Source organism: Mytilus californianus, unplaced genomic scaffold (assembly GCF_021869535.1).
Source record: "Mytilus californianus isolate M0D057914Y unplaced genomic scaffold, xbMytCali1.0.p SCAF_14, whole genome shotgun sequence".
NCBI lineage: Eukaryota > Metazoa > Mollusca > Bivalvia > Mytilida > Mytilidae > Mytilus > Mytilus californianus.
Window position 1 is genome coordinate 18,569,294 of NW_026262626.1, and position 72,089 is coordinate 18,641,382.

General features: G+C 32.3%; 2 protein-coding genes across 2 annotated transcripts; both read left to right on the forward strand.

Moving 5' to 3' along the window:
* The first annotated feature begins 3,980 nt into the window (after positions 1-3,980).
* On the forward strand, positions 3,981-33,828 carry LOC127724326 (tyrosine 3-monooxygenase-like). Its single transcript, XM_052231258.1, has 11 exons — positions 3,981-4,126; positions 21,327-21,578; positions 22,988-23,171; positions 23,819-23,907; positions 24,781-24,848; positions 26,205-26,255; positions 29,040-29,185; positions 30,316-30,451; positions 31,265-31,391; positions 32,816-33,045; positions 33,562-33,828. Exons 1-11 carry the CDS (start codon positions 4,043-4,045, stop codon positions 33,722-33,724), a joined length of 1,530 nt encoding a protein of 509 aa, XP_052087218.1. The 5' UTR covers positions 3,981-4,042; the 3' UTR covers positions 33,725-33,828.
* Positions 33,829-46,095: 12,267 nt separating this feature from the next.
* Positions 46,096-48,203, forward strand: LOC127724327 (toll-like receptor 4). The gene has a single exon (XM_052231261.1). The coding sequence runs from the start codon at positions 46,532-46,534 to the stop codon at positions 48,005-48,007; it is 1,476 nt and encodes a 491-aa protein (XP_052087221.1). The 5' UTR covers positions 46,096-46,531; the 3' UTR covers positions 48,008-48,203.
* Positions 48,204-72,089: the final 23,886 nt, after the last annotated feature.

The following is a 72,089-nucleotide window of genomic DNA, read 5'->3' on the forward strand; positions in this document are numbered from 1 at the left end:
CCTTTATTTTTGCAAAGTTGCTCATCCTGCCTTTTTTTTACTCAAAACTCCTGTCCTGCCTTTTTTTCAAATTTCATACTTGCCCCCAGATTTATAAAATGTGGGAATAGGAGGAATGAACCGCTCCATTCTTACTTTGATTGATTAACTGATTGTTGGTGTTTAACGCAACTTTCAGCACTATTGGCTATTTCGTAGCGCCTGCCAGTTTTTATCGACGGAGGAAGCCGGGGTGCCTCATGAGAACCATAGAACTTCGGCAGTAAAAATGGAAACCCTTGTCAAATACGATATGATTAGAAAGCACCTGCCACGTGTGGAATTCGAACTCACAATCCACTTTGAAATGCCCATATGACAGAAAGGCACCGAGCATTTATCTTTCAATTCGGGGGAACATCCTTTTTAGTTATATTTCTTTATATCAGCAGTTTAAATATTTTTGACGCTTTCCGTAACAGCGTTCATGTTATCGTTAACACGGGCCCGAAGAGTCGGCTAGGTGAATACATTTGGTCATTTTGTTTGGGCTGCACGAAATATATAAAGTCGCAGCCATGATCAGTCGAAATAGGGACGTTAATCCGATGCGTTTTGTACAGAAAGTGCAAGTTAAAGACACTTTTCAAAAACTCTTTGAGGTGTTCGTAGGTGACCTGTAGCAAGGCAAATTTCTCCTCTTGATAAGAAATTCTCGACTTTTATCCCGGACGTCCCACTCTGCAAAACCTACTTTTCCCATGATTTGACTTTAGACAAATTTGGCTATCTTATGAACCTTTTGGTCATATACATGTAGCGCTTCATGTGTTTTGATCTTATACGTTCTTGGCTTTCAGGTGTTTCTATTTGAGCGTTCCTGATGAAGGTAAATCAAGAAAAGCACTTCGGACGCAGGGTATTAACCTAGTGCTATTTTCATTGTTCTCGTCCTGAAAATGTGTGGAATATCTGCCACTGATCGTTCAGCAAACAACAAGCAGTAAATCAAAATATTTATGGCATAATTTAAGTTTCAATCTGCTAAGAATCAGGCAGTGGTGAAAACATGACAAACAAAAACCCACTCAAGTTGATATTAATTTATGTTGAAATTGTATAATAGTGCACGAATATAACATTCGTTGCCTTTTCCTATTCTGGTAATTCAAGATATAATATGGTTGACATGCACTAGAAATTAACAATTAAGGGGAGCTAACTCTGTAATTTGCTATCATTCTAACCAAAAGTTATCTATCATGTCTATAGATTTCTTGAGTTACCAAACCAGCAGAAACGAAACACATACCAATTCTTACTCAGGGTGAGGGTAACTTCAAAATAGGATGGTTATGTCGGTGGGTTTTTTCGGCCATTTTTTGATTTTTTCAAAATTGCCTGATTCTTTTAAAGACTGGCACTTAATATTTGATTATCTGAACCTGTATTTCCGTTGTCATTATACACAAAAATAACAAAGGAACAGAAAGAAAATAACTTAACATGATTTTTTTTCAGGGTAATTAGTTTTATACCATTTTAATCGCTTAAATGAATAAGGATACTCTATAGTAACACGAAAAGTCATTGACAAATTGTGGAATGTCGAGTAATAAGTATTATAGTACAATGTATTTGTTTTGTAATAAAGAGCTAATCGATTAATGATGATGATTGTCTAAGCGATCTTTTTAAATTTGAAAGTTCAGCGGGGTTATTGAGAACACCTAAGTGACAAAACGTGATGCGAATTCTCAACCAAATACTGATACAATGTCATCAACCCACACACTTAAAAACAAATTTTACAGCAATCGAAATGTTTGTATTCCAATGAGCGACATTGGGGGAGTATAATCATCTTTTTGTTATACTGTTATAGGTTTAATTAATAAAAATCATGACAAAAATCAGTTCAATAGTAAAATAACTTTCCGATAAAACCGAAAAATAGGTAGGGCCAATGTCTTTCTAAATAATTTCGCACCAGGACGTTTAAAACAAATGAACTATTGAAAATTACAGTATCAATGATTTATAATTGGTGAAATTGAGGTTTAAACTTATTTTGTGGTGTACTTTTGTATATGAAAACATTGATAAAAGATGGCTCATTACTGCGATTTTGAAATATTTTCAAATAGTGGGAGGGTAAACAACGATTTTCTCCCTTACAAAAACACATCCGAGGCTGAGAATCAGTGGCAGATCCAATGTGGGAGGGGGTAGATGGAATACGCCCCACACTTTTTTGATCGCCAAAAAAATAATAATTATATTATTTTTTTCACGTTTTATATGAATATTTACCATAAAATCGTTCAATAACTGAATTATTGTAGTCTCAATTTGAGGTAATAATATTTATTGCTTTTTAAAATGCAACACATACTTCTCCCTTTCGGTTCCGATTTTTCTAGGGTGTTAATATTTAAAGTCTGTAATATTGTTTAATGTATATAATGATAGCATGTAAACGTGTTGAACAATTTTTCAACAGGGACATGAAAACTCTTTAAAATTCAAAATGAAATATACTTGAATTCTCTTACATCATTTTTGATAATGAGGGTGAAACAAAAGCGTATGACATAGTTTCATCAATAGGAGCAACTTTATGGGTCGAATTAATGAAGCTAGATCAAACTTATAACTACTATTATTTACTGATGGTTTATAAATTTGGTAATGTCTTAGGGATAAACAAGTGAAATTTACCAATCGTCTTTTATGTGGTGTCTTATCATCAAATTTCTTTTTATAAATACAACCAAGATTATTGGTAGAACTAGCGAAGCTAGAGTAAAAATGTATCAACAAAAAGGTAGATTTAAAAGGGGTAAATTAATTAAACCTGACAAAACCAAACATTCGACTATATCAACCAGCGGAACGACTAGAAAACAACTGTCACATTCCTCACTGGGTACAGGTATTTTCCGAAGAAAATGGCAGGTTAAACCTGTTTTTTTAGCTAGCTAAACCCCTAAACGTTTAAATTCTATAAACTGATGGTTTAAAAATGTGGCAACGTCGTAGGGATAACCAAACATTAACAAATTATCAATTCGCCGTTTCAGAATTTAATGCATTCTGGGTAATATTTTCAAAAGCGTACATCAATGCTAAAGCTATCAACGTCCCTAACAATTGAAATTCAACCAATGACGTGATGGTGTTATCATGTTGGTGTACGAACAATGAAATTACCCATAGTCCTTTAGATTCATGATGCATGACGGGTAGCATTGGTGAAGCTTGATTAATATTGCTCAATTTTAGTTTTTTGTTCTATATATAGTGTTTTTCGGATGTTTTTTTTTTACAATGGTGTGCTCCGTCTTTCCGCGACTTCTTGTTTTTAATGTTCCCATTTTCATTAAATATCTCTTAACATAATATACATTTCACGTGATTCATGTGTGAATAATGTCGTTTGGACAAAATAAGCGTTATACTGTTAGGTGTACATAAATACGTTAGAAATTAGTGTAGAAAAAGAAAGATTTATTTTATTAATAATAATTCTATTCATAATTTTCCAGAAACATGATGGACATGTTGCTTTTTCTGATACGTCATCTCTTTAATTAATTGTAAACCTTGAAACGTCTATTGATGGTTTTCGCACTTTATCCACCAATTTGCCTTTCTATCAATGCTTTGATTTAACTTTTTAAATGTTGATTGAAAGAGATTTAAATACCATCACTATTTATCTGTAACCGATATTATTTGTATTATTTGATGCAGTCGGCTACCCATTAATAGCATACGTGGGTGGAATCATATTTAGCATTTTAGCCAGCATCCATATTTGGAATAAAATATTTGTATACTTAATGAAATAAAATTATACAATTTTCGATTTACTCCCAAAGAAAATCTTCGGGAACTAATTCGCTATTTAGGCGATCGATGAATCTCTGAGATGCGAATGCCATATTTAAAAACCATGTTTCAGAAATCATAAAATCATTTACTTACAAAAGTGTTGATACATCCTCATTTGTAATATAATTTGGATTTTACTTCAATTTAAAGGACACACGTTTTCCGAATGTATTCACCGACACTACGTGCTCCGTCCGATCCACAAACTGCCAAAAGGAGGCTTGCCTTCCAGAAAAGCTATAGCCAAGAGGTTCGTAATTTTAAATTTCATTTCAAAATGTATAATAAACAGTTTAGCTGTATAAAAAACTAATTTATTTGATGGCTATACATGCAGACAATATAAATAAAAATCGGAAACTTGATTTTCTTTTAAAGTGCATGCTTGAAAACGGGTTATGTTATAAAATATAAAATTATAAATAAAAGTACGAAATATTTAGGTAAGTGACTCTAATTTATAATTGCAATTTTTATTTTTTACTTTCATGATTAATTTGAAAAAAAAACTGCAATTTTAATTAATCTTTTATTAGACTAATTTAAATTACATATCATACGCTTATTATTGCGAAAAACGTCTTGCAAAAAACTTATGCATGATTAATAATAAAGAAATATAGAAAATAAGACCTTTGTATCAAAGTTTTTTTTCAGTTGATCTGAATACAAAATAATAACGACATCTTTTAAGGGCGGATGCAGGAGTTTTGAAAAGGGGGCGTAGTTCCATAAAACGGATTATTTACGGATAAAAAAAAATTGGACGATTGTATGCTAAAAATCATATAAATCGTAAAAAACCTGATATAATTATTTTTGGGGCGATCAAAGAGGGGGGCACCGTCTATTCCTCCTCCTGGATCCGCCACTGTCTTTGATCCAGAAAAATCGCCCAAAACAGATAAATAGCTAGACGAGCATCGCTTTTCTTATGTTTCTAAACTCGTACAAATATACTTTATATTTTACGACAGTTAACGGAAAATAAAATATGTTTAACTTGTTTAGCCCCACCACATTCTGTATGTACTGCCAAGTCAAGATCCTGTAATTCAGAGGTTGTTGTTTGTTGCTGTATATCATATTTGTTTTTCGTTTATTGTTTTGTACATAAATCAGGCCGTTAGTTTTCTCGTTTGATTTTTTTTTTACATTTTATAATTTCTGGGCCTTTTATAGCTTGCTGTGCGGTTTTACTCATCGTTGAAGGCCACACGGTGACCTACAGCTATATAGTTGCCTACATTTACGTATTTGAAACCATCCTACATCTTCTTATATATATATATATATATAAGTCTATAAAAAGGACCAACCAGCAAATTTGATATGCACCAGATCATCTAGAATAAGCGATACTGTGCATATAAGGAAAATATAAAAGTTTACAGATTTGCACAGCGATACTGATGAAGGCTAATTGTTCAGCCGAAATATTTGTTAACACGATTTTCTAACATCATCTTCGTATATTCTCATCTTATATTAGTACCGTTGTGCAAATCTTTAGACTTTTATACATACACATATATATCAATTCACTTCCCTTTCCTATGTTGTATTAGTAATTTGATTTTAAAATTATTCTTATATGCCGTTTAACGATTGAAAGAATTTGCAAATTGGTCGCTTCAAGGATTGTGCTATTAAAGTCTGTCGCTACTCCGTTAAATAGCAAATGAAATTACATGTTTTCAAAGGATTGTATTGGACCTAATACTTGCAATCAGAAGATCATTGTCTGTTTCTTCAATAACAACAGACAGTCTTTCACCAACAATTATAACATGTTATACTTTATTTTGATTGCACATATTGAAGGTGTATTGTCAATTTATGAATTATGTAATTGTATTCAATTCAATGTTTTTTTTTTAATACAGAAATTTTCACAAGTAACAATACGTTATCGTTATACTCTTTACTCGATTTCAAACAGTTTTATATCTTAAGGATGTTTGCTCCTCTGTTTCAAAATAACAAACTTTTTAAAAGACTGTTATAAATTGACAGTATATAAACAAGAGGCTCTCAAGAGCCTGAATCGCTCACCTGTATTTCAGAGGAGAAGATTTTTAAATGTAAGCAAACTTGATGAACAAATTGTGTAAAATTGTCTTTAAAGGGCAATAACTCCTTAAGGGGTCAATTGACAATTTTGGTCATTTAACTTTTTTGTAGATCTTACTTTGCTGAACATTATTGCTGCTTCCAATTTATATATATCTATAAAAATATTAAAAAAAATAACAAAAAACTGCAAAATTTTGTTAAAACTACCATTCGGTGGCAGCAACCCAACAATGGGTTGTTGGATTCGTCTGAAAATTTCAGAGTTGATAGATCTTGACCAATTGAACAATTTTACCTCATGTCAGATTTGCGCTAAAAGCTTTAGTTTTTGAGATATAAGCCAAAAACTGCATTTGACCCCTATGTTCCATTTTTAGCTATGGCGGCCATGTTTCGATGGATCAAAACTTCGGATACAATTTATAAACTAGATACCCTAAAGAACATTTAGTTAAAGTTTGAAGGTATTTGGCCGAGTAGTTTCAGAGGAGAAGATTTTTGAAATAGTTTACGACGACAGACGTCGACAGACGACGACGACAGACGACGGACGACGACGGACGCCAAGTGATGTCATAAGCACACCTGGGGCCCTTCGGGCCCCGGTGAGCTAAAAATGGAATTAAAAAAGCAGAAAAAAATTAAGAGTCCGTGTGCTTGTTTTCGAGATATAAGCCATTGAAAATTTGGCGAGAAATGATTCTCTCTAGATTTTCGTCCATTTATCATTGGCACCTTTTTTTCTTTCAAAAACTTTGAAAAAATAACAAGAATTTTATAAGATTTTCAAATATGGCTTTTTAAACTATATGTAATAAAATTATGAAAAGAAAAGTAGGGATTAGCAGGCAAAATTTTTATTGACAATACATGGATAAAACCAGAGAATTCCGAATATCTGACAGAAATTCAAAAACAAGAGGAGCGAACATCCTTAATAACAAATTTACTGTACTTTAAATTACAATCGGCTGTTATAATTTTGGCTGAAAAGTAGGGAGAGGGTATATCAATACAACTTGCAAACTTCAAAACCAAGTTCGTATCCCATGTTTCAAAATCAAGTTCGTATCCCATGTTTAAAAATCAAATTCGTATTCGATGTTACAAAAACAAGTTAGTATCCCATGTTTCAAAAGCAAGTTCGTATTCCATATTTCAAAATCGAGTTCGTAGTTGACCTTCGATTGATTTGACTATTATTTATAGGTCCATTTTTGTCATATAGCTCTTACATTGTTTCGGTTCTTAAATACATGTGCATCCTTGGCTTTCAAATATATGTCTCCGAGCGTTCCCGATGACGGCAAATCCAGAAGAGCGCTTCGGACACATGAAATTTATAACGTGTTGTTTTCATTTTTCCCCCTTAAATTCAGTAGGTTTGACCCGGGAAATGTTGGGTGTCTAACACAGGGAAAACAAACTGTGCTTCGAGCCTCACTTCCGCCAGTCTTTTCGTTACACATGTATACAAGACATTTACAGACTCAGACTCGGATACTAATATTCTGCTGTAGCATCGATATCCTTGTTGAACTATGAGGGTGTTGGTAGGGGACAATGAGGTGCTTAAACATACAGAATAGAGAATAGTAGATAAAAAGTATAAAGAAATAAAGAGAAAAATGGTCTAAAAAAATAAAGAATACAGAAATGAAGAAACACCCTAACCGAGTGGTTAGGCTTTTCCACCTAATTGTTTCTTAAAATAGATAATTGGCGCTATTAGTTTGTCCTGCTGTCAAAACATTATCATGATTATGTTTGTTTTGTACAAGATTTTTTTCTGTATTTTATTTGTACTTTTTCTCGAAAGCAACAATTTCAGGATATACGTTATAGCAGTGAAGGCTGTCGAAATATGAAAATGGTACACGTCTGTATGGAATAATGAACCGGTAACCGATTATAACCCCCCCCCCCCCCCTCACCCCCCCCCCCCCCCCCCCACCCCCACCCCCAACTACACAGTCATATACTTTTTTTCAAAGTTCAAAACTGCTGCACATGTCCACCAAAGTAATTCTGAACATAAAACCTAGATAACTATTGTTTTATAAAATCAAGTCCAGTTCAAAAACATTACTTACACATGATGCATTTCAAAATTGCAGTGATATAGGAATTGTGGTACCATATTTTGTATGTCTGTGTTTTTTATTCTTTTCTAGCTATCTATGAAGGATAAATTCCCTTGTCAAAGTTGGAATTGCATTTGTTGGTTGTACATGTGTAGTTTGTCACATACCAGTTAAGATGCTTAGTATGTGGTTATGTTTTAAGTGCGCATTCTGTTTTGTCAGTTTTACCATGTTTAAGAGAATTTTAACGAAGTTATTGCAAGGTGATATGTGTGTCTTCCGCCATCTTGAATTGTAAAATACATTGTTTGTAGCAGAACACAACAGCAAAGTTCGATGCAGGAATGCATCTTACTAATTCGAATTTTCATTTAAATGAAAAAAAAATAATGTGATCTTGGGTTATTATCATTCATATTTTTACAAAAGCAGAATATTTTAGCTTGATATCAATTCTCTTTCAAACGGTGCCACCGTTTTTTCTTTTGATATTCTGAAAGCATTTTATAAGAGAGCTAACTTCTTTTCTTTTATTTCAAAATCCTATCATTTGGTTTACCTTCTATTCACATTATGATGCCTTTTTTCTGTATACTTCATACACAATGTGACTTTTTGTCACAACCTGTAGCTTCAAAAAAAGCTCGGTTACAGATCATTTTTATTATATTTTTTTTACATATCACAATATATATTACATTTTGGCAAATAATGAACAAATTCTATTCTTTTGTGTGTGTACTCCCATGCCACCGTCATAGGATTAATATGTTTAAATGTATTCATTGTTCTGGGAAATATTTTTATTATTTAAAATCGTCCATATCTGAGGCATACATGCATGGTTGACATTGCTTTTCATCTTTAATGTGATGAACAGCTTCGGTGTCTTATAAGACTTTCCACTACCTGCATGCATATGTACGTATACTACACGCCATAGGACATGCATGATATATAGTTTCTTCGGTAAATTTATACGAAAACGAAATGTCAGGTCATTTTGTAGTTCCATGACAAACTGCCCATTTTTGACGTAGACGCAGGATTCGTGTCAACTGTTGATTTATGTCAAGGTCAAAGTTTTGACATTCACGATTTAAGTTTTGTCTATATAGTAATGTCCATTTTGTTAAATAGCGCTAATGTAAATACAGCAATAAGGAAGACACTTATAACATCACGAGGAAGAGCAGACGAGACTAAAGCGATGTAAGGTTCATCATTTACATGAAACAGATATCATACCCGTGTTCACAATTAGTCTTTTAAGGAGGAAACCTTGTTTAAACGTTGCCAACAAATAACGTTAATAGGAATGATCCATTGACATTTTGCTTAAGGAAATGGACTTGATGTCGTTTTCGGCCATTTTGCCTTTCATTACAACATTTTAAGGACGTAATTGTTATTTGTGATTTGCTCTGATGGATGGACATTTATTTGTAGCTGAATATTTATTTTGTTTTCAATAAGATAAGATACTTGAAAGGGGAAATGATCTCTACTAAATCAGTCTTTGAGTAGTTAAAGTAATTTAGGAATTCAAAGATTAACTGTCGATCTTTATTAATACGGCAAACGGACGGAAACTGCTAGTAGAACATTTTTCGTGTATCTACTTTGCTAATACATCTGCTTGATTTCTTGATAATCGTTTGTTTTTGGAATTTATTCAACCTCGTTTAACATTTTGATTTGTAGATTAAGTATCATGAATATAATCGTTGGAATATTTTAATCTAATACAAATTTGTACTGTGTAGATCAAACATAATTTAATTGAGATTTAAGTTGAGGTCTAGATGCTTTTTCCAGTCACGCACAGACTGTCCTTATATCATGCAATCCATTAAATTTTAACATAAACTCGTTATAGTATAGTCTTTTTTGTTCGTTTTCAATTCTGACATCAATATTATATTAATTTTAAGTTAACAAAGTTTTATAAGCGATTATGGTACATTGTAGATATAAATGTTCAATACAACCATTAAAAAAAACCAAATTGCAATATAAATTGAATGCGCATTTTGTCCAACACATGTTCAAATAAAAAAAAATGATTGATAATTGATAGTGTTTAACGCCACTTTCGTACTATTGACTATATAGAGGTGGCCATTTCTATTGGTGGAGAAAGCCGGAGTGCATAGAGAAAAATCTCCCATTCGGCAGAACAACTGACAAGTCAATTAGGATTTGAATCGAACGCACCTGCCACGTGCCGGATTCGAACTAACAACTTTAGTATTGACAGGCTAGTGATACAGTAAATGAACTTATTAGACCATTCGACCACTGACGCCTCCATATCACAAAAAACAGCAATGTAGAGCTTTCAAGCTGTATTTACATGTACACATATCTATCATTGGAAACTATGTACCGTTTATTTTTACTCACTAGTATTATATCGTTGAGTTGATTTTTTCACTGACGTGAACTATCAACTTTTTCAATGTATTCTTTATCAGAATAAAATAATCGTTGTAAATGTATCTAACATATGGCGGACAGACATGTTTACTTTATTGGAAGAAGCTGAAATTTGTTGCTGTGTCAGGCAGTATCAGTGTGTAGTTGCAGCTTTTACATTTAGTACCATTTGGAGCTTTCCCCATTTTGTTGTAAGTCCATATAAAAAAAACTATGAAAAACGATAATTCCACCAAATTGGATTTCTTTACTTAAAAATCGACGAGACGGAACACTAAGGATAATTGTAATATTTTTTTTTATTTAATATAAGAAATTTTGCACCAACATAAGTGAATGCAACGCGGTTGTTCGATAATCACTCGGTTCACGAAACTAGATAAGCAAACTGCATCTTTCTAAGAAATTTGTTAGTATTAATTTTACGCGTACATCCCCCATTTAAGGGGGTACATAACACTACAGGGAGATAACTCTGTAAAAATCAGCTGAACGTTTTAATCACGTTTTAATCATGTTAAGGAAATATTAAGCTTCTCAATGATCAAAATTAGTGTTTGTCAAACTGCTATATAACCAATGAAATTTTTCCGATAAAGTGTGTGGTTCAAGATTTTTGAAATTTTTATATTTATGTCAAAGGGTCAAAGTAAATATTTTGTCAAAATTTAATGAAAATTAAACGAGCCAACTTGATTTTAGATAAGGTGCTTGGTACCACCTTAATAGTACCATTCTTAAGTAATTAAGCACCTTGGAATTTACAAATCTCAGTTGGTACATGTAAGATAAAGTCTACAGGGTTTACTAAAAAAAGCTAAGCCTTTAACTTAAATGAAAATATTTCTACTAGCTTGAGAGCTATGAGAAAACATCCCTTCAAAATATATACGGTCACAATTTCGAATTGGTTGTCAACTCGACCATATTTTCCGTTTTATAATTTTCTGACCTATCCCCCTGAATCGACCAATTAGTTTAGACATCGACTCTTGCCATTTTTATTTACATTGGCATCTTATGAGTTCCTTCAAAATAACATGTATTGCTATAACATATCTCGTTTTTATTATGAATTTGTAGCAAATGTAGCACTAATTTCGACCAAACAAAACGCTTATTATTGTTGCTTATGATTTTAGTGTATTTGTAAAATAAATATATAAACTCTTAGTATATTAGTACAGTCGAACCTCGTTGTGTCGAAGTCGAAGGGACCGGACCAAAGTATTCGACACATCCGAGGTTCGACTCATCCGAGGTCGAGTGTGTCGTGATAAATTTGGAATGCATGATATTATAAAACGTTATTACTAGTAGTTCATTTATATGTTTATATGTTTTGGAGTTTAGGGTGACGTCCATTTTCACTGAACTAGTACACAATTTTATTTAGGGGCCAGCTGAGGACCACCTCCGGGTGCGGGATTCTCTCGCTGCGTTGAAGATCCATTGGTGGCCTTCGGCTGTTGTGTGCTCTTTGGTCGGGTTGTTGTCTCTTTGACATATTCCCCATTTCCATTCTCAATTTTATTTGGGAATTATCTACCCCTGGTTCGCTCAAAACTTAGTTTTTTTAAAGCCAAATACATGTCAAGAATTCGAAGAGCATCTGGTATAAACAGAAAAGAAAATCCTCTTCGGTCAATATGCTCTAAAGATAGTTCCAATTGTTTAAGATGTCCTTAAACGTATAATCTTTCGATTTTCAATAGTAAATTAAGGTCTAAACAAAAAGGAAAGATTTGCATATATCTGAAAAAATGAAATCACTCTACAGTAACTGAATATACACAAGAAAATAAAATAGAGATTGTTAACCAAACAAAATAGAGTTAATGGCTTTTTTTTTCACCGAGACTAAAGTTTACATCTATCAAGTTTTATTTTAAATAGAAACATCTACTTGACGTTGATTATCAATAAAGCAACATAAAGACGTGGACCGACATAAATAGCCTGTTGACAAAAGATCCAGGCTGTTAGCCTCTTATAACAACAAAATCGAGAATCAATGCTATATTGAAACATTAGAATTTTCTATTGGGTTATAGTTTTCTGTTTAATAGCATTAAAGCTGACAGTTCTGACTTGATGAAACATTTTGAATATGTATAGATGAAAAAGACGGAATTTTAAGAGCATCTACAGGAAATTCTAAATAAACTGATTGAGAAAAATTGTTGACTGTACTAAATGGTCGAAGTAACGGTCAACTATAAACAATGACTACAGCGGATACATTGTGCTTTTATTTTTATACATTTTCTAATGGAAACATTTGACGTGTTTCAAGCCACTTTGTTCATTCGTAAAGTGTTTTTGGCTGCTCATTTTCTTCTTATAAAAAATGGCACACTAGAATAGTACTAAATCAGAACAACCAAATAAAGACAAAAACCAAATACAGAACAATCAAAGGAAAACAAAAAGCATATACAGAAAATAAAGGAAAGACAATTATAAGAATACCATGCAATATATGACTTTTTGTTCTTACATTGTATAACATCATATCAACAAATATATATATATAGGGGCCTCGGTGGCCGAGTGGTCTAAGTAGTTACTACTGTAATCACTAGCCAGTCAACACTGAGGTTGTGAGTTCGAACCCCGCTCGTGCGGGTGCACTCGACTCCGATCTTAATTGACTAGGATTGTCAGTTTTCCTATCGAAGGTCGGTGGTTTTCTCCGGGCACTCCGGCTTCCTCCACCAATAAAAGCTGGCCGCCACGAAATAGCCCAAAAGCGGTGCTTAAAAGTGGCCTTAAAACACCAAAAAATCAAATCAAATTATATATATATATATAGAGTAGTATTAAAGAAAACAATAAGAAAAATATATATTGCGAAATGCAAACACATATTAATTTAACATACTTCTGTTGTTTGAAATAATTCAAACAATAGCATAAGTCTATATAACTCCTTGCGCTTCCTGACTGAGATTTAAAAAAAATGATATAAGAAGAAATATTTTTAATCTCCCCCTCCCCCTCTCCCTCCCAAAAAAAAACCCAATCAACAAACAAAATGAGGAAAGGAATTAAGAAAAATATCACAAATATCGCACGTGTAACGGAGGACGTAACCATTTTACCACAGTTCAAGAAAAAGACAATTATAAACAAGTGAACATCATAGTGCTTTGTGAAATACCATGATGTATTTAAAGCAAATAGGAAAATCCTACCCCCATACCCACTGCGTCATAGTCTCATAATCTGAAATAACGGATATCGATACATTATATTATTATTTTGTTGGAATAAGTTGACTATTTAAGTCGACATTGTCGTTTACTTTGACATATTAACGGCATATTCTTCCGGAAAACGCCCTGAATTTTAGTAGGATTCGTGTTTCTTAATCTTATGTTTTCCTTATAGTTTTTTGTGGACATTGTTTTTCTTTTTGTGGTTTGGCATTTGGCCAGGGTACTGTTTGTTTTAACTCAAACTGATGGCTTTTGATCGCCACTTTCGGATACTCTCGCCCTTTCTATCGATCATTATACTGCAAAGGGTATTGATCAACTTATTATATATAAGTATCTTTAAACGGGTATAATGTAGACCTGCAAACTCCGAACTATAAACGATCTTCGAGAGATAAATAACAGAAGATGTGTATGCAGTAAAAATGCAAGATTTTCTGATTCAGACAAACAGATAGCCAGTAGAGGCACTCCTGTGTTTTATATTTTAAAAAATTACAGTATCAATACTAAAAAAACAACCTGACAAAATTACATTCCATTGTACTTTATAGCAAACAACCATTTGATATTTAGAAAACACTATTACTTCTTTAAGGGCATTTATACTTTAAAATGACGCAAACTGAAGCAGGACATATCATGCTATTCAAAACAAATGCGTTATTAAATGAGCTTACTTCTATTGCTACTTGGTGTCAATTTCAGATATTTCTATTATAAAATTAATAATCGGACTACTTATGGCGATCCAGTCATTAACTCGACAATAAGCTTTTAGCGTAAATCATGCTAAGTCAACATAGTTGCAGACAATGTGCTTTTACAAAGCATTTTAAGTGTTGTACATTACTCATACCAAAACAAAACATCAAATGTCGATTACTGGTAGATAATTAACGCTAAGTTTACATAGTTGATAAGTGTTACCATCTATCAGCAATAAAAACAATTTTTCTTTGAAAAACCCAATCAAACACGAGATTTAGTCGATGTCATTATACAATTTTTTTTCCAATATTTTGATTGTTGACGCTGCCATCAAACCATTAGGATCTCATTGATGACGGCTTTACGCGCATTTTATGGAATTTAAAATGTTGCTTTTCATTGTTATATAATAAAATGCGGTTTTACTATCGTTTCGTAATTTCCCATTAAAATCAATCAGATTTTACATAAATGACAACTGTTTGTCTAGCAATTAATAGATTTTATGAAATTAATATGATAACCCTTATTTAGTTTACGACGCTTACTAAACCAATCATGCATTGTGTCGGTAACAAGACAACACGTTTAATGATACAACTGTTGAAGTTAACTACATCTTAAATTACTGTTTCTCCTAAATAACTTTCGTACTTTTTATTATTTTTTTTAATCTCTTTATATTTCATATAACGGAAAGCATGCCGGATGTAATATTAACAGAACAAAATATGTGCCATAATATCGTATGTAGTTCGACATGAATCACCGTGAATTCTTCAAATTCATATACAGTATCCATGTCCCCATCTAAGGGAGCTACCATTTGATTTTCATGGGGGGGGGGGGGGGGGGGGGGGCAGGATGAAATTTGAAAAAAATAGGCAGGACAGGAGGTTTGAGTAAAAAAAAAGGCAGGATGAGCTACTTGGTAAAACAAAATTCAGGATGACAATTTGTACATGTATAAAAAAATTCAGGATAAACTAGTAAAAAAAAAAGCAGGACCGAATAGAGTAAAAAATAAAAAGGCAGGACAGAGATTACACCAAAAAAAAAAAAGCAGGACAAAATTTGTCATCCTAGCCCCCCCCCATAAAAATCAAATGGTAGCTCCCTAAGTTTTGATTTGTTTGCACCTCACTCAAAACTATGCCCCACCTGCTATGTGTTTATTCTTGTCGACAACTTCTAATAAAGATAATTTCATATCTTTAGATTCAGAAAAAAATTACAATTTCTTTTTTCCCCCGACTTTTGTTGATGAAGTTTAAGGAAACACGTTATGTTTTGTACATTATTATTATATATTAGTCCGTTATCGCGCTAGCTGACGACAATCGTCATATTCGAGTAGTGCGTAATTTTTTTCTTCTAAAATTCAAATGTATCCCAAGCATTGACTAGTGCATAGAAATATGGTCATTCCTTGGACTTTTCTATTTCAGGCAGTGCAATACTTGCTAAATCGGGACGTCCGATCGGCTGTGCGGAATGTATAAATACGCAGTCACGTCCAGTCGGAATGCGGACGTTAAATCGTATGCCCCGTTTAGAGAAAGTGCTAGACTCTTTTCACGTTAAATAACGATGAAACAACTCTCTAAGAAGTCCGTAGATGGCCTGTGACTGTTGCAAGTCTGTCCCTATCCAACGTACCTTCATTTTTCAGTGTTTTTAAAATTAATTTAGTCTAAATTTCCCGCTTTTTATCCCGGTTTAACACCTGCTTGCACGACAATACCTGTTGTATTTATTTATGATTTGTTATCGTCATAAATATGCCTGAAATATTTGCCACAGGACGCTAAGCAATCAACAATTAAGCGAGTATGCTCAACTTGTAGCATAACTTTAACAAGAATTATTGTTGGAATCTATTTTTTTTTTATACAATACGTTTGATCTATTTGCCGATGTGCAAATTAATTTTATGGTGATAAACAAAAAAACTTATTTATGATAAACACATCCATGTCATTTACCTTTGAAGTTTACATGTACTATCAATTGGTCAAGTTGACAAAATTGCTTGAGGTTTTTTTGTAAACGATGAAAATTCTCTCTTTTTTTTTTAAATTAATTTTCCTTTTTTTGGCAATTCTGACCATCAAATATGGTGTGTCCAGTCCTGGACAAAGTAGTATACTTTAAAACGACTTACCCTGGTTTAGCCACTATCAATGGTTTCTATGTGTCTTAATTATAACAAGACATTGGTAGCGAAATTTTATATTAAAAAGACATTTATTATTTTTTTTTCAATTATGAGAGGCGGTAGGAGGGGTGTCATCCCGAATTCCCGTGAAAATAAACCATTTTTTCCTGATCCTGCAAAATTAATCATCACTTCTCGAGTCCCGATGAGTGTTAATCCCAAATTCCCGCAAAAATAAAGGCCCAATCCCGACGTCCCGATAAAGGTCCCTCAATTATAGTACTTCCCCTGATGAAATGATGCCAATTCGTACCGACGCAAGACTAATTCAAAATGTATCTTTTTCATACATATAACTTAATATTATGTCTAGGTTAGTCTATAAAAAGGTATATACTATGAAATTTAGAGCGAGGGGCTTGCCCCGAGCTCTTAATTTCATAGTATATACCTTTTCATAGACTATCCAATTTAGCACATATTTACAACTCGAGTAATCTTTTAATTGGTCTATTGATAGTTTATTTTGGCTGACTACTTGTATCACAGGTGTTTGTAAAACGGAGCTCATTAACAAAGTTTTGTAAATCTACTCACTAGTATCATTGTAAAATATGTGATTTCAAAAGGCCCTTGACTCCAGAATGAAAAGATGGTAGCTGCTGGTGTAAGTATGTATATTGATATAAAGTGGTGTTTCACTATACATGTTCTTCTTACATGGTAAGATGACCAAATAAATTGACCAAAAGCAGGCAATAATTAAATTGCAGTGGAAGCTTTACATGTTTTGAAAACATTTTTTAATTTCACTAAAAACTAAAGCTATAATAAATTTGAAACATATAGATAGTTTGTCCCCATAGATATAGTCTAGCAGATAGGCATTAAAAAGCAACTATCAATAGATCAGAGATTATAGGTTTTGTGTGTTTTTTTTTTTTTTTTATTATTTCAAAGTAAAAACTAAAAGATTTATCAGAATATGTTTATATATATAATTGGCACATTATCTTCAGACATAATCACAATTTTTCAATTCATGACATCGTCCTGAACATGCATGAAATATTTGCCACTGGAAATTAAGCAACCGATAATCAATAAATTAATCAATTCATGACGAAATAGATCACCTACCTTAAGAAAGTTTAAAAAATTATCACCAAGTTGCTTTAATTTCCCTTCACAAGGTTTCATAGTACACACTTTTTTGTGTACAAAGTAATTGCATGGATGATACATTATTACATTATCATAATTTTAAGATATCGTTGTACTCTAATCAAGGTATAAAGAACCATATGTATTACCCTTTATTTAAATGAAAGAAATAGCAATTATCAAAAACATTTTTTAGATCCAAAGATTTTAATAGCAGGATATTTAAAAATCAACGTGAAAACTAATTACAAACTATTTAATTTAATTTGGAACACAGCATTTTATTTCAAAACAGCCAGCGGCAATTTTTGATTTAAATATCTTCATTATGATACAATGAAATCTTACCCTTGTGGTCATTCATGTGTAGTTACTTAGTACACGGGAAAAGTATGTACTATGAAAATTAGAAGGCAAATATAAGCAATTTGATTGGACGAGAAGTTGTAAGTATGTGCTAAATATTCATTTAAACAATTGTGGTGACGTCAGCCTATTCATTTACCGTGGATTCTTTTTCTAGAATCAACGCTTCCTAAATCTGCCGCTGTAATTGACTCACCAAATTATATTCAATGGTTTCCTTTGTGTGCCTAATTTCATTAAGTTTGAATTGGCTAATTTACTGATTTCTGTTCACTAATGGAATTAATTTAAAAACTTACCTTTAATTTTTGTAATTTTTATATGCCTTCACTGGGGGATCGAACCCTTCCTTGAAATCTGTTATGTGTGACTAACATCAACAGATCGACGAAACCTCTCGGCTACCAATGGGTTACACTATAGATGTCTATTTTATATATTTAAATGAACATCTGATATACATCGGTTCATCGGACACACAGGGCTTGTATCTTTATATGGACACAATAGGCAGTCGTATAGTATGAGTTGGTAGCCGCGAGGTTAGCATGGTTAAAATCAATGAGTTAAAGATAGGGATTTGTCGGTTTAGGTTCGAATCTCTGTATTCTCTCTGTTGTTCCAATTCTTAAGTTATCCTGGTTTTTTTCTAATTTTGCATGTTATAGTGGATATTTTTGTAATAATAGCGAGTTTTACCGGGTTTTTTTTTATTATTATTGGCTATTTCACATGTTTGAAACAAAAATGATTATATTCTATTTGTCAATTTTTGTTTTATAAATATAGTATGATTTCATCTGTTTTACTACATAATTTTACAAAGGTTTGTTCGCAAATTCCTATGCGAGAAAATCGTGATGTGCCTAGAGTGCTAGAAAAATTTCGATAACATACTTATTATATATACTTTATATAATCTTTTTGGTCGGGTTGTTGTCTCTTTGACACGTTCCCCATTTCCATTTTCATGAAATAATTTCGAATATGTCTTATTTTGTATAAACAGATAACATTCATATGCCTGGTAATATAACGATCTTTAAAGGTATAGGTGTTATATTTGTATTTTGTTAACCAATTAATTGTGATCTGAGATTTATCAATGCATCGTTGGACACGATAACATGGTTATTTAAACTCACTTACAATACCTTATAATTAAGAAAAGGCTTTAATTTTGAAAAGAAATTAACACCATAGTTTAAGTTATAGATACAATGGATAAGCGTTAATTCATGAAAAACAAACCATTCGCCCTCCGGGCTCATGGTTTCTTTTTCAAGAATCCACGCTTATCCATTGTATCTATATAACTTATTTGCGAAATAAAAAACAAAATAATACGAAAATGATCCTTGTTTTGTACCAATACAACACGCCGAGTCATGCAGATTTTTAAGATGCAATTATGTCACTCAGTCGACAAGACCTTACTCTTACTACTCTATTTTTTTCGAGCAAATATAAGTAAGCTTGGTGTTGAATAAAGTTTTTCAATGTTTTTCTTTTTTTTACTATCAAAATGCCATTATTGTTAATTGATGTATGTTTACCTGTTTCCTATATTGACATAAAAGTTTTCAATAGCTCACACGAATATCGTATAATTTTCTCATTTTCCCATCAACAAATAACTGTTGAATTTCTAAACAGTAAATCATAAATAAATGTGGTCGATCCTGATGTGATATGTAATAATATTCGAACATTAATATACATGAACTTATTATCAGGAGTTTTCATTTCTGAATAAAATTACCTTGATAGAAAAACAGTAACCAGTCTAGGTTTTCATATAGTGAGTGTGTATATTTACATAGTTCATCCTTTTATGTTAGGCTCATTGCTTATACTGAATAGCAACATTATATTAAACAGCAACAGTTCTCAAAGTGGTAATGGCTGATTCAGATATATACTTCTTTTCTTTTTAATAGATTTAATCAATAATAAGCGCTCCCTATTTTAAAAAGGTTATATGCTCGCACTTCCGTTTACTATTCAGTTCTAATAGCAATCTCATGTTGCGTCTAAGGACAGAAAACATTAGCAATAAAGGACCCATCTTACTTTGATATTTGCGAACTTTTTATCAAAGTTTATCAAGATGCATATAGCTACTGAGAGTGGCTTTAGTTGTTACGAAGTTCTCCATCCGCAAACTGGGGACAAAAGAAAATTCTACTAATGGGGATATTATTACCTGACCGAGGATAATGATTAAAATATTGCCTTTTACAGTAAAATTAAACATATATTGCTCTTTTACCTGTAACTCATAACAGTATGTAAGTGGAATTCATTTCTATTTTATCGCTATTTTAAATTAATTCTACATTCACCGACAAATGAATGGAAACCAATGAAGCTTTGAATGAAAGCCTGGCTTCGTGCAATATTAAACTGCTATTTGATCATTTCGCGGATCAGCAATAACACGCAAGTTTAAAATTAAACATAAAAATGCTTAGAAGTACCACTGTGTTTTCAAAGCTTCTATTAAATCTTAAAAACTCTCACAGTTTCAATTCTGAATATTTTGACTTGTTTTGAAAGAAGAAAAATAAAGTGCAGCTTGCTACTGCACTAATGATTCTATGTTAAAATGTTTTCTATTTCACAAACCATTAAACGTTCAAGGAATAATTACTTTAATCGTCGGTATACTAGTATTCTTTGATGTCTGGTTTAAAATTACATAGAATATATGTTGAATCACATCAATCAATTGGTTTTATTTGGCTTTTAACTTTGATAAAATTAAGTTTATTTGAATTGAAAATGTGAATAAATAAATAAATAAAAAAAATGCAATTTAATCTTTTAAAACTTAAAACATCATTATTTGATGTTAATGTTGTAATGAGGTCTGGATAGGCCATTTTTCTCTATTCTGTAAACCCCTGTCCTCATCCTCTTAAAAATATTAATCTCATTCTAAAAAGTAAGATGTATTCAATGAGTAAGTCAATTGACAATCTATACACTAAAAAGGTACAAGACTACCGTCAGACATTTACCCTTTAGACAATAAATAAAAGGAAACCAAATTCTCTCTAGACTATTTACATAGTTCATAAAACTCTAATACTTGTATTTAATTCAATATTTGGAAACATAATGATCAAATTACAATTTGGTTCTATTCCAGCACGAGATATATATTGGCGACGGATGTCAAGGTAGAAATCGAAACTATGGAGAATTTATAATTTGTTTCTTTTCTAGCACGGGGGATCATGGCGACGGAAGAGTCTTATTGAAGATGCAAAATTCGAAACTGTGACAAATTTAGAATTTGAAAAACGAGAAAGGACATTAAGTAATAGAAATTCTATCAGTGAAGAAGAAGAGGAAGTCTTTGTACAGAATGGTGAATGTATATCTCCAATTGAGACAGAACCTCCTCATGCCGTGCTATTGATTATTAGCATAAAAGATGGTATTTCAAGTCTGTCGAGAATCTTAAGAATATTTGAGGTAAATTATTCATTTGCTGTACATTATGTATAAATGAACAATGGTGTTTTATTTTCGCCTTTTAAACTCTTTGACCGAACGAACGTCAAGGTTAAATGTCCAGTATCGGACCCCGGCGGACATTGGCGATATGTGGCATCAATAGACAAATGCTATGGAAACTGTTTAAACACTCCGAGAAGTTGAATGGTTTTATTGTCCATGAATATCATTTAAAACAATTTTAGGACATAGTCTGATTCTGTGCTAAGAAATAACTATATAACATTAACAATTACTGATTTAGCGCTAGATGAATTATTCTGAATATATTGATAATATGATATGATTGTTTATGAGCTCCTGATCTAAAATTTTGTATCGAGGAAGATGTCATTATATTAGGTATGATCCTTCTCATAGATGACTTCTTGATTTTAGTTATTGAATTATCTGAAAATCCTGCAAAAGAGGAAAAATGAACGATTCACCTGAAGCACAATAGTAGTGCGAGTTTTCAACTCAGTTATTCTATTGCTTTCAGTTTGGCTGCCGAAGATCATTGTGTTAGTTTCTATGTTATTTTATTATGTATGTCATAGAATAAATTTATTGTTTAACTGTGCCAAAAAAAAAATAGAATGCGGGTACAGTGTAAAAGTTACTGATACGGCAACGCTTAAACAAAAAAAAAATCAACTTTGAAATACATTAAGAGGGTAAATACAATGATCCCAAAGTATGTTCCAATTGTCGTAACACCACTGTCCTGTCCTCTTTTCCTCGAATGTAATCTATCAAATTAGACTTATCACCGGATTTGTACTTACATGAGCAACACGACGGGTGCCGCATGTGGAGTAGAATCTGCTTACCCTTCCGGAGCACATGAGATCACCCCTGGTTTTTGGTGGGGTTCTTGTTGCTCAGTCTTAAGTTTTTTATGTTATGTTTCAAGTACTGTAGTTTGTCTTTTGGTCGTTTTTCGTTTTTTTGCCATGGTGTTGACAGTTTGTTTTCGACCTATGAGTTTGAGTGTCCCTTTGGTATCTTTCGCTTGTCCTTTACAGTATACATTGTACCATATGTTATGATTTAAATCGCTTCCATTACTGTTACACAACAAGACATGCATAGTTATTTTTTTTTTATGGTCAGTCAATATAAATAAACCTTAGGAACCAATGCTACCTTGGCCTATATGTATGGCCTTGACCAGCAAATATGTTTCTACGTGCTCAATTTTCCTTTCCATGCGATTAAACCTATTAATTTAATAACCTGCTTAATTTAATATTTCAAATTGTCTACTCTGACGTAAAATAATAGATTACCGTTTATTATCCAAAATTTGCCATTTAAGAAGACAATGTTCATCATTTTAAAAGACTAGAAAGATTGACCTTTAATCTATCAATTTAATTTTTCAGGCATCAAAGGTGATTATAGATCACATCGAATCACGGAAGTCCAAGAAATCCGGAGCACAATTTGAAATTCTGATAAAATGTGTTGGGTCACGCGATAGAATCACATCACATGTTAATTCGTTACGCATGGTCACATCTATAGCTGACGTTGCAATTGTATCGGATCAAGAAGTTGAAACTAAAGGTGCGTGTTACCATGAGTATGATTAAATCTTCACTTTATCATAGATTTTTCAATTTATCGGTTTCAGTCAAAGATGATTTAAATGGATTATAAAAATTAGTCAGAATTCGTTGCGGTGTCTGTGAGGTAAATTGAAGTTTCCTGTCAAATAAAGAAACACAAAAATCTGTTTTTGATGAGCTACATACGTTTTCACTCTGGCATTAAAAGAAATGCAGAAAAGTGTGTTTTTGTTTTTGCGGTTTTTTTTTTTAGGATTTTTAGTTAAATTTCAGAAAACACCTATATAGTTAATAATCTGACAATGCCTCAATTTTTTTTTTTAATATAGCATTTGATTTGTCAATTACAACTAATTTTATTGACCTAAAAGTTAAATTATCAGTCCGACTCAAGTTTTTATAAATTAGAAATTACTAATCCCTTATTAGAATTAAATCAAACAGAAATACTAATACGATATTTATTAACTGTGGAAATAATAATCGCTGCTTTTCTGGACATATTTGAAGCACAGATTTGAGTGTTTAAGAAAATACACAAATTCCTTATCGGCTTGTTTGCAGAATTTGTCAAACTCACGAAATCACACGAAAATACAAATTTTCCCCTCAAATTAAACGCATCATGTTTTATTTTTGTTTTAGTAATTTGGTTTCCAAGACACATATCAGAATTAGATAACTGCACACATCTTGTCACAAAGTTTGAACCGGAACTCGACAGTGATCACCCGGTAAGTAAAAGTACAGTGATTCTTGGGGTGTGAACTAATCCAAATCATCACAATAGAAAAAAAAACACGATTTACAAAGACTACATGTAACTTATATAAATATTCAAGTTTGATACTAAATCTTGATTCCACTTTTATTTTCATTCATTCTTACAGTCTTTAAGATTCGAACACAAGGAATCAGTTTAACAAATTTTGGACATTGCAACAGCATGGTAGTTAACATAAATGTATTCACACCTTTAATAAAAGAACACATCCGGGTGACTCAGCATTTCCGGACATTTGTCTTTGTTGGTGTTATTTTGTCCATGCTTAGTGTAACATATATGTTTGTGTGCGTGTAATTTTTATTCAGACTTATTATATGCACTAAATTTGTGCTTTTTCTCATTTTCCCTATTAACAGTTCATTTTGTGTTCTTCACTTCAAACAAAACTAAAATCCAATGTCATACCTGGTAATGCAAACCCGTCTGTGATACAAGGTTACACGTAATTCCTCTTGCTTATCTTATTTGTTCTTAGTTGACCGAGTACCAGAATGTCCTACATCAAGTTGGGTAACCTGTCGAAATTTTTGTTTCTCCGGAGTCAAAAGTCAGTAATACGAAAATAGACTATTGAAAGCCGCTTTCAATCTAACATTAAATTGGTATAAGTAAGAACACTTAACAGAACATTTGAGCTGAAATAATAAAATGTATTAAAAGTATCTGCGACACAAAAATAACAGATTAGTCCTCTCATTTCATCTGAATCAAGCAAGTTTAAGTATTTTCAAAAATATCCTGAAAATATCAATATCATCAGCAACATGTTTGAGTATTGTTAAGTTTTCTGTATATCTTCTTGTTTTATATGTTTGTTCAGGGATATACAGATAAAAAGTACAGAGAACGACGTAAAATGATAGCAGACATAGCATTTGACTACAGACAGTAAGTGGTGTAATAGACACGGGTTTGAGACACAAAACATTGCTACTGCAAATAGAAGCATAGAATCAAACGTTATAAATAAGTTTACTCGTATGACCAAATAGACCTAAAACGTAATAATATTACTCAATTGTTGGATAACAAATGCGCCAATGAATTTATACATTAAAACACTAAATAGACAACTTCATGCTGTCTATAATAATTACTGCATGTTGTAATATGCAGTTTTATACTGCAACTAGTTGTGTTTATTTCCTAAATATAGTAACAAAGCTATATTTTGTCCAATGTCAATTTCATCGTGGATCACTTTTCCCACAATCAGGGGTCCATTTAGGAATGAAAATAAATTTTAGATTTACACTACAATTTAAATAGCTATTAATTTATTAATTTAAGTTGCAATATAAAAACAATATTAGGTCAATATCAGAAAAATATAAACTTTTTTGTATTCGGCACTAAAATGGGGAGGGGCTCGGTACAACCTCGCACTTCCTTAGTTTCTCAGCCTCATACAAAAAAGTCTATATTTTTCTGACATTGACTTTATATTGTATATTTATTGTGTATGTGAATATAAAATAGAGCAAGGCGTGTTCAATGCATCATGTATAACATGTAACTTTGGAACTAATACAGATTTCTGCGTTGTGATAGGATTAACACATTTTCCAGACTAATAGAAAAATAAGGAGATGTAGTATATTTGCCAAAGGAGACAACAATCCACCCAAGTCCAAAGGACAAGGATTTTAATATCTATAAGTCACCGTACGACCTTCAACAATGATCAAAACCCATACCTTATGGAAGCTATAAAAAACCTGCATTTCTGAATTTGAAAAAAAACTCTAAAGAGAAAAACAAACTACCAATAATTAATGCTAAAAAAAATAAATGAAAAGACCCATGGCGGACAGCAACCAACAACAACTACTAAACTTAAAGGCTCCTGACTTGGGACAGGCACATGCAAATTGCATGTATGTTTTAACTCGGCCAGTTTAATTCTTATGATAACTGCGACATAGAATGAAATATAATTATTATAATTCTCATTGGTCCAGTTTAATTATTTCAATTATGATCTTAAACCACATGTATTTAGTTTTTTGCCAACAACCGTTGATTGAAAATGATGTTAACATGTTTTGAGTGTGTAACGAGAACTTATGTTCGTTATGAAAGTAGTCCTGTGATACGGCCTATTAAGAAAGTAATCTCCAAAAATAATACTACGGAAAACGCTTGTTACCATTATCATAGTAAAATTTAAGTCTTTAAGCAAATCACATATTCAGAATGATTTTACTTTAATAACAAGGCACTTTTATTTCTTTCCCTTTTCAGTGGACAAGTTATCCCGAGAGTTGAATATACACAAGAAGAAAATGACACATGGTAAGAATTTGTCTATCCTTGTATTTTATCTAACTTGGTGGCTGATTGGAAAGCAGAGGTTTTTTTTATAATACAGTTTGTTTACTGGATGGTACTTTGGTCTTTGAATATGTTCGCGCTTCAGCTGAAAACTACTTTGAATACTAAATCATTTTAATTGTATATTTCTCAATAGTGTTTAATATAAAATTGCGAATTTGTCTTTTTGTGTTTTAATATCGAATCAATGGACGTATGGAATAAATTTCATGGAATTATGATTAAAAAAAAGCAAACAAACAATACACGAGGACCATGATGAACATCTGGTTTTCATATATCCAGTAACCTTTATTTGGCTGCATGGATGTCGAGATCTCGAGCTTTCAGAAATAAAAGTACATATCTGTACTGTTTTAGTTTGAAGCATAAGAGTACCATCCGAAATTGTTTACACAATCTGAAAAGAGATCTTTATGAGATGATCTCCGGTTTTTGGGTGGAGTTGGTGTTTCTCAGTCTTTAGTTTTCTCTGTTGAGTTCTATGTACTGTTGTTTGTCGTTTTTCGTTTTTTTTTACATGGCATTGTCAGTTTGATTTCCACTTATGAATTCCCCTATGGGATCTTTCGCCTCTCTCTTATGGAATAACGCCCAGTGATTACAGAAAAAAGTACTAAAATCCAACAGCGATTTTATCAATTGAAATATTAATACCATTAATAGTTCGATCATTTGAACCAGATGTGTTAAAGATTCTGTCATTCTGAAAATATCATCCGATTTATCATTCTAAGACACAAAATGTTGTTATTACAAAGTATTTGATGTGAAAATATCAAATTATATTGTAGTAATCAATTTATGAAAAAGATATCGGGTCTATATCACATTGTATTATTCGTCCTTCATGTAAACTGGCACTGAGTTAAACGTTTTATTGACTACCGATAGTTGAAAAACACATTTGCATCAGTTGTCATAGGATTGTTGATCGTGTTTAATATCTCTGTGTAATTAACGATTGTGATCAATGCATAAAAATATGATGAAATGTATGGTGCTTGTTCTGATATTTGAAACTGATTTGTAATAAATGCTTGAATGTTTTACGCATTGCATGTTAAAACAAATTTTGATTGATCGTACCATGTTATCAGACTTTTAAACAAGTATCATGCAATCAAGTAGCCATTATGAACGATTGATTGATACATGTAGTTACTGGCTTAACGTCATGTGGAAATATTTCATGCATATTCGGGATGGGAACATAGCGAACAATAAATGAATTATGCGGGTCTGGATAGGGGTGTTAGACCATTTTCTCTATTCTTACTTTTTCCCTTTATTCTGCACTTTTTGCCCATTATTTTCTATTCTGTAAACCCCATCCAGACTGTCAATTACTAGTATGTTGTTTCTGCAATGCAGGCCAACAGGGATGATGAGCAAATCCTTTCGACTGTCACTGAGATAGCTGGATAGGGTAGAAAAGAGTGGTGCAGATATTCACCTGCATGCCCCTCATGAAGTTATTGTAGGGTTTGATTACTTGCAGAGAGCGTGACACTCACCAAACATCGGCTTTTAGAAACATATTCCGATCGATCGGACGTGGCTACATATTCTAATTATTTCGCGCAGCCAGATGGACAACCTATCAACGCAGCAATTATTGCAAGTTAACAAATTCAAGTGCTCAGCGTAACTTGAAGTTAAAATTAATACTCATCTGATTCACAACTAAATGATAAGACGCATATGTCCCATATCCTGAAGCAAAAACACAGTCAAAGTTCAGTTTGTTTTGTCTGGTTTGTCTTAAGAATTAAGTTTCCACATTTTGATTTTCAAATTATTAGAATTGATTTGATACTCTTTTCTACGAGGAACTTCTGGACAATAAGTCTTGGAGAAGTAAAATAAGAAGTGCAGTTATTTGCAGATTATCAAGTAAACATCCATATGAAATATAAGGAGTATTTCCAGGTGCACCGACAAAAAGGTTTTAAGTGTAAACAGTCAACAAAGACCCTGAAATCATGCTGAATATGCATGAAATATTGGACTTTGGTGGCGTTAAGCAAACAACAACCAATCAATCAATATATTATTAAAAAAAAGATTTTTTTGTGTCAAAACCAGTGAAATTGCATGATATTGAATATGCATGAAATATTTGCCACTGGCCATAAAGATAACAACAGGCAATCAATATATTACTAATAAGAAACAGTGTTAAATGGTCGGAAAAGTCTAAAATTTCCTTTTTCCATTTAGTTGATTTGGATGGAGATATAGTCATTGTATTTAGATGAATTAATACAATAAATTCATTAATTATCAATTTACAGTACTGTTAAGTATGTCCTTTGTTTTTTTTTGTGAGGGGGGGGGGGGGGGGGGGGGGGGGTGGCTTTTTAGCCGATGAAAAAAATGTTCAGTTTGCATGATTTAAAAAAATATATGATATCTATAACAACTACAATTATTTCTATTATTTATTGATTGAGGGTCCTAAGTGGCCGAGTGGTCTAAGTATTGCAACTGCTGTATCACTAACTTGTCAACAATGAGGTTGTGAGTTCGAATCTGGCACGTGGCACGACTCTAATCTTAATAATTCAATTTTCCTACCGAAAGTCGGTGGTTCTCTCCGGGCACTCCAACTTCCTCCACGAATAAAAACTGACCGCCACGAAATATCCAATAATGCTAAAAGTAGCGCTAAACATCAATCGATTAATTAATTAATTCCGCATTGATACTTTTAAAACAATATTCAATAAACATGTTTTACAGGGGACACGTGTACAAACATCTTCAAGATCTGTTTCCAACTCATGCTTGTAAAGAACACATTGAGAACTTCAAAATACTAGAACAGGATTGTGGATATAGCGCAAATAAAATTCCACAGTTAGAAGATGTATCTAATTTCTTAAAGCGTAAGTATTACTTTATAATTACCATAATTATAAATTAACTGTTAACAAAACTGTGAATTTTTCGAAATACTAGGGATTTGTTACCCCAGGAATATATCATCTTAACCTATATTATGGAAAACCATTCGGAATTTTATCGGTCTTCAACTTTTTACCTTATTTGGTCTTTTTAACTTTTTTATCCGAGCGTCACTGACGAGTCTTTTGTAGATGAAACACGCGTCTGGCGACAACTGGCGACAACAATTTGAATCCTGCTATCTATGATTAGTTTATTTCTGACGTTTGAGATGACACCATAGTCGATGTCATATGTTACTGTTCTTGCTTTTCTCAACGGTTTCCTTTACACATTTTAAAGTCTTGTCACATGTATAATAAGGTCCTATCAAATGGTACCGAGTATATAAAAAAAATTCAACAATTAGAAATCTTATCAAATTTTTTGTGTACGAAAATAAATGAATCCACATTGATTTATTTTGATCAGACTATTTTTTAGTTGTTATATAAATTGTCTTCACTCATTTAAGCTAACAAAACATTGGAAAAATAGAGATAATACTTATGAAATAATAGAACAAAAAATAGATAGGAAGATCCAGTATGTAAAGAATTTAATAAAGACAATGCTTTACAAATTTATTAGCATATTAATAAAAGTTTATGAGGTTCATAAGTCGACAACAACAAAACGATAAAAAATAACATAATACAATCATATTATCAATTTTTTTAAGGGGACGACCATTTATTTTTTTAAGGGGGGGGGGGGGGGTATTTTGAAAATAGATAACTTGACTTTGTAAGAACTGAACATAAACAAGTTTGCACAAAACAGGATTAAAATGAATATTTTGCAACACAAAGTGCAAAAAGCAAATGTGCACAAAAGTGAAAATAAGTTTTTAAGCGGAAAAAATCAGCATGCGTAGCAACAGATGCAAATAAATGATCAATCCAGAAAAAAATCCTCAATATCAAATGGTCGTCCCCTAACGTGTATACAAACAATGATAGATGAAAGGCAGATAAGTAAGAACTGCATAAGCTGAAATATTTGCCACTGGACCGTCTGGACGTTAAGCAACCAACACTTATATTGTTTACATAAATCCTTTTCTTTATAGGAAGAACAGGGTTCCAGTTACGTCCAGTTTCCGGTTTATTATCAGCACGTGACTTTTTAGCTAGTCTTGCATATAGAGTTTTCCAGTGTACGCAGTATGTTCGTCATGGGTCAAAACCAGACCACTCTCCTGAACCGTGAGTTGCGTTCTGATTTACTTTTTTCTATTGCGGAAACCGTGAACTGTGAGTGCTATCTCAGGGGCGGATTCAGGCGGGGGCGTGGCGGGTGTGCGCCCCACCCTCTAAAATTTGCAAAGCATGTCTTGTCCTCAGCCTAATAAAGAATATTTCGATAATTTTACCTCAAAAACTTTGCGCCCCAAACCCCCCCCCCCCCCCCCCCTAACCTAAAATCCTGGATCCGCCCCTGTATCTGATGAGCATCCTAAGGTTGAATATTGGAATGTTATATTTATTTTCTTAATAGATGCCCTCATATCATTTTTGATTTTTTTGAAATACTTACGCTTTCTACCCCAGGAATAGATTACCTTAACTGTATTTGGCGAATTTTTAAGGAATTTTGGGTCATCAATGCTATTCAAATTCGTACTTTGGTCTTTTTAACTTTTTTTATTTGAGCGTCACTAATGAGTCGTTTGTAGACGAAATGCGCGTCTGGCGTACAAAATTTCAATCCTGGTATCTATGATGAGTTTAGTATATTTGTATACTCATACTTTTTGGTAACCAGAAATACAAATTTGCGAGAAATTGTATGCTCCTTTCTAGTGAAATAAGGACCCCCTAGTTAGTTCTTAAAAATTTCTGTTTCTTACGTATACAATGTAATATCAATTTATTAGATGGTACATAATTTCATCTTTTACATTGACTCTTTATAAGAAGAAAAAGTGAAACAAAATGATGTGTAATATGCCAATAATCACGTGTTTAATAAATATAATATACATTAAATACAATATGTATTCATTTTATTTTTCACAGAGACTGTATTCACGAGTTGCTTGGACATGTGCCAATGTTGGCAAATCCAAAATTTGCACAGTTCTCACAAGAAATAGGACTAACATCTCTTGGAGCCTCAGATGCCGATATTGAAAAATTTGCTACAGTATGTATTTTAAGTGAAACATAAAATATCAAGTGATGTGAAATTGCATATTATTTCCTTGACAAGGAAGACTTTTTTAAAAACACAATGGTACGTTAATATGGAAATTGCTTATCGTTTATTCTCACCGTGGACACGAGTTTGCTAAAAGTACATTTTTTTATTTCTAATCGGATGAGGATGTTCAATGGTTGTTTTTTAGTGCTTGTACATGTAACTTAAACACTAAACTGTTTTAATTTTACGTAATCATCGTTGTTTGATGAAAATATTTAAATAAACGCCATTAAAATCCTGAACATTAAATACGACGCAAAATTTAGACACCTTTGATCTGTTCATGGTTGTAAAGTTTTAAGTGTTTTTAATATTTTAATGATGCTAGATAGTACTTTAATATATAGAACAAGTTAAGAACAATAGGACGAATATTGCAAGTTTTGGATAAACGAAAATTAAAATCAACATTATATTACCAACGTGAAACTAAATGAAACAATTCAGAAACGATCTCTATTATAAAAAGTTGCACTTTTAGATAAAGTGCATATAAATCAAAACATAGAAAGAATTGATATTGATGGAAGCTTTGTATGAATATTTTATTTTCGAATATATCATAATATTTGCTTTAACTTTGATAGTCCATTAGTATTTGTTTTACTCAACATCCATACGAATTGAAAATATTATAGTGTCGGCTTTCATATTAAGAAAACAATTAGTACCATAACACAAAACAGTCTATTGATATTTGAGCCTGAAGGTGTGTTTTATTTCCGTTCCAATATTGAATATGGTTTTACGATTTAAAATATGGAGATGTTGTATGATTGTCAATTAGACAACTATCCACCAAATGGCGTACATATATGCCTTTTTTACAACGCGTGGCACGTTTCAAACAAGAACTGTATGGTCAGTGGATGCACATGAATCGACACAATAATTTAAACCAGTTGTTTGGTCGGTTTGTGCCCCTTTTTGTGTGTTGTCGTCTAGTTATGTTATAATTTCAATAATCCGTTGTTAATGTCAGTTTTAATGTTATAATTTTAATAGACCGTATATATTGTCAAACTATTCTTCAGAAACAAATAAAAGAATGAAAGTAGCAGAACAAGAACACTGTTTGAATTAAAAAAAAACAAGAACAAGAGATAAGAACAAATTCAACATCAACAAGAATAGTTTTGATTTGATATCTTTGTATATGACAAATAAACCATCTGCTTTCCGGTGCATGCCTGGTTGCACAGTATTTAATCTAAAATTAAAATTTATTTTAAGATTTATTTCTAATCAGATCTTTATTTTCATTTTTATGTTTTCATATTATGTACAATTTATCATTTTTTCTTTTGTTTTTAAAATATGATTTACAAGTTCAAGTTAAAAATCAAACATTTTTTGATTAATTATAGCTGTACTGGTTTACGGTAGAGTTTGGCCTATGTAAGGAACATGGGAATCTAAGAGCATACGGTGCTGGGACGTTGTCATCGTACGGGGAGTTACGCCATGCCTTGTCTGATGCCCCGAAAAAATATCCATTTGATCCAGAGAAAACTTCAGTACAAGTGTACACAGACGAAGATATCCAGCCAATTTATTTTGTTGTTGAATCTTTTGATGATATGATGCAGAAAATGAAGTAAGTTTGAATAGTTTACTCTTCCGGAGCACCACATCGTGTTGTTCAATTTTTATTCATGTGTAATGTTTTGTTATCGTTGTTTTGCTGTTTGGCTATGGCGTTGTCTGTTTTTATAGGACTTATGGTTTCAATTGTCCCCTAGGTATCTTTTCTCTCTCTTGTAAGTGTATAATACTTAATAGTAAGATCTTCTAACACCAGATCAAAATTATATTTCATATTTACAAAACACTTTTGATCAACGTATGAGCAGAGTTAGCCAGTTATATCGCAGAATGTAAAATCAGTCGTTTTCCCAAAAAATAGAATGCACCTCCCTAAATGTGCATGAAAGTCCGTTAAACTCAATTAAACAAATTCATATTATTTATGGTGAAAATGTTTTCATCTTTAAAATAGATAAAGGAGATGATGATCTCTATGATTTTTTGTATCTATAATGTCAATGAGCATTTCACAATTACGTTATCGGGAGATTTTTCGAAATGATCCTACGTTTATTTTTTCTTTCAGGCGCTATGCAGCCACTATTAAAAGACAGTGTGAAGTACGCTATGATCCTTATACACAAACAATACAAGAACTCGGCAACGAGGTATCAATGCAGTATTTGCATTTATCTCTTCAAAACGAAGTAGAAAGCTTGCAAAGGGCGGTAAAGGAACTGAAAGTGTAATGTGAAGATTTGTCGTCATTATGCTTAATCATTACATGTATAAACATGAATATATGTTTTAAATGAACTCGTTATGAATAAAATATGTCTTGTAGAATGCTTAATCGCCCTCTGTTTTTCAGCCTTATGCCGTGTTTACCCCCCCCCCCCCCCCTTTTTCCAGGTCTTATCACTTGGCATCCGTCGTCGTCGTCGTCCGTCGTCGTTGTCGTCCATTAACATTTACAAAAATCTTCTCCTCTGAAACCACTGGGCCAAATTTACCCAAACTTGGCAACAATCATTATTAAGGTATCTAGTTGGCCAACCAAGATGGCCAACATGGCTGAAAATAGAACATATGGATAAAATGCAAGTTTTTCCTATTATTTTTAAAACCGCTATAAATGGAGAGATTTTGACAAGAACAAAAATGTTCATAATGTTGAGCTCTAGCTATTGTTCATTAACGTCAAACCTGTCAGCCGACCATTACCATTTTAAATGTTTTCCCCTATTATCCCAAAAATTAGACATAGACAGAAACTTTATATATCAAAAATGATCAGCAAAACAGGATCTTCTAATAAGTCAACATGAAAAAAAATCATTAGATGACTCCTTATTAGAGTTATTGCCCTTTAATGACGATTTTAACCAACTTTTTGCGTTTTTGCCTAATATCTTAAAACTATTATAGATAGAAAAAATAATCAACAAGAAAAGATCGACAAATGAGACAACATTGCCAGATTTGTAAGTCAACTCCTTATTGAAGTTATTGCCCTTTAATGATAATGCTTACATTTTTATATAAAAAAAATCAATAAATAGAAACTTTAGAAAGGAAAAAATTATCAGCAGGATAAGATCAACAAATATGTCAACATGACTGAAACTGTCAGTTAACTCTTAAAAGAGTTGTTCCCCTTTAATGATGCGTTTTTTTACTAAAAAGTGACCATTGTTGAAGATGCAGGTGAGCGACACACTCAAGCTCTTTAGAGCCGCTAGTTTATATGTACTAGACTTTTCACCACATGGTAAGACGACTGTCAATCTTTTTTGTTTATGTTTATATCTTGAATTAGTACAAAGCTTGTTGATATTTGGGGAGTGTAGAGTGGGTGATAAGACACATGTCTGTATACTGCATCTGGATGCCTTGCATTGTTTTGTTGTTTGTGTGTTAATTGCAGCATTTTTGTTGCAATTTTAAATGGAAAAAAAAGATTGAACGGATACGGGCGATGCATACATGTATAATGCAGTGTCTTCTATCAGCACCATATAAAAATTAATAATTATGATTACAAAAGAGAACAAAGTGAAATGTAGCGTATACTTCATTCAGACAGCAACCGAACGGCACATAAATAACAAAGATACCTTGTGGTCTTTATTTGAAGAAAAGTCGTTCTGAACGTAAAGCAAATGTAAAAACCATCTTTACCAAATAACCCAAGTCTAAAAACGTTGTGAATGAATAAAGCAGATAAATATGATGACAGACCTGCCGGCAAATAACATAAGGTTCAAGATCACCTTGTACATGAAGGCATGGATGGGGTATACAGAATAGAGAATAAAGGGCCAAAAGTGCAGAATAACGGAAACAAATTATAGAATAGAAAATAATGGCTTGAAAAAATATAAAGATTGGAATTTTTAACAAAACTGCAAGGTGCATTACATTTGGTTTGCGATTGCTTGTCTTAACTATTCACCAAACGAACAATAGGTAATAAAATAATGGCTAACCGGGGCTACCGGTCGAAAAAATGTCACTTTTGATTGGATGACAGCTGCCGTCAATTGCCAAGTTGACATTAGGAAAATTATATAGCTGCTAATTTTAACACACCATTATGTACGTCAACAAAAAATCAGTACACGAATGCAGTAGCGACATACAATACATTATCCCCGGCTTAGTATATTTCTAGAATTCTGATTGGTTAACGCACGTCATTACAAAACCCATAGCCCCTGGGTGTTGCTAACCCATATCCCCGGACGTTTCTACCCATTACATCGGGGAATTTCACGCGCGTTTTCCTTAGTTCCATGGTTGTTCCTTATGAAATATCGAATTCTGTAGATTTTCCATGATGTCTGTATAATTAAATACTTAATCCACTAACGATTTTATCTTATTATATCGATTATTTGCACTCATTTTAGTAAATGCATCACTATGCAGCCACATTGACAATGAATGGTACTACTGACCTAGCTATGCAAATGACCCACGTTGACGTCACACCGTTTATGATGTAACTCTCACAACATTGCGCGCCAAATTCGACCCATTTCAGTTTCTCTGTCTCTAGTTTAAAAAAGCCTTATATTTATCTACATGTAGGGTTCTACCAAAGTACACCCCGTTAAAAATATGTCAAATTCCCAAATTTCAATAAAAGATATTTAAAAATGAAAAAAACGTTGCTTTCACGTTAAACTTTGTGGTCGAATTTCTCTAAAAATCGCCAGATTTAGACTAAGACCGGGGATAAATTCGTTATGTACATTCATATCCGTAGATATGGATATTTTAACACCCTTCAGTACCCTATACATCCTTCGGCTGCGCCTCAGGGTGTACTTGGATACTTCAGGGTGTTAAAATATCCATATCTACGGATATGAACGTAGATAACTTATAATAACACAGTGTTCCAGTCATGTAGTTGAAAAATGAAAAATCCAATGGATGCCATTCAAATATTTGACATATCGGTATTCTTAAAGTGTATTTTGTAATTCAAATTCTGCATTGTGATTGACATTTTATATTTGTATATAATGGATATTAGTATCGTGTTATATTCATTCAAAACAACTTTTTCCCAGTAATTGATTTATATTCACAAAAAATAAGTGCTCCCGAACAGTACATCAAAAGCAGCGATAGAAAGCCATCCTAAATATTCTATTTTTATCGCTTTTATTCAAATATTTGCAGACAGAATGTAACAAAATTCAATGTTTATATTGAAGTATTCAGTTTCAGATTGTTCAATTATTTCACCAAATATATCAATATTGTCTTTTGTCAACACATATTGACAAAATCACAGAACTCTATTGAAAGAAGAAATTACAGTAGCGGTAAGGGTGATTTATATTTCCTTCTTCAGCGATAATAGAACACAGAATTACATAAATACCCCATTCTAATGACTAAATGGCACAAAATAGAACAATTCAGTGTTTATTTCAGTGTTCATACAGCCAATTGCATCTGCTGGAATCCCATTAGTCGAGAATCGTTAAAAAATAATTGATTTTGCATGCGTACATGTTTTGCATCATATTTCTTATTATTTGCAATTTAGACTAAATACTAAAAGACCATGTCAGACTGTATCAGGATATTAATAAATCATGTTTTTTTCTTCAAAATTTAATTATAAGTCCAAAGTCTTTTTTTTTTACATTCATCAAACATTTACGTCTATGTCATGTAAAGTGTTGAATTCGATCATGCAACTTACATTTGGTTTGATATAAAAACGTGGCATTAATGTACACAGTGTATGTAATGTGCGAATCCTAAAAGTCATTTTTACTGTATCCGTGATGAATTTCTGATGTAGAATAATAAATAAACAGACGACAATTTCAAGATTTTTGAATAAAATAAGAACTAATATATAATGTGTACTGTTTTTATAAATTCATGATATAGGTATGAGATGCGGACGGGTTTTCATCGCGCCTACAGCCATCCAGGTGCAAAATTGATACACAAATAGATAAATATTAAGAATAGTTCACGAACAGAGCGTGCAAGAGATTTAAAAGTAGCAGTTAAGTTTCATTTGCAGAAAAATGTACCTTTTAACATAATTATTAATGTTGTTTAACTTAAAACAGGTTTTGTTATTCAGCTTGTTGATATTGAATCAAATTCCATTATGCTGTTTTCGTTATGCGATTCATGTTTACTGTCGAATAATGATACGAGACTTTCATTTTCACTGTAGAGCAATTCATTTCTATTGTATATGCGATGCGTTTTCACAGAAGGAAATAAATTAATTTTCATTATATAAAATTTATGAAGTCAGAAGGATTGATTATATATAAAATAAAATTGAGAATGGAAATGGGGAATATGTCAAAGAGACAACAACCCGACCAAAGAGCTGACTTAGTGAGTGAAAGTCTGAGATAATATATGATCAATAAATTTCTTAAACATGGTATTTATTGCTAATATAGTCAATTCTATTTTCTCAAATAATTTGTCCTGATCTATATGTAGGATATTATTCTTTCCTATGACACGTCATCATTAAATACATATATCTTGGACAGTCAAGACAATCTTTGTATAAAAGTGACACCTAACATCCACGTATTCCAACATCAATCTGAATTCCGACAGCAAAAAATCTTATTCGGAAGACTCCGTATACATACTATTAGTATTTTACTGTAATTATATTACAAAATATTGATCACATGATGCTAGTATTACTAGACTTGCAATTACGTTTTCATCTTGCACAAACAATTGACGCTTGTATGACTGGATAATTGATATGTATCATGCCATTGTGTATAAATCTTATACAGTAAAGAAAGTTCGAGCAACAGTCCAGTCACCATAAATATGCTTGAATTTCTTATAAGTAGGTGTTACAAATAAGCCAATACGCAATTGTGAGAATACAAAGAAATATTGAAAACAGTTTATTGTTACATGTTTAAATGGTTCTATACCACGGGGTATAACCGACGTACAGTTGATTCCGGACGTTAACCGCTACATCGCAAAGCAATGTTGGTAGATACACCGTTCTTATATTTACACCAAAGACTAATTGACTAACTGTTCAGTTAAGTATTAAATGTTTATGAAAACAAAGTTTACTGCTCCTGGCAGCATTGTATATCATTTATATTACATGAACACCATGTGACTATTTTAAATAGACAGGTCTGGGAATTACTTGTAAACATCGCGAAACAAACACTATGCGTAAATTAAACTTGATTAAACTACAAATAGAGCATAATTGGTTGGCTTTTTCACTAAATGCGACCGTGAATTTTGTGCTTTGTTGTTGTTAAAATACATAATACGAATGACGAACCCGTTGTTTTAATTTTATTTGAAGACATTTACTTGAAAAACTGACCTCAGAATTTTGACACTGTACGATTCATTCTCTTTGTAGTTTGTTTTCTTTCTTTAGTACCGTTCGTTGTACATTCTTGTACTGTTCGTTGTGCAAAAGCCTATCAATACGGTAGAAATATGTATGACACGGCGTGACAAATGTTCAAAGCTTTTTTAAGCGAGTTATAAAACTTTTCTAAGAAAATTCGTCGTAGAAAAACGTTATATTCATGGATGTTCTGCTCCAGTTAATTTTCGGATCCATGACAAGCTAATAGTAAACTCACCAACAATATTTGAATAATCATGATATGAACGTGGTTATACCCGTGTATATTCAAGTAAGCATCTACGACTAGCTTGCATTTCAAATTGTAAATATCATCAATATTTAAGTCATTTAAAAACTATTTTCAGTTGTTGTATGGCGAATAATCATATAAAACGACAATGAAAATTCATCGCACTTCCAAAAATTCCACATCATAAATTATTGCACTTACAGTGATAATTCATCGCATCTATAGTTAAAATGAATCGCATTCAGTAATCAATATTATGGATTCTGCTGCTTAAATAACACTTTTTTGGACTTAAATCCTGTCATTATACATTAAAAAGTTATATTCTAATGAAATTCTGTTAAAACATACATTCAAATCTATTATTTTGTATTTTCAAAAAGTAAACAAACGCAGTTTTTTCCATCATCTTTTATTCTACAATAGACATACTCGCATACAACTTAAAATGAAGTAACTGGATTCGCACTTTATATACACTGGTACAACGCTATGATGTATTTTTCTTCCTCCAAAGGATCCTCGGTTTTTATTTTATTGTATATATTTGAATAAAATTTAATCAAAAGAAAAAGAAGTTGATCTACATCGATCGCTTTCCTGTTAATCACTGAAATGGTGAGTTAGAACCAAGCTCTTGGCAGGTGCGTTCGCCTCCGATCTTAATTGACTAGTATGGCCAGTTTTAATTCACCGCGGGTTCTCCGGGCTTCCTCCGCAAATAAAGGTGGCACCCACGATATACAAGTAGCCAAGAGTGCTGAAAATGGCGTTAAACATCATCAATCACACGATTTTCAACAGCAACAAAATATTTTGAAATGCTTATATCTAAAAAAAAAAACATACAGAACAATCTAATTTTGTTTTTCCATAGTTTGGATGTTTTATTCAAGTTCTATTCAAACACATCGGATTGATGCAAATGTAATTTTTCTGAATTCCAGCAACTACATTATGTAAATATATGCAGTTAACGCGGGTGCTCCGGTCAAGAAACGCATTTCATATAACGAGTGGTAGATTTGTATCCGTCATTTGTTCTTTTGGAAGTTAAAAGTTGTGTGATAAGCTGGCAAACATGTTTAGCCCCGCTATAATACTATTAGTTACATATATAGTGTGCTAGTGACCTAATACGATATAAATGGGGTCAGTATGTGGAATTTACTGACCCCATTTATATCGTATTAGGTCACTAGCACACTGAATATACTGACCCCATTTATATCGTATTAGGTCACTAGCACACTAGTACTGTGTAACGAATTTTTTTTACCAACTATCTTAACATGTGGTATTTAGACGAGTGGCCTATTAAAATGAAAAATAAAGTCATCAATACTCAGTAAGAACCTACTTCCATTTGTCTATACAAAAACAAATGCCAACAATAACAAGTTGTTAGCTTTAAATGTGTTTTATGAATTTATTTCAATCGTTCATCATCAATTTCTTCGTCTGTAAAACCTTTCTGATGTTTCCTCAACACCGTGTTGTTTTTATAAAAGGACGCAACACCACTACTAACCGTGTATTGAAATAAGCCCCGTCTACTAACCTAATATGAAATAAACACGGTCTTCACGCGGTTGTTTTTAACCAATCATATTCCTAGAAATGTATAGGAGTTAAGATAATTACATGTATGTGCCTGTCCTACGCCAGGAGTCAGTAGTTCAATAGTTATCGTCCAACTCAGTTCTCGTTTGTAAAGATTATTTTTCATTTAATGATTTCAGGGTGGGTGAGTTTTATAGTTATCTATACGGCATTGGTTTTGCTTATTGTTGACTGCCGTATGGTGTTAGTAGTTGTTGGAAAGTTCACAATTGCGTAGCTGAACTCATCTCTTTTGTCGTAAAGTGTTATTAAACCGAACCTCATTGTGAGTATTTTTTTATGTTGAATCCTTGTCATTAGATCGCTTGGGGGAGAAAGATACCAAATGGAACTTTCAAACTCATAAGTCGAAATTAAACTGAAAACGCCATATGGCAAAAAAAAAACATGAGACAAAGAGTATACAAACAACAGCATAGAAAAATAAAGACTGAGCAACACGAACCCCACCAAAAAACGGCGTGATCACAGGCACTCCGGTAGGTTAAGCAGATCCTGCTCCACATGTTGCATCCGTCATTTTCTCATGTATGTACAAACCCGGTGGTAAGTCTAATTGGTAGGTCATATTCAAGGAAAAGGAGGACAGGATTGTGGTTACGACGATTGGAACACATCCTTCGTCATATGTGAACAGTATATTTCATAACGGTCAACCAACCCTTGATGGCGTCCATAACATTTTCGACGGGATGCTTTATACTTCACCACTTGGAACTCTTGGTTCAATAGCTTCCTTGTCAAGGAAATCATGATAGGAAACGCAAGCCCTGGAATACCGTATCAACTGGAAGATAAAATTGAGAATGGAAATGGGGAATATGTGAAAAAGACAACAACCCGACCAAAGAGCAGACAACAGACGAAGGCCACCAATGGGTCTTTATATACTTAATATGCAGGCGCAGCAGGAATGTTGCTACATAGAAATGGAAAATTCACAATTGAGAAGCTTACTCATCTCTTTTTTCATAAAGTTTTTTTTCAACCGACCTTCATTGTCAATTTCTAGATGTAAGTCAAGATATTAGCAGACTTACTGTATCTGTTGTATCCTTTATTTCAAGTTCGATTGGATAGATGTGTTCCACATAGTCACCAAACTTTGAATTATTTAATGGGAAGACATCATCTATATAGTGAAGTTCAAGTATAATGCTAGCTTCTTTTCATTCTTCCTAAGAAGCTCATGCATGAAGTCAGCGTCATATGAATAAAGGCCGGCAAGAAAAGAAACACAGTTGGTCCCTGGAGGATATTTGTTTTATTGACAATCATACATGTACTTCATATGGATATGTTTATATCAACAAATTACTGTATCTTATAAAAATAAGGAGATGTGGTATTATTGCCAATGAGACAAATGGAGTGGATGTAAGCAATTATGTTAACCGTGTTTGTATTTATGTCTGTATTGTTTTTGAATTCAACAATGAGATTGCGGTGCATATTCTGACAATATTTCTAAATATGTATGCCTGTTATAGTCTGTTATAGCAATTTGATCATATGACCTCGCATTTATGTTAACTTTAATGCACACGTACAGCTCTATGAACATCACACATCACTTAAACACGTGCCAGGAGCCATGATCTCTAACTAACAGCATTTTGTTGTCATCTACATTACTGCAGGCGCAGATTCATACGGAGGCGTTCCCGGCGCCCCCTCTCCCCTAAAACAGAAAAAAATGTAATGTGTCGGTAAAGTTACAGCCATTTTGGGGGAACAATATGATCGTGTAACTCTAAATTCTCAGAAGCGTTCCCACCTTTCACCACAAAAACGCCTGCACTTTGACATTGAGATATCGGCCAGCAATACAGTTGCTGTTGTTGTTCTTTATGTTTCGCCAGGAGCGTGTTGAAATTTTGTATCTCCTTTATATTTCTCTTTTAATATGAGGGATTTAAAATAGCATTAAATGTGCAGTTGTATAGGGATTATTGCTAACGCATGATTAGTTAATGTAAACTAAATTGTTTAATGGAATATCCTTAATAGTTGAATTCTGGAAAATTAAAGGCAATTAGATTGCTAAATATAAATAGCAGGAAATGGTGCAATTTAGTAAATATTCATCTTAATTCTTTAAATGGAAAAATAAATTCTTTATCTTAATTACCAAGTACCATGTATATATGTTTGATTCAAATCTGAGAACAAATCGGTTTAAAAAGTTTTTTTTTCATTGGTTAAATTGCGCTTTATTAGACTAATAATGTGTTTATGTTTCAACGGTTGATAGAAAGATAAACTCAGTCAAACGAAAATAAGGACCAAATATTGTAAATGTTGTTTCATTGACTTTATTTATTCTTTCAAATGAAACATAGAAAGAAAAGAAACATCACGTCAAATATAATGAAGAGAAATTAAGGATGTTCGCTACTCTGTTTCAAAATAACAAGCTTTTTAAAAGACTATTATAAATGGATAGTATATAAATAAAGGAACTGAAAAAGCAGAAAAAACGTAGTGTGCTTGTTTTAGAGATATAAACCATTGAAATTTGGCGGGAAATAATTCTCTCTAGACTTTTCTTACATTTAACATTGGCACCCTTTTTCTTTCAAAATTTATGAAAAAATAACAAGGATTTTATAAGATTTTCAAATATGGCTTTTTAAACTATTTGTAATAAAATTATAAAGAGAAAAGTAGGGATTAACGGGGAAAATGTTTTAATGACACTACATGGATAAAACCAGAGGATTCCGAATATCTGGCGATAATTTCAAACCCAATAGGAGCGAACATCCTTAATAGTCGAAATGCGCATCTGGTACAGTAAAATTGGTACCGTTAATGTTATTACTATACCACTGGGTCGATACCTCTGCTAGTGGACTATTAGTCCCAGAGGGTATCACGAGCCTAGTAGCTCGTACTTCGGTACTGGCATGGAAATACGGAAATAGTGTTATTGACATTTACAGTTACAACATTTTTGGAAATTATTTTTAAATTGAGGAATATTTCTCTCTCATGCTAACGTCTGATTCCTTGCCAAACTTTGGCTAAACTTTTTGTCCCTTTTGGTTTCCTCAGCTTTTCAATTTTCGAATAAGATTTGTATTAACAAAAAATGTTGACCTCGACCATCACTGAAGAGACATTTATTGTCGAAATGCGCATCTTGTGCAGTAAAAATTGGTACAGTTAATGTTATTACAGAATTAATTTTGCCAATTAATTTTTTCATTAATGATCATCACAATTTTAAAATCTATCATTTTTGTATTGCAGTCATATTTTATTGTTACTAAAACACGAAAAAAATATTGAGTCTGTAAATAATCTTTAATATTAAGTGTTTTGAATTTTCTACATTTTTGCACTCTGCTCATGGTATCACAAAAAAAAATCGTGTAAAATGTTAATCACCTCCCTGTTTAAACTAACAGATTACAATTATTCACGTTTAAATTCGATATTGATGAAACTATTAAGTACAGTTTCACAGCATAAAACAACTTATCATCTGTTATGCAATATAACTGACTGCTTAGATTAAAGTTGTTGAGATTTGCAACAATGGTGTTAAATTTGATATGACTGGAGTCATTAATTCAGCAACACCGCATCAATGGGCTGATTTATGATAACTATTAACTCAAAACTTGAAACTTATTCATTTTCTATTCATAAATCAGACACAGTTTGTGATAAAAAGAGTAATTATAGAGTCTGCTGATGTAATGTATCGATAATTAGATTTAGATTTCAAAAAAGTACATAAACACTGAAATGGAATGGTATTAAGCATGGTATCCAGAAAATGGACACATGACTGTTTTTCATCATCATTATTTTATGTATTCATTTTTTTTTGTCAACGTTGCGATAAATTAAAACTTAATAAATATTATACATCATTAAGTCAATGACAAAAAAATATCAACTTTTTGTTTGAGGCTGAGGAACTGTGAAAAGGCGAGGTTTACCGATCCCTTCAACAGTTTCGTGAAGAATACAACAATAGACACATGTATATATTATATTCCAGCTTAAAGTCTGTCTAAAACGTTTAAACACATTTTACACAGACGAACAACGATCTAGATCCACTATCAACAGCAAATATGTCTGCCGGATAAAAAGCAACAATCATTATGGCATGTATGGTGTAAAAGACAAAATGAGGTCACTTCTTTGCGATCGGCGGATATCAACAGGGTTAAATTTTGTACCGGAAAATGCGTCCTTAGCGCCTTTTTTATTTACCTCCTTCAGGAACGCTCTTTAACAACACCTATTTATTTGAAACCTCCTGGAAAAAACAAAGCAAACCTAAGCAGTTCAGAGCATTTGGATTATTATTTCGTATATTTCTAAGTAAAGAAATTAAAACACGTTAAATTTATAAGAAGTCCTCCTTCCTCTACGAGATCAGAGTAACGTGGTTTTTTCATATTGTGTCAAAAGCATATGGTATTTTTTTTTTATTTTTAAAGGGTATTACATTGATATTTGCTATATTGTGTTTGTTCAGTTGACATTCTTTTGTGTATATCTTCCTGTTACGAATTTACCGTCCATATTTAATTGAATTGATTGCTAATCATTTCACAAATTCACACTATGCAATCGGTTGCTTCAATTCAAATTCAAATCAACTGAAAGAAATACACCAAGTCCACATATAAAGGACAGAAAACTATATTTTAATACGTTTTTAAACTCGCGTGAAAAATTGTAAACATTTTTGTGTTATAAATTCTAGTATACAGTCTCTTGAATAATAATGTTTCAAATAGTATTGATTCACTTAATCTTATTCGGGGTATTACCACAAGTACAGATGGATTGTTCAGTTAGTAAATCAGCATTTGGCGTAATACTTGCCGATTGCCAAAATCAACAGTTGACTCAAATACCACAACATTTGCCGCAAGATTTAAATATCTTAGATTTATCGGAAAATTATATTGAGATCATCAATTGCAGTGCTTTATCAAAGTACAAATTATTATCGACAGTGTACATTAATAACAATAAATTACGCAGCCTCGATTTCAGTGACTTTGTATGTCTACCATTGCTCACGTGTTTGGAAGTTTCGGGGAATTCGTTAAATTTGACCGATTCGTATTCAGCTAGTATCCCTTTTCTTAACCTGACAGAATTGGACATTGGTCAAAATATGATGGAAACAGACTGTGACGAATCTGCAGAAATATCCTATAACATTCCAGTGGAACATCTAACAAAGTTACGAAGCTTAACAATAGATCTGGTATGTTTTCCTTATTTTCCGAACCAGTTTCGTGTAATGGATGAATTGACGAATATACGGTTTAAAAACTGCTTCGTCAACCATTTGACAAACGACACGTTTGGAAACCTTCCAGAAAGTATAACCGAATTTTATATGAATAATTGCAGTAATTTCTTTGTTGTCGAGATAGATGCCTTAAGACACTTCCCAAAGCTCAGTGTTCTGGACGTAAGTAAAAGCCCTATTCATTTGATTCAAGCCTTCCGAATGTTATATCCGTTCGAGAACCAAACGATGGAAATAATTAATTTCCACGACGTGACCTTTGCAAAAGTGAAAATATTTTACTATGATGTAGTACTCACCGAGGAAATGATGAAATATATAAAAACCATGTGTATTAAAACGCTAGATATATCATTCAATAACATTGTTGCATTTAGAAATAATTCATTACTGGCATTTGAACATCCGGAGTGTTTCAGGAAAATACATTTAACTGCAAATGATTTCAGCTTTTAATTAAATACTTTATAGAAGAGTTTATGGAATTCTTTAAAAGATTAACAAATCTTGAAATATATGATCATTCATATTTTGCATTAGGATACAGAAACCCGAAATTTTATAACGACACAGCCTCTAGAATTGATGAAATAATAACTCCGAATTCTAATTCAATGCCGAAAAAAGTTATTTTGTATGCACCTAAAAGTCTGAAGGAATTTAGAGCTACTCATATCATGTCAAAATTTCTTTTCGACGAAGTCGTCTTTAACGAAAGTTCTTTGGAAAATTTTGACGTTTCCGATTTTGATACGATAATTTTCCCAAAATTCACATTTATTGGTAAAAATCGGGTAAAGTCTCTTAACATATCAGGAATAAGTGCCCACAGGACATTAGATAAGTTTCCACTTATGTCAAATTTAACAACATTAAGGATGTCAAAGGCAAAGTTATTTAGAATTTTTAATGAAAGTAGCAGTCATATTGGAATTTTTAACTGGGCACCAAATGTTGAACACTTGGATCTATCAAAAAATTTTATGTGGGTCTTAAACAAAAGATTTTTGGATGGATTGAAACATTTAAAATACTTGAATTTACAAGGTAATTTGTTTCAAACTGTTCCTGAGGTAGTAACGTCTTTGACCAATATTAATAAAATTGATTTATCGTTTAACCTTCTGCCGACGCTCGACGAAAATATGAGGGGATGGATCGACAGACAACAAAAGAAATTGGGCAAATTTGAAGTTTTTCTTGTTTTAAATCCCTTTCTTTGCCACTGTGAAACAGTGTCATTTCTGTATTGGATACGTTCTACGAACGCCAATTTAGATTGCGATGGAAATTACACGTGCAGGTTAGATGCGAATCATGTAAGCCACACGTTAAATGTATATGAGAAAATTCACGATTTTTATTCGGATTGCAACGGTATATTATGGCTAAAGTTTGGTGTGTCATTACTGACTTGCATTAGTATCTTGACTATTTTTGCGACTTTGCTGTATAACTTCCGATGGCGATTAATATTTTTTTGTCAACGAAAATTTCTCAAAATGGCTGAAAAAAGTTTGAATGTTGACTTTAAGTATGATGTATACGTTTCGTATTCAGATGACGGAGTGTCCTTTATAAAGAATTTTTTGCAGCCGAAAATTGAACAGGAATGGGGTTTAACTTTGTGCTGCGAAGATCGAGATTTTTTCATAGGGGAGTCAATTGTTGATGCACGCGCCGCTTCAATTCATGAGAGTAGGCATATAATTTTCCTCGTCACACCATCTTTTAGGGAGAACGAATGGAGCAGTTTTGAGATCGAAAGAGCTAAATATGAGAAATTCTCGAGGGATTTACAAAAAATTATAGTAATTGCGAAAGGCATCGCTACAAAAGATATGCCCATCGAATTTGCTACAGTATGGAAAGACGTTAGTCTAATTGAATGGCCAATCGATGTGGACGGAATTAATATGAGTTGTCAGAAACTACGGCTATCTTTCTTCTATTAGAAACTTATGATTGTAACAATTTAAAATGTTTATTTTGTTCGTTAAAGTAATTTTTAAATTTTAAATAGGAAATGGTGAAATATTTCTTTGGGAAACCAGATATTTTAAAGAAGTTGTTCCATTCACTTCCTCGACACCCGGAAGTATGTTTTCGAATACATTATTACATTTATATTATATATTAGTTATCTTTAATTTTGTATAATATTATAGAGATTACAATCATTGTTTATGTTTGCCTTTTACAATGCTGATTATAATATCAATTCAATGGTTGATACGGAAGAATTACTGTAAAGCCATGAAGGAAATTGCTATCCATTTATAAACCCGAATTGTTGACAGGTGTATAGAAATAAGGTCATCACTTGACTTCCCCGTTCGGACGTGAAACCCTTGCCAAAGTGGGTACGGGATGTATAAATACACAGCCACGTCTGGTCATAATAGGAACGTAATCATATTACATGTAATTTTAAAAAATAACCTTTGCAAAATCTTTTTTGGGGAAACTTAGATGGCCTGTTGTAAGGGAACGACCATTTAACTGCAAGAAAGGGGGGGGGGGGGGAGTTATGGTTTGTTCCTAAAAAATATTCTGATCCCCAATTTGATGAAAAAAAATAAAGTGGGGTCGAGCAGATGACAAAAAAAAATATTTTGAATCCAGATTTCTCCCATATGCACCAGTGTTAAATTTTGAAAAAAAATAATTTGATTGAAAAACTAAGAAAAAATGTTCGCGTTTTGTGCGAAAAAAAATTTATGATTCAGACAAAAAACCTTAACCCCCCTTTTTAAAGTTAAATGGTTGCTCCCTAAAGCAAGATGTGTGCCCAAATCAAATGTAATATTGTTTTTAAGTGACATACCCATCTTTCTACCTATCGACTTAACTGTTGTATTAGTTATTAATTTGTTTTCATCCTTAACATGAATGAAATATTTGCCACTGAACGTTAAACAAGCAATATATACTATCTCGTAAATATACATTGTAGACCGAACTTTGTGTTGATAACATTTCCTTTATTAGAAAAAAAAGACATTTGAACTAAGATGAAGTTTTATTACATTTAAGAACTGCATAAAACGAACCACCAAAATCACGCTGGATTGATGTGTGATTATAGCTCCTCATGTTATTGACTTTTTGTCACATATTCTGAATCATCTGGTTTTATCCATCATTGTTCACGTAGTGCCATTAAAATGTCATCCACTAACATCTCCTTTCTTTTAATAATATAATAACATATGTTTTAAATAGTCATATTTTAAAATCTTATGAAATCATGGTTATTGTTATGGTCATTTTAAATGTATGAAAAATCTGGAGAGAATTATTTCCCGCCAAATTTCCAATCATTATGGCTTATATCTTGAAAACAAGGATAAGGACCCTTCATTTTTTCTGCTTTTTTAGTTCGTTATATTATATCCTATCAATTTATAACAGTCTTTCAAAACGCGTTATTTTGAAACTAAGTAGCTAACATCCTTAACGTTTAGTGGCAAATTAAATGCACATTCAGAACGAAAACAGGGTGAAAACTTTTGAAGACTGAATTAAACATAATCGTTTATTCTCTGTCACAAGAGGGTATGGATTTGAGGGGGGTGGGGGGTCTTTCATTTTTTTTCTGTATTCTTCAATTTTTTAGACAATTTTTCTCTATTGTTTGTATTTCTTGCTCATTATTCTCCATTCTTTATATTTTAGCGCCCCATATTCTCTATTCTTTATGTTTTTGATCCATTTTTCTCCATTCTTTATATTTTTAGCCCATTATTCTCTATTCTGTAAACCCCCTATCCAAACCCTCTCATAACACTAGCCTCGTGGTATTCTGAAATCAAGATTACTTAATGGTAGAATTTGTTTAGTTTTATTTTTTGAAAATTTCATCAAAATTTAACTTTTGTCCAAAATGTAACGTGAACACTTGATTCACTCCTGTACGATGGACAGTCGTCTTGCATTAGAAATAACATTGCGTAGTACATTGTAGGTAAAAAATTCATTTCGCTTTAGCAAGGCCAAATATAAAATTTAGATTGTTTAATGTTGCATCTTGTACTAATAACGAATTGTTGGTTAAACTCTTTTGTGTATCCTCTGTTTATTATTGATACTAATTATAAACTAACCAATAAGGATACAATAATTCATATTGATGTATGTTAACAACGTACATGTAATTGTAACTATTACAATGAGCATACAAATAGATGTAAGGAAATAAAAAAAGAATCGTACCAAAAGCAAATATGGTCAGTTTAAGTTTAATTTAAAAACATATTTATTCATAATAGTAGATTGGGAAACAAGTTATTACATTTGGTTAATGAGGTCAGATAATTTTGTTATACGAGTCATCCTGACTCCCGGAATGACAAATGTAAAACAATTTAAATAATAAAACTAACGGCCTAATTTATGTACAAAAAATGAACGAAAAACAAATAATTTATGTAACACATCAACAAAAGAAGATCACTGAATTACAGGCTCCTGACTTGGAACAGGCACATTCATGCAGAATATGGCGGGGTTAAACATGTTGTCTTGATTAAAAATCTGAAACAAGACCGGCAAAATAGCAAAACTCTATATAAATCGCTATTTTCCCGAAGCCTTATATTTAAGACAAAGAGTTCTTAAAACTTATAACTCAATTCTAGCCGTAGAACTCAATTCTAGCCGTAGAATTTATAAATCAATTCTAGCCGTAGAATTTATAAATCAATTCTAGCTGTAGAATTTATAAATCAATTCTAGTCGTAGAATATATAAATCAATTCTAACCGTAGAACTGTTCTAGTCGTAGAACTGTTCTAGAAGTAGAACTGACCAAAGATTTGGTCAGTTCTAGGTAGAACTGTCTAAAACTGTTCTAGGGTAGAACTGTCAGGATCAGTTCTAGGTAGAACTGTCCAAATCAGTTCTAGGTAGAACTGACCAAATCAGTTCTAGGTTAGAACTGTTCTAGCTAGAACTGTCTAAAAGGTGTCAGGCTGACAGTTCTACATACTGTCCTAGAACAGTTCTCCTGACAGATTCTGACAGATTTAATGAGAGGTTAGAAGCGATCTCCACTGTATGTTTTATTGTATCCCGGATGTTCACAATGCATTAGTATGTTATATAACAGTATCAGTATTTGTCAATTGTGTCTTCCACATACAGTTTGTTTGCTATATAAATGTCTTAAACAAAGAATGTGGAAATTTTGAACAGCTTTATGACCCCACTGTGACATCAATCACTTCTAGCATTTCTATACTAAAGTATCCAGTCAATTATACCATCTTATTCATCTATGTATTAAACTGATTAATAACAGCATTTTGTAAAGGTTGATTAATTCCGTTTTCTGATATTTCAGCAACCAGAAAATTTTTCTTACCATTACTCCTCTTTTTACATCCTCGACATTACAGTTTTAGGTAAGAGCGTTCCCGATAAACGCTGAAAAGTGCTTCGGACGCACCATATTTCATTTTCGAACATGGGGTGGATACCGTTGGCGGTGGACACCCAGTCCTCAAGGGTATTATCAGTTCAGTAATCAGTGCTTTGGTACCAACATGCCTTTAACCTGTACATGTAATTTTCTTACATTATTTGTTTTTAAAATTTTCAATTATGAAGGAACTAAGGTTACTCCCTCATGCAATGTTGACCTTTGATGTGTTATGCTGCTGTTCTGTCTTGGTTCCTTTTTTGTCTGATAGGTCCTCAAGTATGTATATACAATATTAGGTCAATGCCAGAAAAAATATAAACTTTTTTGTATGAGGCTGAGAAACTGGGGAAAAGCGAGTTTTGACCTACCCCTTCCCCAGTTTTGTGCCGAATACAAAAAAGTTTATATTTTTCTGACATTGGACTTGAATTTGTTTTTATACTGCAACTTGAATTAATACATTGATACATGTAGCTATTTACATTGTAACACAAATTTCAAACTTATCTTCATCCCTAAATGAACCCCTGATTGCGGAAAAGTGACCCATGGTGAAATTGACATTGCACAAATATAGCTTTGTTACTATGTTTAGGAAATAAACACAGCTAGTTGCAGTATAAACGTAAATAATTACATTAGATGTATGTTTCATTATAATACGTTATTCTGATTGGCTACACTGCAATCTCGCGTTATTCCTTAATCAACTTCATTACACAATAAAATTTATCATCAATGATGACACGAGGTCCCACAATAAAGTGTACAGGTAAATTAAATAAAAACATGATAAAAATCGTGATTTCATGAGCCTAGCTAAAAAAATGTAATTATAAGTATTGAATGTTTCTTTTTGTAACTTCATAGGGTTGTAAAAGCGTTGACCGCGTGCGCACATTTTTAGAATGAAGCGCGAGAAGCGCTTCATACAAAATGTACTTCGGTCAACGCTTTTACAACCCAATGAAGTTACAAAAAGAAGCATTCAATTCTTAATTATATATCCTTGGCTTTTAACTTTTCGGGCTTTTAATGTTTCAAATGGAGATAAATCCAGAAAAGCGATTCGGCTCAACTTGATAAAGTGTTAATTTCGTTTTCACATTACATTTCAAGTAATATACTATTATAATTGAAACTAAACTACGATGAAAGACATCACTGAGTACGATTAAAACTCTTATGAGTGTATTATAATTCAACTTAGTGTATGTAATGAAATGTTTACAAGAAATGCTCTTGGAAAAAACCTACAAAGTTCTTTTTGTATATATAATTTACAAAATTGGGAAATTCAATTCTGTATGCTTTTAATGTTTTAAGTCATTTTCTCTATTCTTTAGAAATTTAGCCTGTTATTCTCTTTTTTTTTAATTCTATCTTGCCCCTACTCCTTTTTTTTTTACCCATTTTTCTGTAGTATTTGCCCATTATTATCTATTCTGTAAACACCATCCACACTCTTATGCATGCCCTTTAATTTTTAGAGAATTTAACTGCAACTAATGTAAAGATGTTCTTACAAAGATGTCCCGATTAAACATTATAATTTACCAATAAATTACATTACGTACGTCCGATGATGTACACATTAAAGTATTTGAAATGGGTTAAAATATTTAGTTGATTGAAATACTTCGGATGTTTTACTTAAGGAGTAGATTACCGTAGCTGTATTGATCAAAACTCTTCGGCTTTTTGAGTCCTTTTTGAAACCTTTCAAACTTCGTACTTAATTCTTCTGTATACGAAACGCGTACACAATTACAATAATTAAGCTATTTTTCCAAATTGAGTAATCTCCCGTTTACTATACAAAATCGTTAAAAAAGTTCCCCAATTACGAATGTATTTTATTTACGTGTACATTTATCTCTGATTGGTAAGAAACAGAAGATTAGTATGATTTATTGCATTTATCCGGACTTCTTCAAGGTAATCATCCGTTTGCATGTTGAGATCTCATAAACATGTTTAACCCCGCCGCATTTTTACGCCTGTCCCAAGTCAGGAGCCTCTAGCCTTTGTTAGTCTTGTATTATTTTTAATTTTAGTTTCTTGTGTACAATTTGGAGTTTAGTATGGCGTTCATTATCACTGAACTAGTATATATATTTGTTTAGGGGCCAGCTGAAGGACGCCTCCGGGTGCGGGAATTTCTCGCTGCATTGAAGACCTGTTAGTGACCTTCTGCTGTTGTCTGTTCTATGGTCTGGTTGTTGTCTCTTTGACACATTCCCCATTTCCATTCTCAATTTTACCTTATATACGATACAGTTTTGATTCCACTGTGATTTTTTTTGCACGAAAATTAGCATACAAGCTGTATGCTTGGGCTTTCAAATATGTAATAAATGATGTACATTCATTATGTTCATGTGCTACTCTTAGAGATACATAGGGTAAAACATTTACTCAAAATTTCAGTTTCTTGGACACTTCTGTTACGTTGTTTCAAAAGATGAAAAACAATATATTTGTAGTAAATATATATGATTTTGGCAACAACAAAAAAGCAATTTTTGCTATATATTTATCTAATTTACAAAAAAATCATCGGTGATTTGTTTATAAAAATTCGTACATATAATCTTCATACATAATGAAGTCAAATTTCATTTTAAAAGAGTGCGGTCCATGTACCATTTTCAAGGTTATGATTAAAAATGCATCTTTTCACAATATTTTAATCTGCTTACCCTTCCGGAGCACTGTGTCAATATAATGAAATTTTTTGCCACTGTCATACAAGTGAGAGGTTTAGCTAGCTTTGAAACTAGGTTTAATCTAACATTTTCTACATAAGGCAATACATGCCTGTACCAAGTCAGGAATATGGTACTTGTTTTCCTTTCGTTTGATGTGTTTGAGTTTTTGTTTTTGCCGTTTGATAAAGGATTTCGTGTTTTGAATTTTCCTTCGAGTTTGTTATTTTTGTTTTTTACTTTTGCAATGCGGTCTGTAAAAAGAAATGGAAAGTACCTTATACATCTATGTGATATATCGTACAGTCCAACTTCGTCACACTTCTAACACATTCTAAAACAGTATAAAACAATTTTGAACTCATGTGCTATTTAAGAGGGACGGAGTGACAAAAACAATACTTAAACTCAGCAACATAAATTAGAGAGAGAATATAAAGGGAGTAATGCAAAAGCATTGCAAACTACGGAATAATAAAAAGAACCACCTAATCCGATATTCCTTATCGCTGTAGATGTTGCTCCTTTAATTCAATTCTCAGTTTCTGTGAATAGCCCTTTCCCTTCCTAATCAAATGGTAAGACTTTCCTTAGTAAAAGTTTGGTACCATTAGTGAGTTTTAAGGCAACGTGTTTGTATAATTAATTGTTTATAACATTCTGGTAAAGGTGGAGATCAAGAACAGTGATTTCAAGAGCTGTTCATTTTTACATGATGAACCTATGGTTATTTTGTTAAATTTATTACACCTTACCTTTAACAGAATAAATGTTAAATGTTAAACTTAGTCTGACCTTGTTAAATATTGATTCAAGTTTTTCTTCGACGCTTGTCTTGTCGTTGTTTTGGATTTTTGATTTAAGTATGTGCATGCGTTTGTTTGTGTTTGTTTGTTTGGTAGTGTTGGTTTTTTCAATTTGTTTGTCTTTTGCAATTTAACAATTTTGAAAATACTCCAGCTGTAGGGACAATCATAATTTTGCTTTATTGCCTCAAAGTATGTTTTCCGGATATTTTTTTTTTATTTCGTATATGAACAAAACAGATATGTAGGGCATATGATGATTGGGGTTATTAACGACCTTGACTGGCTATACAGCCCTCGCATGGTCGGTTCTCGGGCATATGACACAGCTACCAAACAACACACAAGAAAAACCGAAATACGTCTGCTTGGATGCCAAGAAACGGTCCCCAACATAAGCGTTGAGTATCTACAGAATATACTCTCACCGAACTCAAAATGATAAAAATGTACTAAAGAACAAAATCGCACAAATGATAATACACTAGGTACTAGTATATAAAAACAATTGAGGTTATTTTTTTGGGATCTCAAACTTCCGCTCTTATTTATTTCCATTCGTGGTAATAACAAACTGTACATGACAAACGTAGTCTTATAAACATAATGCGCTAGAGAAAATGTAATCGACACTATAATAACAGTTTAATGATAATAATGCAAGACCCTCATTGGTAGTCAAGTTCGGTAAAAACCACCCCATCTTCGTCAAGTGAAACACAAAATAATACTGCACAAAAGAATGCTTGAAATCATTGAAAGCAGAAGCAAAACCTAAACCCGACGATGTGCACTCTAATGTCGTTGCCTTTACTACAAGTTCTCCCTGTTCGTCCACTGTTATAGGTATACACCAGGGATGGAGTAATCGTAATCTGTAATCATAATCGATTGTAATTGATTACATTTTTTCCAGTAATCGACAGTAATCTGTAATCGAAGACATTTTCGATTACATGTAATCGTAATTTAATCGATTACAGCAAAAATTGTGATGTAATCATCGATTACTTTTCGATTACATTTCGATTATTTTAGTAAAATAGTTTGATGAAATATAACCTATTCTAAATGAAAGTATGTATGTATTAAACAGAATGTATCAATATGATTTAAGAGTTTATCAACTGCTTTATATCTATCTATTGTCACAAGCTGCATTATGATCAACCAGATCCCCTACAAAATTTTACTTTATATCTAGCTTTTGAAAAAAAAATGGATTTATGTGCTTGTCAATAATTCAAGACCTTATATATTAAAATAAGAAAATAGATTTGAAATAAGAAAATAAAAATAGAATAATAAATGAGTCTAAAGTTAAGTACTGTACTACATTAAAGTAGTAAGCTTATTTGTATTAACATTCTTTAAAGCATAATTTTAAATAAGAGTTGGAATTTTAGATTAGAATAGATAATCAGTTGATTCCTTATAATGTTATGATATAAAAATTAAAAAGTACACAAAATCCTTTCGACAATGAACCATTGGCTATGCACTGAAATTATTTTGGAGAAATAGATACATGTATCCCATTTTGACACTATGAATATATATTGTTTATAATTTGATTAGAGAATAAAAAAATCTAAACACAATTCTTGTCTTTACTAATCAGATGATAAAAGACTTCTAATAAATAAGATGTAGACTTTGTTTTCATTTCAATTATGTCTAATTAAGAGGGAGATTTACATTATTTTGCCCCAGGTTATAAATTGTACTCCATTGGCAGTTTTATAACATGTAATTGGGGTGGTTATCCAAAACAAAAGGATTAATTCATGCATGACATTATAATTATAAATATTGATCTTTGAAATTAGCTGAACTAATCAATTATTCTACTTTTTTCAGAGGAAAACTTCCAACATTGCAATTAACTATGTTGAATAAAAATATACCTGTTTTTAATGAGTAAAAACAAAAAAGCTACTCTTAGTCAGTATGAAAGCAAATTTTTTGAAAAAAAACTTGCAATATAAATAAGTGATTGATGCAATGCGATGTCATCTCTCGTTCATGTTGAAAGCCAAATTTCAAGAATGTTTGAATATTTCTGATCCTCAGTTAGAGATTCCATCTAGAAAAAAAATGTCAACTTAAAATTTGAAAACAATGCTCTAAATGCTGTTTTTGGTAAATTTCTAAATATCCACTATACAAACGTTGAGCAACAAAATTGTATTTAACTTTAACTTACTTTATTATTTGTTTTGTAATTTTGTAAAATGTAATTGACAGTAATCGAAAAGTAATGTAATTACTTTTGATAAAGTAATCGATTGCAATCGATTACATACAAAAATCAGAGTAATCGATTATTAATCGATTACACAAAAATCCTTCATGTAATCGATTATTAATCGATTACATTTGTCAGTAATCGTGCCCATCCCTGGTATACACACAGAACTTTCAGTGCACACATGGATTATATTTCAATTTTAAAGATTAACTAGTGTAAGGTAATATTTTGGTATAGAAAGGAGATGTTGTTATGTTGCCAATGAGACAACTATCCACCAAATAAAGCGCTAGTAAGGAATATGACGAGTCATTCTGTTGGTTGACTGTGCCCCACTTCTTGCCGACTTGTTCCTGTATCCATATGAGACTGACTTCATTCAAGAACTTCTAAGGAAACAAAGAAAAGAAGTAAGTAGTATCCTTTTAACTTAACTTTCCGCTATATACATGATGTTCTCTCACTAAATAAATTAAACATTTGGTGACTGTGTTGAACGCATCTATCCAATCGAAATTGTGATAAAGGATACAACAGATATAGTTAAATCTGCCTCATATCTTGACTTACATCTAGAAATAGACAATGAGGGTCGGTTGAAACAAAACTTTACGACAGAAAAGATGATTTCAGCTTCCCAATTGTGAACTTTCCATTTTTTAGTAGCAACATTCTTGCAAGTAGATTTAAGATTTGATTTTGATTTTTGGTGTTTTAACGCCACTTTTACGCACCGCTTTTGTGCTATTTCGTGGCGGCCAGTTTTTATTGGTGGAGGAAGCCGGAGTGCCCGGAGAAAACCACCGACCTTCGATAGGAAAACTGACAATCCTAGTCAATTAAGATTGGAGTCGAGTGCACCCGCACGAACGGGGTTCGAACTCACAACCTCAGTGTTGACTGGCTAGTGATTACAGTAGTAACTACTTAGACCACTCGGCCACCGAGGCCCAAGTAGATATAAGAAGATGTGGTATGAGTGCCAATAAGACAACACTCCATCCAAGTCAAAATTTATAAAAGTAAACCATTATAGGTCAAAGTACGGTCTTCAACACGGAGCCTTGGCTCACACCGAACAGCAAGCTATAAAGGGCACCAAAAATTAAAAGTGTAAAACCATTCAAACAGGAAAACCAACGGTTTAATATATATAAAAAACTGAACATCAGATTCCTGACTTAGGACAGGTGCAAACAATTGCAGCGGGTTTAAACGTTTTAATAGTACCAATTTCACCCTTATCTGAAACAATAGTGTAACATCACAACATAGAAAGACACACTATAAAATATCAATTGAAATGGCTCAACTCAATCAAAAGACATATTAACACCAGTAAACATACACTGAACAAATAAATTTGATTTATGATACAATGTAAATACAAAATAAATAAACTGAGGGAAGAATAATTAAAGTAACATGTTATACCGCTGTGAAATGTTAAACAATTTAAGAAAAACAATATGCTCGAACAAAAATATCAGCCAAACCTGCATACGGAGTATATCTCCAGTTGATACGGTATTCTAGGGCCTGTATTTCCTATAATAATTTTCTTGACAGAGGGTTGTTGCTCACAAGGAAACTATTAAACAAAGAGTTCCAAGTGGTGAATTTGAAATCATCCCGTCGTAAATTTTACGGACGCCATAACTAGTTGGTTGACCGTTATTGAATGCCTGTTTCAAACATGACAACGGACATGTTTCAATTGTCGTAACTACAACCCCGTCCACATTTCCACCAATGTGACCTACCGAATTAGACTTATAACCTAGGTTTTACTAACATTATCAACACAACACAACGGGTACCCACATGTGGAGCAAGATCTGCTTACTCTTCTGGAGCACCTCAGATCATCCCCAATTTTTGGTGGGGCTCGTTTTGGTCAGTACTTAATTTTCTATGTCGTGTTTTATATACTGTGGTTTGTCTGTTGGTCTTTTTCTCTTTTTGCCATGGCGTTATCTGTTTATTTTTGACGAATGAGTTTGAATGTCCCTTTGCTATCGTTTGCCTCTCTTAATATAGTCAAAAATATTTGTAATACACTTATCCATTAATTTCCCCTGAACCCCAAAAAAATCACTTTTATTCCATAACCCTTAACCGGGAAACAAAATTATTCCATTATAATTTTCAACAAAGCTGTTTTATGGTAGACATTTTGATGGATTTATAGTTCAATAATAAATATTTCGGATATTATTCATAAACGGAACATATTAACTCTTATCTAGAAAACGCAATATTTACCCGTGTGCATTGTAAATAAACTCATTATAGATACCAGGATTAATATTTGCACGGCAAACTCATCAGCTCGAATGAAAAAAGTTAAAAAAGCCACATAAAAGTACGAAGTTGAAGAGCAACTTCCTCTAGACGACCGGACAGATATTTGATAAAAGTTTCAACAGTTGTATTAATTACTTTATGATGAACAGAAAGGAGTAGCATTCCAATCGAACATGTGAAATTTGAGAAAACAAAATCGTCTTCTTCTAATTAACAAATAACATAGGGATAGATTGGATGGTAAAAGGTCATCTGAACATGTGAGGGATATCTTGAAGAAATCAACAAATCTACGACATTCTGTTTGATCTTTAATCAATTCCAAATATTTGTTTTATTTGTGTGTCATTGGCTAACTGTCTCCTCGACGTATAACCATATCTTCTTTCATGCAAACACACAACAGATGCACAATATATCGTTTTACGTAAACGGAGGTCCATAGATGAATGTTATTCCCCTATACCCTAAAAGCCAATGGTTGAATGTTTGTCATTTTATGTAGAAAAATTAAATTAAACCTTCCACTCTACTGTTAAGTCATCATATTTACGTTATATTTGAAAGATTTTAAACATTGCAAAAACATTGAATTGTCGAACCCAAAAATGAAATGATTTTGAAATATAATGTTTTTCAGATGTTTTCCAAAGGTTCATACTCATCAGATAGTATTGTGTATATCTGTTTATGTGCTGTATTTATACTTAAGATGGCTTCATGTAATGCAAAAGTATTTAATGAAAAATGTTTGTATTAAACTTCGAGATTCGTTTGAAACTTTGATGTACAACAAACAAACAAAAACAATAATGCGGCAAATAAATTGATAACATAAAAGCGGGAAAGCAACACAGGAGCCATAAAAGGCCAAAAGATAAATTAAATGTACGCGAGTCGAATCTCTAACTCGCAGGTGCAGGCTATTTGTTTAAATGGGTTACATAGATTTATTGTGATATTGATTTATACCTCCATGGTATATAGCCCGTGTGCGGTTTGTACTTCTGTCAACTGAAATCCGGTTGCTGATACAAGTAACAGTTATGAAAAGAATTATCATCAGCGTCATCTGAAAATAAATTTACTTCAGGAATTACTTTAATCTGATTTATGTACAGATCTTGTGTCCAAGCTTCATTTACAATGATCTGACAAAACTCAAGTATAAGTTCTACTTTCTGCTCTAGTAATTATAACATCAACCAATGAAATGTCAACCTTCAAATTGTCGAATTGTGTATTATTATAACAAAACCAGAGGATCCCGAATTATCTTTAAAACAGAAAGAAAACTGAGTTGTCAGATCCATGCAAGCAAAGCAAGTCGGATTGTAATTACTGTCATTTGCAGTTTACAAATATGTCGCCGATGGCTTAATATATGTAACACACATTCTTAATACTGTAATATCTGCACTGTAGAATACAATTAATTAATAACCTCGCCAATCTAACATGTGATTGTGAATAGATAATTTACTGGTTTTTCTAACACAGTCTTGACTTAAAATATAGGTATGTAGTTTTGTGTTTTCCGAATAAACTGGATGTAATGTGTGGTAGGTTTTTATTCCTGTCAGCACTGTCGGCGATATATACATGTATCAAAGTGCTTAATTTTATGATAGGATTATATCTAAAATGCCTACGACGATTTTCACATCACATCATTTCGATATTTTTACAAAGGTAGAGTGTATACTCATAACATTACCAAATGAGGATCATATTTGAATTGAAGGGATTCATGTTCACAGAGCTCCAGATAAGCTGCGTATTTGCGTGATCACGCAATACAAATGATGAAAAAACCCAATGCAATTGCCCATTGCAGGGTTCAATAACCCAATTAATTCAAAGGAAAACCCAATTATATGCCAAAACCATGAGTTCTTAACGCTTTTATTCGCTATCGTTTGCGTTATTTACCCTTATCTAATTACAATCGTCGCGTAAATCTATTTTTATAATATTTATAATTGGAAATTTCCTTTCGTTCTAAAAATAGAGCCCTGCATCAAGTAGCTGAAATGGGTCCCTGTTGGAATTTTCCGTTGCTCAAAAGGTACACGTGTTTATGAAAACATTTCGATCTTCTCGGCTTTTATCCAATTAGCGTTTGTCATGTTTTCATATTTTTTTCGAATTGCTCGGGACTTATCGTAACATACAATGAATTAAAACGAAAGTAAATGTCCGGTAAAAATATTGAATAGAAGCATGTTTTCAGCTTCTTTTTGATAGCTGAGGACAAGTTATGATGATAACAAGACTCAGCTAGTGTTTTATGAAGTGTCCGTCGAACGCACGGGCGTGTTAGCGTACCTTAACGAGAACATTGCTAGAACGATAAACACGGGGTTTCTTCAAGAACGAAATGAGTTGGAAAAAGTGAAAGGCCAAATTAATTATGACATGATATGTAGTTGGAAAGCATCGGAAACCAAAAGTTCTAATAAGAGACAACTTAACCCAGATTTATGTTAATTAAATTAAACAAAAACATTCAGGTATAATTTTAGTTTATATATTATTTTTTTCATTTTTAGTTGATGAGTGAATACACATATCCGTTTTTTACGTCAATGCAGCTTGACACTTTCTTTATTTTGGTCTAATTGTTCTGTATGCTTAAGATAGCTGTCTTATTGGCAAGTGTTATTTATTTATTTGATGTTGCAGAATTATTTGTAAATTGAAGTTGAATGTGGTGTCCGTAATTAAACCACCCTTTAAACCTGGTCAAGGTTTTGGGGTATATCTTAAATCTGGGAACTACTTATTATTTTTATTAAAAAGTAGATCTGGCAAATAGGTGAAAGGATTGGCAAAACTTTCTTACATCACCTAAATTTCACATATATTACATAAAAATCTTAACACTAAGCCACACCTACCCCAAATAAACTGTAGGATATCATATGGGATCTAGAAAGGTAATAAGTTACTGTCCAACTAGTGATACCAGCTGCAGTTTATATAAGTTGCGAGAAAATACAAAACTGGCAGAACGTTTAAAACGGGACACAAATCAAACGTACAATTGCTCGTCAGTGAATAAACCAAACAAAACAGCTAGAACATATACAAAGAAAGAAACATATTAAAGATGGAAAAACATCTTGGGTTGATATAATGTGATTATAACATGCCTAAATATTCAATATTGTGTTGATGAAAAAACCCAATACATTAAGGAGCTTGGTGGTGAAAAACCCAATTTGATATTTGCTTGAGGGGTGAATCGGAATTGATAATGCAATTAAAAAACTCTATCACCCAATTACATAAAAAAATGATGGGTAAAAACCCCAATTTGTGAATTCTTATCTGGAGCTCTGTGTTCAATAGGTTCGTGTGTTGGTTACGTTTGGTGACCATGGTGGCCAGGGTGTTTGGTTGTCATCCCTTATGGAACTGAATTGTTTGCCGCAAACTTGCAGCAGACTTGCTGCAAGCTTGCGGCAAACAAAAAGTTTGCAGGAACACAGAAAATAGTGTTTGCAGATGTTTGCCGCTAGCTGCAAACTTCCGGCAAACATTGCAGCTTTTTGCTGCAAGCTTGCGGCAAGTTTGCAGAAACATCAATGTTTGCCGTAAGATTGCCAGAAAGTTTAAAATTATAAAGAATGTTTGCCGCAAGATTGCAGAAAACTTTGACCATTCTATATGTTTGCCGCAAGATTGCAGAAAACTTTGACCATTCTATATGTTTGCCAGAACATTGCAAGAATTACACAATATTGACTGGGCATGCCTAGTTGGCACTTCCTGGAAGTTATCAATTTGAAATTGTGGCTAGGTCATGTTGGTTGTGTTTGGAAAATGCATTTCACAAATAAGAGATCAAGGAGGCATTTTGGTTCAATAGATAAAGATATTCAGTATGTAATTTTGTAAGTACAAATAATTCATAAAATGTTTTAATAAAATAATTAATGTTATCATCATACATAATAAAGTAAGCAACTATATATACATGTATGTGTGTAATGAAAAACTTTAGCTATTACAAGTTTGAATTTTGTAACTGATGTACTGTACCATGTTTATTAAAACTAAGTTCAATTCTGTTATGCAATTGTTACCTAGCTTTATAATCAATACACATTTGAGATTTATCCTTTTTCATTTCTTAATACAGGTATATGATGTCATTTGAGAATGACCCCTGCCCCCTTTTTCAAAACTCAAATGCATGTATGTATTTCCTTAAATCTCGTAAGTTTGCAAGAACTCTTTCAATGACTGTTTGTATACAGACATGAATTGATTTTTTAAAAATGTTGCTGTGTAATTTGAAAGAGATAAATTGAATATGTCTACACACATGACATTGGTATAATGTGTAGTTCCTGCAAGTTTGCCGCAAGTTTGCAACAAACAATTGCTGCAAGCTTGCAGCAAACAAACAATTGCCGCAAGCTTGCGGCAAATCTAATTTGCATAATTATGTTTGCAGCAAGCTTGCCGCAACCTTCATTTGCATGGTAAAATGGTTGCGGCAAGTTTGCAGCAAATGTTTGCTGCAAGCTTGCGGCAATGTTTGCTGCAAACTTGCAGCAAATGTTTGCCGCAGAGCTTATTTTTCGGTAAGGGATGGCAAAAGCCTGAAATGCATTGAAAATATATACCAATTAAACTTGAGGTTTACTCATATTGCAAATAAAATATATTAGAAGTCTGAATAGTGAAGAATTGTACAGTAAATTATCTTTATTAAGGAATTGCAAATGTAGTAATTAGTGGTATCAATGAAAAAAAATAATATTCTTTAAATCATTTTATATGAAAAATGGCATTTCTTAAAACTTTAAAAATTATCAAAATACTAGAATTAAACAAGGAACCATTTTTAACTGTTTTTAAATTTTTATGTTTCGGGACTTCTTATCATTTAAATTCGAATATTTTTGCAAATAATGCAACAACTCAACGACACAAAAACTCGGTCTCCAATACACAATAGCCCAAATGATAAAAGTTTTTATATAAAACAAAAACCACCATTGGAATGGTTCCCGACTTGGGCCATAAACATGAATATTCGACGGTACATAAACAGTGCCGAATCCTAACCTGTTTCGATCAAGATTTTTTGAATAACGAAAGTGCATAAAAGAAAACAAAAGAAGAACTCAGTATAATGTATGAATACATGTCCTAATGGTTATTTGTGTATCTGACTGTACACTAGTTTCCATATAAGGAAATACTTGTACCAAGTCAGGGATATGACATTTGTTTTCCATTCGTGTGATATGTTTAAGCGTAATATTTGTCATTTGATAAAGGACTTTCCGATTTGAATTTTCCTTAGGGTTCGGTTTATTTTTGTTATTTCACTTTTTTCTAGATGAAAAAGTAAATTTGAGAATGGAAATGGGGAATGTGTCAAAGACAACAACCCGACCAAAGAGCAGAGAACGTCCCAATGCCACCAATGGGTCTTCAACACAGCGTGAAAATCCTGCATCGTTTTATACTAAAATTTTAATGCAGATTATCGACATAATTGGACACCAAGTGACTATAAATTTCAAACAACTTGTAACAGTTTCACTGCTGTAGATTCCAGGGGCCCCTTTGACCCATTTCGAAAGAAAGCCCCAACTGTTTGGCTAAATAAACAAAATTTTAAAAGAAAAAACTGAAAACTGACAGGATGACTGCTAGACACTCATGAAGATAGAAAATATTTTTTTTTTTGGCTCCGATACTTTTAAAATTTTTTATTTCTCACTTTTCAGTCCACTCATGCCCCAAAGAAGATTGTCAAGGAAACAGAATTTAAAATGTTTTAAGGCCGGGTTTTTTTTATAAAAAAATATTAACCTACCATACTTGCCTCCTCTGAAAAGAAAATAATTTAATAGTTTACTCGGTAAAACCAAGAAGCAGTTACGATTTTGAAAATTCCATTAACATGTTGATACAAGGAAACAGTAAATATTACGATTTTTTGCCTATATTAATTCGTTTTGAGCAATCAAATCAGCTTGTTTATTACAGTAGGAATTACATTTTGACAAGAAGAAAATTAATAATACGCGTCTTGGAAAACATTTGTCTCTTCATTGCGTTGTTGTGTGCTTAATAGATGCATAAGAAACACGTTGAAAACTTGATCGAAGTAAAATGCTTCCATAATATATTTAGAGTATTGATCAACATTAATTCAATGAACAAAAATTACAATCTAAAAGAAATTTAAAATCAATATTATAAAATACCACAAAATACTCCAAAGCGTGTTAATTCAGAAAAGCCGTTTCCTAATGTAATCAGGGTGTCACTTTTTGAGAATGACAAAATGAAAATATATTTTCAAGCAATATATTTATTGAATATTTCCTTGAACCAAGAACAAAGACAGAACTACTGCTAAGTTCAATTTGATGCAAATCTGATACCTCCGTAAAGACTAAGTGACGACTGTGAGAACTGAACAGATCAACTGCGTTTTGTATCAAACTGGTGAGGCCTTTTCAAGGTACGATGTAGTTTAAGTATCGGTTCGATTTTGAACTTTAAAATTCACGTTCAAGTAGTCTATGGATTATTGATAATAATGGCATCTTTTTATATAATTCCAAACTAAATAAATTGTACACGTTAAGGAGACAGCAAAGTAAGGCTACAATAAAAAATCGAAAGGTATTATGTATCTAATTTTTATCTTCTTTTTAAAATTTTTTTATCCAAAGGTCTTAAGATTCAGTTTGGAGAAACTACATATTTTTACTATAGCTGCAAATAAAATAAACATAATGTCATTAGATTTTTTAAGTTTATTAGATAAGTTTAATGAAAATGATGATAACGCAACAGACTGAGTGATTATTTATTCAAATAAGAATAAAAAGCAATGTAAAACATTAACATAGCTCATTATTGATCACAACTAAAATGTTATGGAGGTATATAAATTTGGTCATTTTGCTCTTCCTCCTACCGGAAGTAAAACATCATTCCGAAATTATCAGAAAAGTCTTCTCACGAGTTATTGTCCTCAAATGACAATTTGTTTTTATTTATTTTCATGTTGTTTTATTTAATCATAAACTATAATAAAAAAAAGACAGATACCATGAACAGTAACAATGGTTACCAATTCAAAATCAACAAAAAATGCCCAAATTACCACTACCATCAGAGGATTCCTTTAGTGAATTTTATTCCACTTCAAAATGACATTTTCTTACTAGGTTTTGTGTATTTGCCTATCATGTCAAACATTTGTATAGACACAAACGGTAAACAGCAAAAATGATCAGTAATACAACTGTTAATAAATCTACAAAAATGCTGATATATATATAAAACCATCAGACAACTCCTTTTAAAAGTTATTGGCTTTAAATGACGACTTTTATTTGATTTGTTGTTGGTTTTTGCCTATTATCTTAAAAACTACCACACATAAGTTATTGTCTTTAAAAGACAATTGTGATTAATTTTGAAGTTTTTGCTTTTTGTCTCGAAATATTTTATAGTTAAGAAAAAGCGAAACAGCAAAAATTATCATTAATACAATATGTACAAGATCTATAAACATGTTAATATGACTAAAACCTTTGGGTTACTGGTTATAGGCATGTTTGCTTTTAAATCTCGTTTTTTTATTATACCTATCTTTAGTTTTAGTTTTTGTCCATTATCTCGAAAACTATTAGATAATCAATACCATTTAAACAGTAAAACTAATCGGTATTACTAGATATAATTTTGACAGAATAATTAATTAAGAAATTTGCGAAAACCATTAAAATTTTCAGTTTTGGTTCATCATTCGCATTAAATTTTACAATTTGACAACATAGTTAAGGATCGAATACGGTTTGTGTTATTCCAATTTTTAATAAATCGTATGTGATTATATTTTGTATATAGTTACCTCTTGTTTCATATGTGAATGTGACATAGTGTTTTTAAATAAAGCATATTGTATTATTGTATTGTAAATACAAGAAAATATCTGTTTCTCTTTCCTCCCGAAATTTTTTTCCAAGAAATTTAGAACTAAACATAGTATATATCTTATGCATGTCTGCATGAGCTGCATTTCATCTTTATAAAGATGTATTTTTTTTGCTTTTATAACTTGAAAACATTTCCAAAAAAGTTCTACAATGTTGTTCAAATCTAACAAATACCAAAACAAAGCTGCCATGTTGGTAATTTTAGTAAATATTAATGAAAGTTTGGAAAAGTGTGTGATAAATTCTGGTTGACCTCGTCGACTTGTTTCGTGATGTGTAAGTGTTGATAAACAAGTCTAAAAAAGCAGAGTGAAAGATCTAATTATAATCAGATATTTGTTTATTTTCATTTTAGAAAATACAAATCTACTTTCAGAACAAGGAAGATAACAAGTGTAACAGATTGACTTTGATCGGTGAAGTCCCTTGAAAATTGCAACAAGGACGTATTTATTGTACTTTTCTTGTTGTGTTGTTTTCATAAATATTATTTTCTTATACAGTGCAAACTGGACGACAAATACCATAGAAGAATTGTCTTAATCGAAGCTCTTGATACGTCAATCCCTGAAATATAAAAATGGTTGTATATCAAGATAACTCGTTGTGGTTTTTTCCCGGTAGAATTAAGTGAACTTTGTCCTGAGAGATTTTTCTGTAGAGACATGTCACGATTGTTGACAATTACGTATTGGTGCGTTTAGATTATAATATTATATGAATTTAAAACGCATCGCCTCAGTATTTTGAAAACCGTTATTAAATATAGAGGAGAGAGTCTAGAAAATAATCCCAACTAAAAAATGACTGAATTTTCAACGAAACTGAATATTTTGTCGAATCGAATTTAGATCTGTGTTTTTGACAGGTTAATTTTATTGTAAAACTGTACTATTTACAACTGACAAAGGTTAAGAAAGGCATCTTACACATGTATACGTGCAATTTTGTACAACACAGATTTTTTGGAGTTAGTAAACCCTGACAGAAGTTATTTGTATGTAAGCAGTGAAGAACGAACAATAAACGAATGAATTTTCCCTTACATCAGTCTGAAATGTAATTTTATTTTTTTTAAATTGTTTCGCCAGACAAACAAAAATAGTCTAAAACTGTAGACGGTATAGTTTAATAACAATAACAACATGTAGTGGGATAAACAGTTTATTACAAGACGCCCCAAAGACTGTTATTACTATATATGTAGCTCGTTTTCAACAGTATTCTCTCGAAATTTTATTATATCTTATGCGCGTTTTTGCTTTATTATTGCAATTTTGAACTGTTGAATACTCATTTACTACAAGTCACGTCACCAAGGGTAGAGGGTAGGTGTATTATATTATCCCATCGGCGAACGTAGACTGTTGAGCTAACCGTGTAAGTCTTATTCCAATGCATTATGGTAAGACGGGCAATGAAATATTTGAATAAAAGCATAAACTCACAAGGGACAATGCTAATATTTCCTTCCGTACGACGAAGAATCACAACATGTGTAGATAACTCGAATAATTATTCAGACACTGTAAACAGTTTATTACGCAAATATCATTGATTTTTTTAACTCATATGATCAAGGAAGATTTAACTTGCCACAGCTTGTAAAAACATACAGTTAACGCAATTAAGAAATATCTATATATAAATATACATAAATGATAAAACGCATCGCTTCTTCATTGACACTGTATATGTAATTTAGCTTGGACAGAGTGCAGGATATAGCAGGCAATATGCAAAAGCACAAGCGAATTGTGATTTATTTCATTTTCTTACTTTTTGGGGTTTCTACAGGTAAGAAACTTGTTTTCCTTACCTATTAGACCATTATGATTTGTATGTCAAAAACACGAAAATTAGAAAACAAGTGATATCTGCTTTATAGTCATATTCTTTTTGAAAGAACAAACAACTTAACATAGAAAGGCATGTGGTCCTTTTACGCACAATTATATAAAAGGTATCCTTAGGATGAGGAAATTAACTCTTTATATCACATTATCAATGAGTGTTTCATAGTTAATTTCATCGAAGCAGAAAACATATCAATTTTAAAGTAAAATCAATAGATTTTAAATTTTATTCACCGATTTAATGTGCTTTCTATACAAATGTTCACCTTTTTAAAAGTTTTTATTCAATTATATTTAAGAAAGTAAACATGTTTTTTTTTTTAATTTTCAGTTTAAGTTCAACGATCTTAAGTTCTATGCAAAATTTTACCACAAATTGTGACATAGCCTTTATACTCTGACATAACCATTAACAATTATAGAAATTATTTAAAGCAATCTGAAATAACTTAACATGCTGATAAGTAATCACACATTCTTTAACTTAATATTGGTTGATTTACTTCCGAAAAGATTTCATTCAACAGTACAGGAGGTCATGCTTTTCAAAGATGCCCCAACCGAACTATAAAGTATTACATCAAGCTGTTAACTAAAAGACTAGGTTCACTTAAGGCCAAAAATGGCCTTGATTTTAATTTAATTTGATCATAAAATGTCAAAATGATCAATAAAATGGTTCTTAAAGGGGTCTCTTCCTAGCGCCTATTTGCTACTAGGTCAAACAAGTCTTTTCATGAGAGTACATTCTATGCTTCAAAGTCAGCACCTTTTGGATAAAATTGTCAAAATACGATGATATTGAGCATATGTGAGACCTGAAAGCTTGAGAAATCCCTTGGTTGCAACCAAGGATCCAAAATGATTTGTAACCAAGAGATGTCAATGGTGAATTTGAATCCCTAGGCACACAATTGTTCTGGATCAGGGCTGGCAGCCAAAGTTAATTATGCTCAAAACTGTTAAGAACTATTGACAATTTGACCAAACTTGACATTGTACACAAATATACCACCATAAAGGGATTAGGAAATTGTCGTTTAGAATATGATGTATCAAAAAGGAGCATTAAAAGATTGCGAATTGATATGAGTTATATTTAATTAATAAGAATTTTTCTATTTTTATCCAAATCACCCATGCGATACCTCTAATGCACTGTTTTTGGAAAGTTCTTTCGGAAGCTTTTTTTGTCACTTTTTAATGTTGAGTTTGATTTGTTCGTAATGAATAGTTCATAGTTTTGTACATAGATCAGACCGTTAGTTTTCTCGTTTGAATTGTTTTAAATTTGTTATTTCGGGTAAGGGTTTTGCTCATAGTTGAAGGCCATACGATGACCTAAACTTGTAAACTGCTATGTCATTCGGTCTCTGGTGCAGAGTTGTCTCATTGGCAATCATAACACGTCTTCTTATTTTCATAATTAGTCCAATGTTTGACAGAAGTATATGACTCGAATTCGGAATGTTCACATACTTTATTAGATATAAATAAAGAAGGCAATGAAAGATCTGAAATATACAGATAATGCGAAAAAAAAAAAAAAAAAAAACAGAACTTCACTAATAAATGCATATGAATATATAATTTTGTAGTAGCTAATGTATATTATGATTAAAAATACAAATGCAAATATATAATGATGCAAAATGCAGTCAAATGACAACTCTAAACATGCTAAATGTAAACAATTTGTTCATCAATGCAAATGAAAATTGTTCATTAAAGTAAGTTGACCATACGACCAAATAGAATACTGTACAACATTAAAAGTTAATAACAGGTAACTAAAATAAACATAAAGTTTGAAATGCAATTAGCAAAGTAAATGACACTAAATGAAATATTTAAGACGAAAACTTTTAACCAAAAATTTATTTGAAACACCTTGAAATGATAAATGCCTTATACTGCTGTCTATGGCTCATAAAAAAACACTGAAAAATAGTTTGTCAAATATCAAGTAGTAAATAAAAATCAAGAAGCCTACATGGAAAATTTGGATTCATTGAACCATATAATACAAAATGTGTTCAGTATAGTTAGATCATTAAAATAAAAGAATATAAAGATATAAACTTTGGAACATTAGCAAAAAGATAAATTATACATAAATCAACTTATCCACATTCATCTTATTGAAAATCGTACGGAAGCGTGCCAGTTTAGTTTAGTTAGCGATCAGATAAAACCAAAGTCTTAACCATAAATATTTGCACTTTTTCTGTTTGCATGGTTAATAACATTGTATTTATGAGTAAGAGCAAAAGGTGACACGTTAAGAATAAAATAATATTCCAACTTTATACTTGTTTGGCTTTCTAACTATTTTGATCTGAGCGTCACTGATAAGTCTTATGTAGACGAAACGCGCGTCTGGCGTATCAAATTATAAACCTGGTACCTTTGATAATTATATATATGTCTAATACTGCATCTTTGCTTATTCAGCAGTCAAATTTCTATTGCCTGTTTTTCATTCGTGAGAAAAAGTCACGCTCATTATATCGTCGCATTGTTTCTGACTTTGACAATGCGTTTCTGTAGATTTATGAAATATACAGGTAAGCGGAATTTGAACTTCGTTCGTTTCAAACTTACAACATATCTTCAAAGATGATTAGATACTGTTCAAAAGGGAATAATCCTTACATATTTATTGATTGTCTCCCCAATTCACTTTTATCTTCAATGTG

Bases quoted from the DNA above. Each gene is read 5' to 3' on its own strand.
- LOC127724326 (XM_052231258.1), top strand. From the start codon at position 4,043: ATGTATTCACCGACACTACGTGCTCCGTCCGATCCACAAACTGCCAAA. The intron at 21,579-22,987 runs GTAAATTATTCA...TTAATTTTTCAG, and splicing joins GAATCTTAAGAATATTTGAG to GCATCAAAGGTGATTATAGA. The intron at 23,908-24,780 runs GTAAGTAAAAGT...ATGTTTGTTCAG, and splicing joins AACTCGACAGTGATCACCCG to GGATATACAGATAAAAAGTA.
- LOC127724327 (XM_052231261.1), top strand. From the start codon at position 46,532: ATGGAATTCTTTAAAAGATTAACAAATCTTGAAATATATGATCATTCA.